Source organism: Vigna unguiculata, chromosome 10, assembly GCF_037176805.1.
Source record: "Vigna unguiculata cultivar grain cowpea cultivar isolate G323 ecotype 2 chromosome 10, ASM3717680v1, whole genome shotgun sequence".
NCBI classification, from domain to species: Eukaryota; Viridiplantae; Streptophyta; class Magnoliopsida; order Fabales; family Fabaceae; genus Vigna; species Vigna unguiculata.
Window position 1 is genome coordinate 36,249,310 of NC_140801.1, and position 72,089 is coordinate 36,321,398.

General features: G+C 36.6%; 4 protein-coding genes and 1 pseudogene across 5 annotated transcripts; 1 reads left to right on the plus strand and 4 right to left on the minus strand.

The window, feature by feature from the left end:
* Positions 1-19,499: 19,499 nt before the first annotated feature.
* Positions 19,500-19,976, minus strand: LOC146882471 (uncharacterized). The gene has a single exon (XM_085667416.1). The coding sequence runs from the start codon at positions 19,974-19,976 to the stop codon at positions 19,500-19,502; it is 477 nt and encodes a 158-aa protein (XP_085523542.1).
* A 3,616-nt stretch (positions 19,977-23,592) lies between these two features.
* On the minus strand, positions 23,593-39,901 carry LOC114166562 (ammonium transporter 2-like). 2 transcript variants are annotated; one of them, XM_085667754.1, is made up of 5 exons: positions 39,095-39,901; positions 38,646-38,931; positions 36,645-36,748; positions 33,141-33,593; positions 23,593-23,726 (listed from the first exon to the last, which is right to left on the minus strand). In XM_085667754.1, exons 1-4 carry the CDS (start codon positions 39,734-39,736, stop codon positions 33,165-33,167), a joined length of 1,461 nt encoding a protein of 486 aa, XP_085523880.1. In that variant the 5' UTR covers positions 39,737-39,901; the 3' UTR covers positions 23,593-23,726; positions 33,141-33,164. The 2 variants fall into 2 exon arrangements, with proteins under 2 accessions (XP_085523880.1, XP_027907112.2); XM_028051311.2 differs by lacking the exon at positions 23,593-23,726 and having other exon boundaries at positions 33,048-33,593.
* A 21,627-nt stretch (positions 39,902-61,528) lies between these two features.
* On the plus strand, positions 61,529-62,327 carry LOC146882472 (early nodulin-like protein 20). Its single transcript, XM_085667788.1, has 2 exons — positions 61,529-61,706; positions 62,005-62,327. The coding sequence occupies exons 1-2, from the start codon at positions 61,529-61,531 to the stop codon at positions 62,325-62,327; spliced, it is 501 nt and encodes a 166-aa protein (XP_085523914.1).
* Positions 62,328-70,521: 8,194 nt separating this feature from the next.
* On the minus strand, positions 70,522-71,100 carry LOC146882473 (uncharacterized). Its single transcript, XM_085667417.1, has one exon. The coding sequence runs from the start codon at positions 71,098-71,100 to the stop codon at positions 70,522-70,524; it is 579 nt and encodes a 192-aa protein (XP_085523543.1).
* Positions 71,101-72,027: 927 nt separating this feature from the next.
* The window catches only part of LOC146882474 (uncharacterized), a 1,721-nt pseudogene continuing 1,659 nt past the window's right edge, over positions 72,028-72,089 (minus strand).

Genomic DNA, 72,089 nt, shown 5'->3' on the forward strand with positions numbered 1-72,089 from the left:
GTGAGTTGGCCTATCAATTTTGAATATTTTTTGTGGTTTTATATAAATGGACCAACTTTTGAATATTTTTTCCTGTAGCTTTATAAGTGGTTGTTTCTATAGAAATGAGCTAGTCCCACCATCTGGCCTTGACCATAATAGATTAGAAAATCAGAATAAAGAAGGGCATGTCCAAAATCAAAATAAATTTGATTGTCCAAAAGAATCAAAAGGTTCATTTCACACATTACTATTGTAGTGTTCAAAGTTGTATCTGTTCATATTCTAAATTAAATAAGCACCAAAGCATAATAGAATAAATGTTTCAACAAACACACCAATTTAGACAAATAAAAAGCAATATGCCAAATGTGAGTAAACTTTATATTCACTCCTCACATAATATATGTTTCCAATGTTCCACTTTGTCAACTACTTCATCATCTTCTATAATATGACATGAAATTGAAAGAAAAATTTATAATACAAAAATTGTTTATGAAAATAGAAAAGTTAATGGGATTTAAATTAGACAAATTACCATAACAAAAATCATGCTTCAAATCAGAAGTATAAATAATTGCTTCCACGAACCAATGCTAAATGCAGATTTAGATACAACTTTAGTAATTGAAATACTTAACAAGACCCTAACCATGAATGTCAGATTTGAATAATGTTCACTATTATTCATCCACCATTGAAGAGCGTCCATATATTCTATATCAAGATCACTCATCCTAATATGAAAAACCAAAAAAAGTTTATTTTATATGAAAAATAAAAGCTAAATTAGAACGAAGTAAATAAGTTACATAAAAAAGGCTTAGCTTGGCTTTGAATACCAATTGATAAGTTCAACTAGTAATTTCAAACAAATAAGAACTGAATATGCCTGATAATATTCAAACAACATTGTTTCTACTAAAGAGGTAGAAGACAGTATTCCAAAATACAATTGAGGGACTTCGAGAGATTCTCACTCTCTCACAACCATTTTGATCCTAGAATACCAACAACCCCTTATTCCTCATAACCCTTGACTATATTTAAAATAGTCAGTTACATGATAGTTATAAAAGAAAAGAATACAGATGCAAATGCTATAACTATTATTTCAGTTATTCCTCCTTTCTCTCCTTTTATAAACTATTCCAAATCTATCATTACTTCGCCGCTAAAGATTCAACTTGTTCTCAAGGTGAAAGTCTGGAAACTCCTATTGGATGGCGGTATCAGATTCCCAATTGTTCTAAGACTCGTAAAATTTAATTAAATAAATAAATAATTAATAAATGTAGGTAGTGGAAGCCTTTATGACATTAAATATTTATTGATATGACATGGAAAAGTACTATCTCAAATGTTTGAGAGTACTTAATTGTGTGAGAGGACTTGAGTTCAAGTCTTATGTATGTCATTTATGTGTTAATTAATTGATTATTATTTTAATAATATGTTTGATTATGATGAGTGATAGTTTAATCCTATATTTATAAGAATTATCATGAAACATGAATTGGTTGTGTATTCATTTGACATTGGCATGGTTATGGGTTTGAATCTTGATAGACTCAAATTAAGCTTTTTTTTTTTTGCTAAACTTAGTTTTGGCATGAATGTGAAAGGGCAGAGAAACCCTAGCTGACAATGGGCAGTCAAGGGAGGCTAGAAAAACAGTCACTAATGGACTTTGAATGGAAATTAAGTCAGCTTAATGCCAATTCTCGTTTTTCTCTTCATCAATGCTAATTAAGGCAATTTTTAGTGGAAATTAAGGGCGAGAGAAAGAGTTTTGGTGCTTGCCATTGGAGAGCATTGTGAAGAGTGAAATTTCAGAGAGAAATTGTGGTTCTTGGATGAAAAGAAGAGCTGAATTGAAGTGACACTAGGGAGACCGTTGCTGGTAAAAAAGGGAAGCTCTAGATTATCAATTTTACGCAAGGAATCCAGGTTAGAGGTGCTATCATTGCATTAAATTATGCTAAATTATTACATGACTTATGGTAATTCATCTATATTGATATTGTGCCTCTATTTTCCCTTGGATTTCGTGAGTTTCTGGAATTTTTCCAGAAACCGCCTGGCGGATGATGAACACCCGCCAGACGATGTGAGCTGTTTTGGCTCGATTCCTTGGTTTTCTGTATGCTAGGTGGTTTTTAATCGGTGGAAAGGGTGTTTAGATCACCAAATTACTAAATGGACGTGAATCATTATGAAATTATGAGGTGATACGAGGAAATTGGATGATAGTTGCATAATCTCGTTCTAGGGTTAACCATTTCGGGATTTTAGGTTTTGAGGAAATTACCTGAACAAATTTGACATAATTAGCTTATTGAAAGTATGAGGTAATAATAACACTCTTCAGCTTAAGACAAAAGTGTATTGGATGGATAATTCGAGTGACTGGCATGAAAGGGAGAAGTTGGAGTTCTTGCAGGTGGATGACAGGACTGTGGATTTCCAAAACTGATGCATCGCCTAGCGGCAGGCTAGGTGCCGCAGGCGCCAGTGCAGAGCAAGTGGTTTTGCGTGGCTCATGGATATAATTCTGAGTCTAAATCTCGGTTGGGAGTTGAATTAGTTAAGAAACCAATTATGGTCATTGGACCGAGGTGTAGAATGGTAATAGGGAGTTAGTAGTATGATTTAATTAGGTGTAAATTGTGAGTTGTGGGATGAAGAAATTAAGCGTAAGCAACTGCACTGATTGTTGTAGTAATTGGAGGCATAAAAATGATGTAGTGAGAGTCTAGGTTCATTGTGATAGTGTATGGTCATTTCTAGTATGAATTCGTAAGTGAGTGGATTTGTATCTATGCATGAACGAGTACTGACATACTAAGGGATATTACATTGGGATGGCACATGGATTGGGAACAGGAAGTATATAAAAGACCAGGACAGAAAATAATTAAGGGTGATCGCATAAGTATTGTATGTAGGTTGTATAAAAATCAGATGTTTGGCATTGACAAGGTTTGATCGGGTGCAAATCTAGTGATAAGTATCTGTGGAATGACCTCAATTCTGCACATGATTTCAACATGTTACGGTGCTTTGGATTAGGGTTAAGGGTGCTTGGTATAGGAACAACCATGACTGGACCAGTTAAAAAACCAGCATTGCGCACATACTAATGTGGCACCTGGCGGGACCTCCCTCACTGCAGATCAGTGGACACTGAAACGCTTAGCACTTGGCGGCACGTGTCCCCTGCCAGGCGATCTGGAATCGTTTAGTGCCTGACGACTCGTGAGCAGCACCAGGCGATAGTGCTATAGCAGAAATTGTGTTGCTTGTTTTCAATGTGCGTGTTCTACCAGGCTTTGGTGATATCTCGAAGGTCGGCTTGGTGGTGTTCCTTGAGTTGTGACTCGAAACGTATCCCTTGAGTTGTGGCTCGGGATAGGGGTTAAGCACTCAGCATTCCTTGAGTTGTGGCTCAGAATGCTATCCCTTGCGTTGTGGCTCAGGATGCCGATAAATACGAGGAACTCTTGAATTGTTGCTCAGGTTGGCGAGTGTTGCCGGTATGGGTGTGCGTGTTGTGGCGCGTACGAATGGGTCCAGTTAGATTGCCCTCCTTAGTATTAAGCTGATGAGTTTGGTAGTCTTGGTACGTTGAGAATGTTATTCGTATTGGGAACTCCACATGACGTTACGGAGTGTGGTCCGTAGCATGGTTTCCCGCACGTGCTTTACCAATTGTGGTTGGTAGGTGTGGTAGCAAGACATCTTGAGATACTCATCAGAAGACGTAGAACACGGGTAACATGGTGGTGGCCATGTGACATGAAATCAAAGGATGGAATTTCTTTGGTGTGCTTGTAATGATATATCTGTTATATATATATATATATATATATATATATATATATATGTTTGTATTAATTGTAAGCTCACTCTATCTGCTTGTGTTTGGCGATGATCGTGTACACGGTACACAGGAGCATATGATGTTGTAGGTGGATCTGATGAGCCATAGAGCCGGAGCGGGGGCTGATCTAGGAGAAAAGAGTTTTCAGAGTTTTATGTTTATTGTTTTCAAACAAATTGTAATAATGTATATTACTGGACTCTGATAAGTGTAATGGAGTATATAATTATGGTTTTAAAGTTTATTCTATGATGAATTAAAGTTAAATTTTCTGCGTTTTTGAAATTGTGGTTTGTGTTCTTCAATTGTGGTTGTCTTCCATCCAACTTCAGCTGAAAAGGAATGTCTCGTGGGGCATCTTCATCTTCTTGCAATAGCTGGGTTCACCGAACTTGCAATTCCTGCCATGGTGGTTCTAGGGTTTCAGGCTCACCCCCAATTTGCGATTGTGGAGACATTGCAGTGGTGCGCACAGCTAGAACTACAAAGAACTTGGGTAAACAATTTTGGGGCTGTGCAAACTTTAAGGTTTGTTTCCCAGTGTTCGACTTTCAGTGTTTCTTTCATTTTCAGTGTTTCACTTTCATCTTCATGGTTTTTCTGTGTTGCAGAGATGTGGTGAAGATGTGTTGGGCTGCAACTTTTTCAAATGGTATTACCAAGAGGGTGTTGATGAGTGAGATGCCATTATTGCTAGGCAAAGGCAGAAGATCGCTTATATGGAAAATTCATTGAGTGTTTGGAAGAAACGGATTCAATTGTCATTAGCTGTGATAGGTGTTTTGATTGTAATGAATGTAGTGGTTTTTATGGGTTGTAATTGTCATTGGCTATCTTGAATAATTACATGAATGAATGATATTCCTTTATCTATAATTACATGTTCTCAGCTGTTTAAAATTGTTTATGTTTTGTGTAATTTTAATAAAATGAAGAAGGAACAATTTGAAAATGAAAAAGGCAGATTAAATTCTTAAAAATGCAAAGTTGATGCATTACTAATTAAGGCTTTTCAGCCTTCCATCAAATATAAGTGATTAAAATCCAGAAATTCTTAAAATACATCCTGATTTCCCAATTAGCACATTCATAAGACAAAACAAAATATTCCCCTCCCCCAAAATACATTCAGTAATCTCATGATGGACGTGGTGACCTTCTTATTTGCATTTTTGGCCTCATCTTTCTAATTCCATAAGTTGGTTGGCTGGGCTCTTGTTCTGCAGTGTTTGGTGGTGGTCCTGCTGCTGGTGGGGTTGGTGTTGCAGATGGAGTGGCTGCTGTAGGTGGAGTGGCTGCTGCAAATGGAGTGGGTGTTGTAGGTGGAGTGGGTGGTGCAGGTGGTTGACTTGGTGGTGGTTCACTTGGTGTGGGTTGTGTTGGTTGTGGTGTTGCAACTTCAATGGGACGTTCTTCGCAGCCATGGACAAGAAGTGTTGGATAATTGTTCCTCTTGTGCCCAAGTGCACGACAAATTGAACATCTCTTTCTATGACCACCTGGCCTCATTTGGGTGTTATCTTTTCTAAGTTCCCAAGCTTCCAGCCTTCTCTTCTTCTTTGGTCTCCCTAAAAGCCTTCTTTTAAGTGGTGGTAGAACATCAGGGAAGGCAGTTGTTTCCTAGAAAAGGTGACCATTGGCAGGAAGAACTATGGAGTTGTATATCTCTTCATATGTTGTACATCTTAACCAATGTGGAATATAATCTTCTGCCTTTAAGTTAAGGAAGTTCATTATAGCAATTGCATGGCAGCATGGGATCCCACTAATAAGCCATTTCCTATAGCTGTATTCTTGGCTTTCTATGTTGACAATGAACTTGTCTCCAATTAATGAGACATGTCTAACTTCAAACAACTTCTGACCTGACCAACTGCACCAGGACCAAATTGAAAAGTTATAAACCTAAAGTAGGACCAAATTGAAAAGTTATAAACATAAACTAGGACCAGAATGAAAAAACTTAACTAATAGTAGGACCACATGTGTGTACCTTGGTATCCAATAGTTTTTTCATATTCTTTTGACAATCTGGTTCGTATCTTAGGGCAGACATCACTCTCGTACTTCTGCACCTTGGATCTGTTTTGGGACCACCTCTTCATAATATATAAACGGATCTCTTCCAGCATTGAGATGATTAGCTTGGACCTTGCATCCACAATAACGCTATTGAAGGCTTCACTCATGTTGTTTACCAACGTGTCAGATTTGGCTTGCATGGTAAACCTAGACCTGGACCAGTATCTGAAGAAACCAATTTGTTAATTCATAACAGAAAATGTGATTTTATGTAACAGTGATATGGATGACTAACCTTGGTGGAATTGCTATTAGGTATTTAAAGGCTTCCTCGTTCATTTCTTTAATATTATGCATTTCTCTTTCCCATGCTCTTGGGTGCGTGCTGGTTGCAGCCTTCCACATCAAGGTTTTTAGTTGTTTGCTTCCAAACTTTTTTCTGAAATTGCTGTATAGATGGCGCATACAAAATCTTTGCTCAGCGCCAGGCAATAGCTTTTGTACGGCAGGAAGCAATCCTTGTGTATGTACAAGTGAGTTAGTATTCATATTAAAAAATTATAAGTAGAATTAACATCAAAAAAATATGGAAACAGATTACCTTTTGTTGGTCGGACATAAATGTGCAGAACCTACATATATCAGCACCTCCCAGGTCCTCAACCAACAACTCCAAAAACCAGCTCCATGTGTCTTTGTTCTCAACTTCAACTATTGTGTAGGCTATAGGAAACATCTGGTCATTTGCGTCACGACCTACTACAGTTAGTAGCTCACCCCCATATTGTCCTTTCAAAAAACAACCATCAAGGCCTATGATGGGTCATGGGTCGACAACTTACAAAACTGTCATTACATGCCTTTAGACAAGTATAAATGCACATGAAAATCTTCTCATCATTAACATCTTCCACTTTAACTTTAACTGTGGATCCGGGGTTTGATCTAATTATCTCATGAGCATAATCATAAATCCTTCTATACTGATCTTTAAAAGATCCTTCAACCACCTTTGCTGCCAGTTGCTTTGCCCTATGAGCCATTGAAATTGACACCTTTGTATTCTATTTCCTTGTAGCTTTGTTACGTATATCAACCAGCTTCAAATTAGGATTTTCTATTAATGTGTTGTCTAAGGTTTTACTCAACCATTTCGAATTCATCAAATTTATACTAAATTCTTTGCTGCACCTATGACGGTCTTCAACTTTTCTTAGTTTCCATGCTTGACATGAAACCAGAAATCCACAATAAAGGGACCAATCACATTTGCCTTGAGCTCCTAAACATCTCACCCGCACTCTTTCCTTGTCATTTTTCTCAAACTTCAAGTTCCTCCCAGCATGAACAACATACGTTCTTACACCATTAACAAACTGTTCTTTATCCACAAAGGTTGTCCCCACCTCCCATTTGTAATCAGCCATTGACTTAGGTTTCTTAAATGTACCAAAATAACCACAGGTGTTAATCCCATCATGCTCTGTCTCACTAGCACGACCCTCAATGCTAAACAACTCTTCTGACTCTCAACTATTATCAGACAGTCCTCTATCTCTACTATCATTAACCATTTTGTCATTCTCATCACTGTCTTCACTATCATGGTTTTGTGAACTTGGACCAACTTCACCTGACACCAAACCTTTAGGTGATTTTCCTTGACCATAAGCCTTCAGTCCCTCCATTACCACAACCCCACTCCTCTCCATCACTATCCCCTAAACAGTTTGCATTAGAATCAATCCAACTTTCAACCTCAACCCTTTCATCATCACCTTCAGCAATATCATCCAGCCCTTTATCAGCTTCTGGATTACCCACATCCTCAACTCCTACTTCTTCTTCACCTGTACCCACATTCTCAACTCTCACCTCTTCTTCCAAATGCCCAATACCTTCACCCACAACATAACTACAATTTTAGGAGCAGAAGAAGCAGACCTTCTTAAACTGTCAACCACTTCACCTTCGTCTGATCCAATTTCAGTCTCTTGGTTAATTACATCTTCATGTGGAGCAGACCTTACATCTTCACGTGGAGCAGACCTTACTACAATCTTAGTTTCCAGTACCTCAAATTCACTAACAGCATGACTGCTTTCACCACTCTCTAAAGGTCTCCCAGCATCTCCTTCAGGTTCCACTATATTATCCTCTACTGGGACTTCATCAACTCCATGCATAACAAACATGTGCACTTCACCATAATGCCTTGTGATATGAAGCATATTAAGTGCACCCCTGTCATCATCCAAAGGGTGCAACAACATCTCAACACAACACAACCCCTTTATACTATGATAGCCCATTTCCTTTAGAGACCCAAATATTTTGAAATAACTCCATCGGTCAGGATCGCATGACCAATGAGTAGTTTCTCCACCAACATACTTACACCACTCATTTTTGGCAAAGTGACAACGGTGGTGGACCACAACCGCAAAGCTTTCATCAGACATTGGAAAGACGAAAAAACAGAAAAAAGCCTGCAAATTGTAAACAATGTTTAAATGGGGAACAAATACTCCGTCTACAACCGACAAACCGACAACCAACCATGAAACCCACCCCACCTTAGATAGCAACAACACAAATAATTAAAAATGGTGTGTAACCAGCGAAAACAATAAACAATGCACCACTGAAAAAGCAACTACAAATTAAAATATTCCATGGAATGCATAAACAAAAGCGTCAATAAACCCTAATCATTAACACTAAACCTAATCAATAGTGAGCAAAAATAAAACACTAAAGCAGGATATACCTCCGCGATGAACATGTTTTTCCCTCCGCAATGATTGTACAAAGATCAGCGTAAACCTTGGATGCCAGAAATTTGATCTCAAAGGGGCAATTCAAGAATATCAGAGTTTCGAAAAAATCCCCAATTCGACAAACACAACCCTAAACCCAATTTAATTCAAGTTAAACCCTAAATGATTATGCAATTACAATTAAATGGTCAGCACAGTAATATAACACACACGTCACTAAACAGTGTTCACGTCACACAAAATCACCATGCTGGCCACTGTTCCGTTAACGATTTAGACAAAGTTAACAAAAAGGAGTTGATTGAAAAAAACTAATGAAAGGTAGGACCAAATTGAAAACAATTTCAAAAGTAGGAGCAAAGTGAAAAAAGTCGACCAAAACTAGGACCAAATGACTATTTAAGCCTATTATTTAAATTCGTAATATTTGTTCTCCAAGTCTATAAGTTGTCGCCATTTGATAAGAATCTCTTGCATAATTATGGCGAGTATCTAACAATTGCTTACGGGTCACCTCCAATATGTAGTCTTTAGATAACATAGAGGCAAAGCTTGGGATGTGGGGATAGAACGGGCAGCGGGATTAAGTAAAGAGACATGGAAAATCGGATGAATGCAGTTGTGTTCAAGAAGTAGCAGTTTATAGGCTACTTGACCAATATGTTCCAATATTTGATATGGCTCGTAGAAGCGAGGACTCTGATAATGCTAACTTTTAGCATATCACCAATCAATCTTTCAATCTTGTTCTTTTGTGTGTGTGAATACTTATAAGGCCGTAAGTTTGGAATGGATGCTCCCTCATTGAGATGGATAGCATATCTTGTATTCAAATAGGGTTAAGGCATGTAATTCATGGAAAACCTCCCCATAGGATGTCAAAACATGCTCCACTTCCTGTTGTCCTGAATCATATCCACCAAAAACCCTTGATCCTCTTGCTGAAACTCATGTATCAATTTTTTAAATGAGGTTGCAGTAGTAGACAAGGCAGGATCACCTATCACCATCTACTGTGTAACCCCTCCCCCAATGGCAAGCTTGAGGTTGCCAAAATCTGCCTTAACCTCCCCAAAGATGGCTAAGCATTCTAATTCGAGGACAATTTCTACCCTTCATATATTAAAAATGAAGAAATCTTGTTGAATCTTCAAGCCTTGAATTTCCAAGATGAAATATGTACATTTCCCTTGACAATGTATTCCTATACCATCCCCCACATCCACCATTGAGGTAAGTCTTGATATAATTATTGTAGAGATGGAATTTGGTTTGACCATGCCTTTATATGTGTTGGATTTTATTTAAATTATTTAGAGTTAGGGTTTGAATTAGTTTGAGGGTACAATTGGTTTGAATTGGTTTTAAGTAATACATATATACCCTCTGTTAGATTCGTCATTCAAAACTTCAAGCAAGTTGTCAATGTTATTGTACTGTATTCCAGTCACAATTCCTAGGATTCCTAGGGTTTCATTACTTTTAAGACTGCTATGAAAATTTCAAGGAGTTTAACACTGAGAGTACATCAAAATTAAACTCTAGAAGTTATGCATCATTGAATAAATAATATATAGTGTTTATCAATCTTTGGAATATATGTGAAGTGTAAGCAAGTGGCTTGGATTTTATACTTGTAATTACAATAAGAACCAAAAGGGGGATTTTAGTAGGGTAGGGACATTGTTTCATGTTGTGCCAAGTTTGATTTTTGTTCATGCCACTTGCAATGGTTATGTTCCACTATATTTGGCATCATCCAAATGCTCTTTTCTATATATTGCATGACTAATATGCTAACATCCTTGCAAATTGACTTGACCTCTCACATTATTAAGGTGTACTTGACATTGAAGGTAACCTCTCCATACTATTACTCTTTTGGTAGTAGGGTTTTGTTTGGATAATTTTTCCCTCGAGCATGTCTAGGAGAAGAAAATTAGAAGAATAGGTAAAGTTAGTTTATGTAGAATTGAAAAGTCATAATTTTGAGAAGTGAGATATTTTATAAATTAGTTTATACACTAGTATTAACTTAAGGATTTCTTTTTCTTAGTTTCTTCTTCTAGAAATGCTTATGGACAAGTTTATCCAAACTAAATGTAAATCTGGTGTTTGTATTGGTTTAAGCTATGCATATTTGTAAACTATGTTCCATGTTCAGTTGGGGATAGGGACTTGGTTTTTAGTATAATATTTGATTAAGTTACTGGCATGTAAAAGTCATGTTTAAGTTGGCTAGATGAATTTTATTTAATATAATTTTATGAAAAGTGGTTTAAACCAAACTTACGTCTATACAAAACTGATAGAGGTCGTACCCCACCAAATTAAAATAGTTAAATGCAGTATACGAAAGTTGAACCAAGTCGTCTCCCAATGACCAATATTTTCATCCAAAGCTTCCATTTCCAGATGAACACAACAATATAACACAGGGGGGGGTTTGGCAGATTCAGTTTCAACACAAAATTAAATTCGCAATGCAGAGAAAATTAATAGTTATATGAAAACGCAATGATTCCTTGATTCAATTGAAAGTCCACCAATCACAGATTATCAAATTAATTGTTCTATTTGAAGTTGCTCTCATGAACCCTAAGTAATCAACTAAGCGAAAATTACCATGGATTTATTGTCATTAAGCACAACAAATTTCAGCATAGATTGAAGCAAGCTGTGACAGAACCCATAAACATTAAGCATGAATACGAGCCCCTTAATGTGCACACACGAATTTGAGATTAAGCATGCATCAAAAACGTGTTTATCATCAAAACGCAACTTGAAATCAATGCAATTCCAAATACAACCCAAAAACGATCAACAATCTCATGGTTTCATTTCAATTTCATCAAGGAATCAATGAAAAAAACTTAGCTAGACATGGAAATGGAGCACACAAACCCTTCAAAACGGAATTCACAAAAACAGGACATCAAACCCTAACCTATGACTTGTTAAAACGCAAATCAAGAGCAAAAGAGAGATTTTAAAGCTTCAATGGAATGAAAAACCCTGCTGTGATATAAAAATCCGAAAACTCCATCAATGGGTGTTGTTTTAAGTCAATAAAATCCACAAATTGAGCTGCCCAATCTACCAAATGCATTCAAAACGTAAATCCCACATTGGGTGTTGTCAAATGTGCATAGAAATGGCAAAAACTAGTGCAAAAACATCAAAAACGAGTGGAGCACCTCCATGGATGTAGGACCCATGAAAATTAATTAATTAATTAATAAATGCGGGTAGAAAGAGCCTTTATGGGATTAATTATTGTTTAATGTGATGTAGAAAAGTACTAGCTCAAGTGGTTGAGAGTACTGTGATTGTGTGAGAGGACTTGGGTTCGAGTCCTATGTATGCCAATTATGTGTTGTTGTTTTATTATTAATTTTAATATTATGTATGAGCATGGAATTGGTAATGTAAGCTTATATTGATTAGAGTGTATCACTAAATGTGAATTGGCATATTGGTTATGCTTTGGCCTTATGCGTGGAAGGTCACGGGTTCAAACCTTTGTAGACACAAAGTAGGCTTTATTTTTGCAAATTCTAGCTTGGAGTGGAGTTGAAAGGGCAAAGGTAAAACCAGAGGGAGGAGCAGCCAAAGGGCTGGAAAAACAATACTAAACTGTAATTACCCTTAAATGGAAATGTATAACACCCTTAGTCTCATATTTTCGTTTTAACACTTAAGCCCTATTAAGACACTTATAAAAGGAAAAATTGAAATGAAAATAGGGTTTCTGCAGTTTGGTTATTTTGCCTATAGAGAGGAGGACGAAATTTTAGAGAGTGAAGGGGGAATTTGGGTGCTTGAGAGACTGATTGGGAGGAGGTCTGAAGCAAAACCGTGGTGAACAAAGGAATATCAAGTTTTTTCCCAATTTTAGCCAGAATTCCAAGTTAGGGGAGTTGAACTCGAAATTTGTGTTGTTGTATGCAATTGTATGATTTTGATGAAATTATGCACTAAAATTCGTGATGCATATGAGGGAATTTGGGGGTTGTGAGTTTGGTACTGTTTTATTTGAATTTTGATCTAAATGCATGAATGAAAGCGGTTTATACACTATATATACGGGAATGGTGTGAAACTTGGAATTTGGGAATTTTATGGAGTCTATATTATGCCTATGTGTTGTTGCAATGCGTGTAAATTGATTTGGTATGAATAGAAATGTGTTTTGGTATGGTTGTTCATTGTTTGGAGTGAATTATATGCGTGAACAGGGAGAGAACTCTGCAAGTCTCGCCTAAGCGAGTCTATCTCGTCTAAGCGAGAGTTGCAGAACCATGTTTTTAGTTCTGAGTCGCGTTTCTCACTTGGACGACTAGTTCAGGTTTGAGTGATAGACACTCTCGTTTAGGCGAGAGTGGCTCGCCTAAGCGAGGTCGTGAAGAAGTTTGCGTGTGTTGAGTGAGACTTCTCGTCCAGGCGAGAGGGTTTTGGGGTTTTGAGCGACAGGCATGCTCGCTTAGGCGAGAATGGCTCGCCTAAGCGAGGTCGCGATGAGAATTGATGTTTTGTTTATTGAATCCTCATCCAGGCGAGGAGTTTTGTGTGTATTGAGCGACTTAAGGTCTCGCTCAGGCGAGAAGAGCTCGCCTAAGCGAGATGAAGAGGTATAGCCATTGTTACACGCTCGCTCAGGCGAGGTGGGCTAGCTTAAGCGAGACCGAGGTTCTAGCTTGGGCGAACAGGCATGGCTTAAGCGAGAGAGGCGCGGAGCCATGTTCTTGTGCACTATTTGGACTATTTGCTTGTTATTTCCTAAAGTATAGGAATTATATGCTTGTGTTGGTGGTGTTTGGGCTTGAAGGACTAAGTCCAATAGGGGTCTGGGATGTGCTTGATGGTTGGACGCATGATGGGCATGGAACTGTGTAGTTCCCGTCGGCTGCTAAGTGGCGAGGAGTCCTTAGCATGGTGATTACATGCGTCGGGCGCACGATGGGCAAGGAACTGATATGTTCCCGTCGGCTACTATTGGACGAGGAGTCCATAGTATGGTGATTGCGTGCGTGCCATGCTCCGAGCGAGAGAGGCTTGGATGTTTTACTACAAACGAGGAGTCTGTAGGGCAGGACTATGAGCAGGATAGGCTTATAGGGTTGGACCATGAATGGGTTAGTTTCGTGGGAGCACAGTGAAGTCCCAAGACCTAGTTCATGTATATGACTCATGAAGGACTATGAGATCATGGATGGGTAATTTGAAAACAATGAAATACTTAGTCATGTTATTTTCTTTGGGGATGGGCGGCATATTTATTTCATGTATATATTTTTATATATTGTGAATAGGTCACCCTTTTTGTGTGTGTGTGTGGCAATGATCGGATAACTTGTTATCCGGGAATAGATGATTTGACAGGTGAGCCAAGAGATGCTTAGAGGCGGAGTGCAGGGGCTACCTGGGCTTTTGAAAGAGTTTTCATATTTAGACTTTTGATGTAAAAATTTATTATGTTGAACTTTGGTGGATTTTGGAACAATGTATTTGCGAATGTATGAATTATGTTATATTAAAGTTTTTAATTTCCTGTGCTTTGGGAAATGGTATCATATTAAATGAGGTTTTATTTTCATTTCCTATTTTATTTAATTAAAAAATTAGTAATATTCCTTAGGGATGTTACAATGGACACCCACCAAACCTTGAGAGAGCGAAAATGGAGGTTGGAGAAGAGTGAAGAAGAAGGAGTGGGGCTGTTGCATGATTGAAGATCTAAATCTCCTGGTCTTGTCAACTCTGCCACCACTATTTACAAAATTGTCACTCTGCCACTCAAAGTTACAAAAATGTCACTACTAGGCCTCAAATGTTGGCCCATTTACTCAGATGACGTGAAAATGACGTGGAAATGATGTGGCAATGATGTGGCAACTCTCTTCAACTAAATATTAATGTCCAAGCTCCAAAATTGCTTCACCCAAATACCTGAAAATAATTAAAAACGAAAATTAGGCCAAATAATGTGAAATTAACCCAAATTCAGAACAGTGGCCCAATAAAGCCCAACAGATGAAAACACACTAAAGATGAACAATTAAGCACTGGACAATTGTCAAATGGGTACACAAAGGCTAGTGGTATGGGGAAAATAATGACTCATCAAAATCGACCACACTTACCCTTTTGCACTCCTGGGAAAAATTCTAGAGTAAAGCAAAGCAAGGACATCACAAACATAACAAGAGAGACACAAGACAAGCAGACTCAAAATAGACAAATGGAAACACATCCAACATTGAAGGATTCAAAGCTGCAAGGTATCCATGAACATCATCCAAGCAATTCAAAACATGTCAAGTACTCAGTTCAGCTTAAAGAGAGAATTGAAAGCAACATAACCTCACAAAATATGCACTGTATCACTCAAATCTCTAGGCTATTGTTTACTCTCAAAGGACCCCTGAAAAAAAAACATCAAACAGACTTGGCAAGCCTCTAGAACCAACAACCAAACCAAAACACATGTAGGTCAAGATCAGAAGGGCTTCTCAAGGTTGTAATGGGGTTGAGGACAAGGTGTGGAACATATGGATAAGTAGCTAAGCAACAAAGGAAATAGAGGAGCAATGAGTAATAAGTCTCAATCAAGTATGAAAGTAATCCCAAACACCAACACTTGCAAATTTGGTTCTCACACAATGCTCAAATCCAAACTCCTTTTATTTCTTTTCTTTGTTTTCTTTTCTTTTCGTTTTCTCTCTTCTTTTTTCTATACAAAGAACATGCAGAGAAACAACAATTTTGAAATCCCACCTGGGTATACAAATGAGCAATTCCAAGAACCAATAACAAGTGCATGCACAACCACACTTGTTGTGCGCGACCACACTTAATTGAGCACCCATTCCCAAAACAATTCTAAAGCTCCAAAATTTCCTGAGGTAGGAATAATCATGGTTTTTAAGGCTAAGAAGGGCTTGTAATGAGCTGTAGAACAATGAAAGGGTATACAGGCTAAAAAAAAAGGGTTATCGAAGGAAACAGTTCAAGGTAGGCTCATCTGGCTATAGGCTCACAGAATAAAATTGCCTAAATCATATCCCAACATGCATGTGAATCAGAAAAGCATCAGAAAGAGTCAAGCCAAGGCCGATGTGCAAGCATTCAAGAGGCATATGTCACACAATCAAAGAACAGAGAGTGGCTCAAATCCTCACACAGACTAAAAAATTCAAAAGCAACTTGACATGCAAAGAGAAAGCAAAGATATCAGTCTACAGAGTAACCAACAACTCATCCTCCAAAAGTGAAGTGAGTGTCCCAAAGAGAAAACAAAAACATAACACAAATTAACAAAAAGGAAACAAACAAAAGGAAACAACAACAGAGAAACCTGGACAAGTGTAATAAAAGTAAGGAAGAAGAAAGAAAACTCCCTGAATCATGGTGAAACAGAAGTCGGGTCCAGCAGGGAAGTCTCCTCTACAATAGTATCCACCAAGGTAAGATTGCTGAGGAATGGCTTTAGACGATGCCCATTCACTTTGAAGCTCTTATCGGTGGACTGGCTTTTGATTTCAACTACACCATAAGCATAAACATTAGTGACAATGAAAGGACCAATCCACTTTGACCGCAACTTACCACCCATGAGTCCAAGTCTGGAGTTATACAATAACACTTGCTGACTGACAATAAACTCCTTTCTAGCTATGGAGCTATCATGGAATCTTTTGGTCTTCTCTTTGTAGAACATAGAGTTCTTATATGCCTCCAAACGGATCTCATCTAACTCGTTCAATTGCAGCTTCCTTTCCTCCCCAACTTGATCAAGTGAGAAGTTGCATGACTTGACAACCCAGTAGGCTCGGTGCTCTATCTCTATTGGTAGGTGACATGGCTTACCAAAGACAACCCGATAAGGAGACATCCCTATAGGTGCCTTGTAAGCAGTCCTGTGAGCCCATAGAGCGTCCTCAAGTCTGTTGCTCCAATCCTTCCTATTGGGCTGCACAATGTTCTCCAAGATCCACTTAATCTCCCTGTTTGAGATCTCGGCTTGCCCGTTAGTCTGGGCGTGATATGGTGTTGAAATCTTGTGCATAACCCCATACTTTCGAAGCAAAGCCCCCATGGACTTATTGCAGAACTGGGTGCCCTGGTCGCTAACGATAGCTCTAGGAATTCCAAACTTGCAGAATATGTGAGACCTAACAAAGTCTATAACAACTCGAGCATCGTTAGTCCTGGTGGCTTTAGCTTCTACCCATTTTGAAACATAATCCACAGCAAACAAGATGTAAGTGAAACCAAAAGAGATAAGGAAAGGGCCCATGAAATCTATACCCAGACATCAAAGACCTCACAAAATAACATAGGTTTTTGAGGCATATGTTGTCTCCAACAAATGGCTCCTCCTGCTCGTTGGCATTGCTTACACGTGCTACAAATCCTCCACGCATCCTTGAAGATGGTGGGCCAATAAAATCCACAATCTATCACCTTGCGAGTTGTCCTTTGTGTGCTAAGATGACCACCAAGTGCATATGAATGGCAAAATTTAAGGACCGAGTCAATCTCATGGACCGAAATGGGCTTCTGGTAACCTGATCGCTGCATATTTTCCACAAATAGGGGTCATCCCAAATATAATACCTAGCATCGCTCTTGAGTTTATCACATTGAGCTCTGGATGCTAGGGGAGGAAAAACAGAAGCAACAAGATAATTCACGATGTTAGCAAACTAAGGTGAGGTAAAAGAAGCAAAGAGTGTCAACAAACTTTCATCGGGAAAGTCATGCCGGATCGGTGAAGCATCATCAACAAACCTCTCAATCCTGCTTAGGTGGTCTACAACCAAGTTTTATGCTCCGCTCCTATCACAGATCTCCCAATCAAATTCTTGGAACCAGAGCATCCATCTTATCAACCGAGGCTTGGATTCTGCCTTCTTCAACAAGTACTTAAGAGCTGCATGGTTAGTAAACACAACAACAAGAGAACTAAGCATATAAGATCTAAACTTTTCAAGCGCAAAAACAATCGCAAGAAGCTCCTTCTCTGTTGTGGTGTAGTTTGCTTGGGCAGCATTCAATGTCCTGGAGGCATAGTAGATTACCCTCGGCTGCTTGTCAATCCTTTGAGCCAGAACAACCCCCAATGCATAATTGGATGCATCGCACATCAGCTCGAACGGGGCTGTCCAATCGAGCGCCTGAATGATAGGAGTGGTGGTTAGGGCCTTCTTGAGGCAATCAAAAGCCTTTTTGCATCCTTCATCAAAGATGAAGTCAACATCTTTTTGTAGCAAGTTGAACAGTGGAAGGGACTTCTTACTGAAGTCCTGGATGAAACGCCTGTAAAACCTTGCATGGCCAAGAAAAGAACGAACCTCTCGCACAAAAGAGGGGTAAGGCAATTGTGAAATAATTGAAATCTTGGCAGGGTCAACTTCAATGCCCTTACTCGAAATTATGTTCCCCAAAAATATCCCTTGTTCTACCATGAAATGACATTTTTCAAAATTGAGAATAAGGTTAGATTGGATGCACCTATTAAAAACTTTGTCCAAAATATTTAAACATGCATAAAAGGAGGATCCATAAACAGTAAAATCGTCCATACACACCTCTATACAGTTTTCAAGAAAATCACTGAAAATGCTAAGCATGCACCGCTGGAATGTTCGAGAGGCATTGCAGGGGCCAAACGACATCCTCCTATAGGCAAAAGTGCCAAAGGGGCAGGTGAATGCAGTTTTCTCTTGGTCCTCAGGTGCAATATGAATTTGAAAGTAACCAGAAAAACCATCAAGAAAGCAATAGTGGGACTTACCTGTCAAGCGCTCAAGCATCTGATCAATAAAAGGCAGATGGAAGTAGTCTTTCCTGGTTTCCTGATTTAGCCTTCTGCAGTCGATGCAAACTCTCCAACTGTTTTGCACTCCTATTGGAATCAACTCCTCTCTCTCATTTTTGACTACAGTGAGGCCTATCTTTTTGGGAACAACATGGATGAGGTTGACCCACTGACTATCAGAAATGGAGTAGATGATCCCAGGTTGTAGAAGCTTGGTCACCTCCTTCTTGACAACATCTGAGATGACAGGGTTGAGTCGCCTTTGTGAATATCCCACTAGCTTTGCTCTATCTTCCAACAATATCCTATGCATGCATGTTGATGGGTTAATACCAGGAATGTCAGCTAATGTCCATCCAATTTCCTTCTTATGCTTTTTAAAACCATGCAATAACCTCTACTCTTGTTCAGTAGTGAGGGAGATGGAAATGATGACAGGCACTTTGTCCTCCTCCTCCAAGTATACATACTTGAGGTTGTCTGGCAGGGGTTTCAACTCTAAAGTGTTGGATGTTGGCTGAATATCAGGAAGTAGAGGGGAGGGAGAAATGGGTTCCACAACCTGTACCTCAACATAACAATCAGATGCATATGTACTTCCTGCAACATGGTTAGTGCAATCTGATTGCTTAACATCAAAGCCAATAGGTACAACACCCAGAGAGACAAACTCAACAGATTTGACATTATCCACATCATATTCAGTATCAGAATCAGAATCAGAATCAGAATCAAGAACATTAATGCATGCAAACTCAGATAAGTCAGACATAAATGAATATTTTAATGCATGCAAAGAGTGAAAATCAGAAATATGTCCATCAACAGCATGATAAATGATATCAACGTGAAAAACAGAATATTTTGAAAGCTCAGACGGAGATAAACGGACTCCAGTCAGCACGCACATAGCGAACGAAAAAAGCGTTCATCCTGGATTATATTACTAAATCAAAATGTCTATAAATTGATACCTATTCATTCGGTCAAAGTCTCCACGGCGTTTTCACGGATGTTTCATGGCATCCAAAATATTAAAACGCACGACAATGTCATCAAACTCCTTGGATAAAGTGCCAGCATGGACATCAATCTTGGTTCGGGATGTCTTTAAAAATGGTCTCCCTAAAATGAATGGGGCAGAACCACGGGAAAATCCCTCTTCCATATCAAGAATGTAAAAATCAGCAGGAAGTATCAGTTCATTAAGCCGAACCAAGACATCCTTAATGAAACCAGCAGGGTAGGCAACACTTCTATTTGCTAATTGAATGACCACACCCGTCGGTTGCAATGGTCCAAGAGACAGAGAATTGAAAATAGACAGAGGCATGACATTAATCGAAGCACCCAGATCAAGCATAGCATTCTCAAACTTATTATTAACAATAATGTAGTGAACACATAATGTACTTGGGTCTTTACACTTTTCAGTGATTTGAGGAACAAATTTACCTATCAGTGCAGATACGTTTCTCCCCATGCTGATCCTCTCATTGCCCTTCAGCCTCCTCCTGTGCGTGCACAACTCCTTCAAAAACTTGGCATATCTGGGAATCTGTTTGATGGCGTCCAAAAGAGGTATGTGCACCTCCACCTTCTTGAATGTTTCTAGGATTTCCCTGTCAACCTCTTCTATCTTCTTACTTGGAATAACTCTCAGAGGGAAGGGAAGAGTATAGGAGGTGCAACAGAAGTAGAAGGTACACTGGGGGAAGGTACAACATATGTGGAAGGACGGGCTATAAGAGCATCATCATGCTTTCTCTGATGTGTAGCAGTAGGGTCAACTTCCTTTTGAGGTCTAGGCTCAAAAGTGGGAACTTCAATCTGGTTCCCAGATCTCAATGCGATGGCACTCACATTTCTTGGATTCTCCACTGTCTGTGATGGAAACTTATCAGAATTTTGAGCCTGTACTTGATTAAGTTACTTAGCCATCTACCCCATTTGATTTGTCAAAGTCTGGATTGAGGCTCTCTCTTGTTGGAATTGCATATTCTTTAGTGTCATCATTCTGACCAACTCTTCCAATGAAGTAGAAGAGGAAGGTGCAGGTGCAACAGGAGTTGGTGTAAGTACAGGTGGAAAAGGAACAACTTGTGTAGGCGTAACTCTTTGTTGATGAGGTGGCTATGCATTTTGAAACTGTTGGTTTTGCTGCTGTTGGTTGTCTTGGTTTCCCCATCTCAGATTAGGGTCATTCCTCCATCCTGGATTGTATCTATTTGTTGACAAATCATGGTTTTGTTGCTGGTGTTGGGGCTTATTGTTGTTGAAAATAATAGCTGTATATGCCTAAAGAGTATCCATTGGTGTAGAAGAAGAAACGACCTGTTGTTGCAATGCTGGGCAAGAGTCTATGAAATGATCAACGAATGTACAAAGGCCACAAACTCTTATAGCTGGAACTCTCTGATCTGAAGCAAGTTGGTTGACCAGTGTGGTAATAGCATCAATCTTACTCTCCAACTTCTTGGTGTATTCGGCTGCCCCTACATCATGAACTCCTCTCACAACTATGGCATCACTCCTTGTGCCAAATTGTTGAGAATTGGAAGCCATGTTCTCAATTAGTTGCCTGGCTGCATCTAGGGTCATGTTACCAAGAGCACCACCACTTGCGACATCAATCATGTTTCTATCCATGTGGTGCAGACCTTCATAAAAATACTATAGAAGGAGATGTTCAGAGATTTGATGGTAGGGCAACTTGAACAAAGATTCTTGAACCTCTCCTAGTACTCAAAGAGGGTCTCCCCAGATTGTTGCTTGATGCCAGAAATTTCCCTCCTTATGGTTGTTGTCCTGGAAGCAGGGAAGAATTTAGCTAGGAACAATCTCTTTAGGTCATCCCAGCTCGTGATGGACCTGGGTGTAAGGTAGTACAGTCAGTCTTTTGCATTGCCCTCCAAGGAATGAGGAAAGGCCTTCAAGTAGACATGGTCTTCTTGGACATCTGCAGGCTTCATAGTAGAACACACGACATCAAATTGCTTCAACTATTTGCACGGGTCCTCACTTGTAAGACCATGAAACTTTGGCAACAAGTGTATTAATCCAATTTTTAACACATACGGAACTTCCTCCCCATGATATTGAATGCATAAACTGTCCTAAGTGAACTATGGTGCAGTGAGCTCACTCAAGGTCCTCTCATGAGGTGGAGGAGGTTGAGCCATATTATTAGTATGACAATCAGAATGATTAGAATAAACAGTATGCTCAGAATGCAAAGAATGCACAGAATGTGGAATGTCAGGAGAATCAAAAGAATTAGGAAAAGTCACAGAATAATAAACATGCAAAGATGGATTCCTAAGATGCCTACGTCCTCTATTGGGTTTCCCCTAGTCATGCACCAAAATACATTAATTCTAGTGATATTGGCATAACATAGGGTATAACTACAAGTATACTCAAACGAACTCCACATGACTTGAAAATTGGTAGGATTATCCTTTGAGTGCTCAAACAGTACCACAAAACAAATAAGCTCAAAACTCAAAGTGCAAGTATTTTTAAATTTTTTTCGAAAGTGGAAAAAATGAAGAAAAATCATAAAAAACATTGTTGAAATATAGAAAATGGCATTTTCTGGAGAATCTGAGTTTGATAACTGGCTGAGCGAGGTATGACAAGGTAGGAAATTCAATTCCACCCCAAATGCATATTAAAAACGCTGATTCTGATAACCAGAGCAAAAGTTATGGTCCTCTGAAGTTTGACTAAAAATGAGTCCAATTTTTTTTTGAATCTCTCAAATCAGACCATACTTATTGCTCCAACTATTTCTCCCATCAAGTTCAATGTCTTAGAAGTGGGGAGAAAAAAATGTCAAGTCAAAACAAGACCCGTAGCTACCAGAACAAAAATCCACAACTTAAATTCCAGAATCGGACACCATTCAACACTATTCACTACACTAGAATTGAAACTATTCATGCGCCGCGACACTATTCACTCTACAACTCAAACAACACGCACACTACACAAAAACACACAGAAACACTACTGCAATGAACATATATCAACTCAACCACACTTGAACTATACACACCAAAACACCAACACACAAACACAAACACACTGAAAATTTTACTTTGAACCAAGTCGTCTCCCAATGACCAATATATTCGTCCAAAGCTTCAATTTCCAGATGAACATAACAATATAACACAGGGGGTTTGGCATATTTAGTTTCAACACAAAATTAAATTTGCAATGCAGAGAATTAACAGTTATATGAAAACATAATGATTCATTGATTCAATTGAAAGTCCACCAATCACAAATTACCAAATTAATTGTTCTATTCGAATTTGCTCTCATGCACCCTAAGTAATCAACTAAGCGAAAATTACCATGGATTTATTGTCATTAAGCACAATAGATTTCAGGCAATTAACACCCATAGATTAAAGCAAGCTATGACAGAACCCATAAACATTAAGCATGAATATGAGCCCCTTAATGTGCACACACGAATTTGAGATTAAGCATGCATAAAAAACGTGTTTATCATTAAAACGCAACTTGAAATCAATGTAATTCCGAATACAACCCAAAAACGATCAACAATCTCATGGTTTCATTTGAATTTCCTCAATGAATCAATGCAAAAAGCTTATCTAGACATGGAAATGGAGCACACAAGCCCTTCAAAACGGAATTCACAAAAATAGGGCATTAAACCCTAACCTATGAATTGTTAAAACGCAAATCAAGAGCAAAAGAGAGATTTTGAAGCTTCAATGGAATGAAAAACGCTATTGTGATATATAAATCCAAAAACCCCATCAATAGGTGTTGTTCCAAGTCAATAAAATCCACAAAATGAGTTGTCCAATCTACCAAATACATTCAAAATGTAAATCCCACATTGGGTGCTGTCAAATGTGCATAGAAATGGCAAAAACATCAAAAACGAGTGGAGCACCTCCATGGACACTCACCAAACCTTGAGAGAGTGAAAATGGAGGTTGGAGAAGAGTGAAGAAGAAGGAGTGCGGCTATTGCATGATTGAAGACCTAAATCTCGTGGTCTTGTCAACTCTGCCACCACTAATTCCAAAATTGTCACTCTGTCACTCAGAATTACAAAAATGCCACAACTAGGCCTCAAATGTTGGCTCATTTACTCAAATGACGTGGAAATGATGTGGCAATGATGTGGCAACTCTCTTCAATTAAATATTAATGTCCAAGCTCCAAAATTTCTTCACCCAAATACCTAAAAATAATTAAAAATGAAAATTAGGTCAAATAATGTGAAATTAACCCAAATTCAGAACAATGGCCCAATAAAGCCCAACAGATGAAAACACACTAAAGATGACAATTAAGCACTGAACAACTGTCAAATGGGTACACAAAAGATAGTGAAATGGGCGAAAATAATGACCCATCAAAAACAACGTGATAAAATTAGCACACCTCAATTGCATAGAGTTTTCTAAGTTTCACTTTTGCCAAATTTGACTAAAGTTACCTTTTGCAAACACTTAGGGCATGTTTGGTATGCCCAACATGAAAGGGCAAAGTTCTCAACAAATACATGAAAAAAATAAAGCTATGAATCAACACAACTTCTAAAATCTACATAAAACTCAAAATTTGACTAAGACATAAACTTCAAGCTAGACTCGTCCAAAATAGGCTAAAACTTAAAAATTGAACTAAGTTAGTATTTGGAAATGCTAAGAAACTATGTAGACACATTATATGTGGTATATAAAGGATAAAAACAACTAAAAGTTAGGAAGAAAAAAATAAATTAAATCTGCGTATAACAACCTTGAAACTACACTATTAAGAACTAATTAGAGGAGAGTAATAGGCTAAACTTAAACAAGCAACCCTAATCTATGTAGACTACTTCCTACAAGTTTAAAATTGCTAAAAAAAGACTATAATTAATACTCACCATTGAAAATTATGTAAAATGAAAAATATCACCTATCCAAACCTAGCAATGCACCTTAAACTAACCTAAAACTAAAACTTTGCACCAAATCTGGGAATAAAATTTTGAAGTAACTAGCTAGACAAGGTTTAACATACACTAACATTGTAAGTATATATTTACTTTCTAAAATTGAACCTTACAACAGAATTTCACTATCTAAAGCTAACACACCATTCTAGAATTGCTATAAAACTATAAATGTAAAACTACACTAAAACCACATAAGAAAGTGTAAAGAAACATTGAAAACAAGTTTAATTGTAAAATAAAGTTGGGAATCAACTCAACTTCTATCATCTACATAAAACTTAAAATTTGACTATCTAAGACCTAAACCACAACCTAGACTAGTCTAAAATAGGCTAAAACTTAGGAATTGAACTAACAATAAAATTTCACTATCTAAAACTAGCACACCACTCTAGAACTACTCTCAAAATCTATAAATGTAAGACTACATTAAAACCATATAATTTTTATTTTGGTCAAATTAGTCTTGGGATTTGACTTAATAAATGGATTAACAATTTCACTCCTAATTCTACATAATTTTTTTTGAATTTAAACCTTTTTCCTTAATTTCTTCTTATTCTTTTGTACTACACTTTCTCACCCTTATCTTCTAACTATCTTACCATTGGATATTTGTAAGATACAAAATAGAAATTATTAATCATAGTTTGACTTAGGCTCTTCCAATTAGGACAGTGATGATTTTGGTCACTCTTCAGATATCTTACCCAATAAGTGAGAAATATCCCCACAATGACATGCTTTTAGGAGCAATTTCAATGAAACTTATATTAAGCAATATGGGGACACATGAAAATTCTCTATTTTACATTGCCTTCCATGTTGGACTTAAGTAGTAATAGGTTTATTACTTAAGTCCTATGTTCTTTCTTTATCACAAAAAGTAACACTGTCCTTCTTTGCCTTGTCACAAAACATAGGCGAAGTTCCCAACAACTGTCGTTGGGTGTATGATTATTGTTACAATGGTAGGAGAGGCTTGAAGGAAACTTTTGTGATAGGAGTTGAAGTTTATCTAGACGACTCGAGAATATAAATATTATTCTCTTGAGGGAGCGATTAGATGTTCATGCATCAAGCATTGTTTGTACATACCTCTGAGATGTTGAATAATGCTCTTAGCCAACATTCTTCATTTGAAAAAGTAGACGATAATCGTTTAGAAGAGTCTCTAAATGAATTTCACTTTGAGGTTTTACAATTTATTGGTAGAGGCAAATGAACCTATATTTGAAGGGGTAATAGAGTCGAAATTGTCATTATGCATTAGACTTTTGGCTGTCAAATCCAACTAGAACGTTCCCAACCAAGAATTGGACGACATGGAAAAACTCATTTCAAATCTAACACCACCAAATTAATCTTTGCCCAACAATTATTATGAAGCAAAGAGATTATTCTCAAAGTTATAACATTAATACTTGTTAACCACATGTTTCTAATGATTTTATATATTGTTTTCCTTTATGGTTGTAGTGTTGGGCTGATCTGGTCTTTAATTGTCCAAAGGCCGATTTGATCTTTAATTGCCAAAAGGTCGATCTGGTATGCCAAAAGGTTGATCTAGTTGTTAGGCCCAAGACCGATGTAGTTGTTAGACCAATACTAGTGGGATTGCTAAGACAAGAGTATGAGGTAGTAAATGAGGAGTTTAATGTTGATAACTTAGGTAATTGTCCAAGGCATGACCAGAGATATGAATTAAATAGAGAAATTTGATTTGCATTGAATAAAAGGAGAATCCAAGGGGTCAGAAAGATAAGCATAAAGGTGGACCTCGGGCAAGGAGAAGGGAAGACACTTTGAGTGCTCTAGCTGATCGGACTCTGAATCTTTTGGCTAGAACATTTTGGTATCCACGGGCTTTGGTAAAACACTACTCGACGCCCAAATTTTTTTATTTTTAAGGCATAGTGTAAGACCCGAGAAATTTAAATAATTATTTAATAAATGCAAGTAGTAGGAGCCTTTTATGACATTTAATACAAATTGTTGTGACTTGGAAAAGTACTAGCTCAAGTGGTTGAGAATACTTTATTGTATTGATAGGACTTGGGTTCGAGTCCTATGTATGCCAATTGTATGCTTGTTTTAAATGGTGCATTTCTTGTTATGTTATATATTGAATGGGAGTAGTGATAATGTAATCCTGAAATTATAGGAATTATCACAAAACAAGTATTGGTTGAATTGGTTGTACATTGACTTCGTAATTGAGGGGTTGTGTGTTAAAACCTTGCTAAGAACAAAATTAATTCTTTCTTTTTGCCAAAATTCCTCTTGGGCGTGAAGATGAAAGGGTAGAAAAACCCTAACTGTAAAAGTGGCAGCCAAGAGAGAGAGAGAAAATAGCCATAGGGACCTTGAATAGTCATTAACCTCAAGATTAATGTCAAATTTCGTTTTGGACCATTAACCCTCATTAAGGGACATTTATGAGACACTGAATTGGGGAGAATAGAGGTTTGGGGACTGCATTTTCGTGGTGCCGAAAGGGGAGGGTTCCAAAGCTATTAGAAAGTGTTTTGGAGGAGTGGGAAAGGAAGGCTCTTGGACCTTTGGAAAGAAAAGGCTAAAAGACCATTAGGAGTAAGAATTTTCATGGTAAGGGGAGCTATTTCGTGTATTCTGAAATGCGTATGTATGAATGTGTTTTGCCAAGAATTTTTGTGCTCTATATGGTATGATTTAGAGGTTTGATTGTTTTGATGTTGTTTGAGCAATCTCTTATGCTTTGGTATGAATATTATGGGGGTTTATGTGCTGTATGATTGTTTATGGCTTAATCTCAAATTTTGGTGGTCTAATTGGGTTTAAATTATGTTCATGAGTGAAATGGGGTTTCGGCATTGTTTTCTGGCGTTTTGGGTGCGTGAACGGGGAGAACATATGTTATTCTCGCTCAGGCGAGCAAGGCTTGCCTAGGCGAAAGTATCAGTGACTCGACCCTATTTCTGCTTGAGTCTCTCGCTCAAGCGGAGAGCTCACTTTTTAGGCGACAGAGCATCTCGCTAAGGCGAGAGCTCCTCGCCTAAGCGAGAGATCGATGGAATTTTATGGTTCTGCTCGAGCATCTCGCTCAGGCGGAGAGCTCTGTTTTGGGCAACAAGTCATCTCGCTCAAGCGAGCGTACCTCGCCTAAGCGATGAATCATGGAGAAATTTATGTGATTCTACGTGAATCGCAGCCCAGGCAAGAGGTTTTTATTTTGGGCGAAGGGTGAATTCGCCCAAGCAAGAAGATCTCGCCTAAGCGAGCCTTCGCAAATTGCCACTGTGATGCGCTCGCTCAAGCGAGAGAGCCCAACTTAAGTGAGACAAGCCTGATCGCTTGGGCGAAGGCTTATAGCCTAAGCGAGAATAATGTAGTTTTGTGTTTCAAGTCAGGCGATATGGTTGCAGGCTTGGGTTTTTGTGTGTGATGATTGTACGCTTTGATGCGGACTTAGACTAGGATATGTTGTGCCATGAACGGGTAGGTTCATGGATGGTGGTGAACATATGATGATATGAGCGGGGAGGTTCATATGTTTTGTGCTCACACTTGAGAGATGTTGGTGGATCACATGTGTTGAACTACGGACGGGTAGGTCCGTAGAGCAAGACTACGAGCAGAAAGGTTCATAGAGCAGGACTACGAGCAGGGAGGTTCGTAGAGGCAAGACCAGAGTGGGCAGGTTCGTGTGAGCATCATAAATCCTGAGTCCATGGGTAACTGTTGTGTGAATTGAAGGTTAAAAAGCCTTGGGATATTAAGGTCTTTGCCAAGAACTAACTAGGATGAGTTAGATTGGTGTATTGTTTGTATTTTGTTAACTTATATGTTGTTTTATTTATAAGCTCACCATTTTTGTTTGTGCTTGGCGATGATCATGTAATTATTTACACGGGAGCAGATGAGTTACAGGTGATGTTGCTGACGCTTGAGACGGAAAGAGGTGCTAGCTTTGGATTTGAGCTAGGAATTTATTTATGTTACTACTATTTTATTGGATTTTTGGAAAATTGTAATATCTTTATTAATTTTATTAAATAGTTTTTGGCGTGTGGTACAATGTAATAAATTTTCCCGGGTTTGGGAATAATGAAAATATGACGTTGTTTTATAAATTATTTATTTATTTTAATTAAGTAATTTCTAGTAGGGATATTACACATAGTATCACAAACAATGGGGTAAAACACCTACCTTCACCTTCTTGCCGCATGTTGCTAATCCACTCTCTCTTAGTAATAATTTTCAAATCTCGTCATTGTGACGCCTTCCACGCTTTTGCTTCCCATGGACGCACCACGTCAAAATTGGGCAAGATCTTCTAGAAAAGGAGTGTGGCTTCCAATAACCAAGCAACCACCACAATCTTCTCTCTGGATTTGATCTATGCCACCATTTCTCCCTAGTGGAGATGAATAGGGAGCTGACACCACCAACCATGATTACTTCGATTTCAACTACTATTCCACCTTGCAAGGAGATGCCTTCAATTTACTACCTATCCTAGAAGAGTTTCGTGTTGATTCATACATCTTCTAAGCCATTACATTTCTGCTATGAATGGTATTGTCACTTCCATTTCTCGCCCCGTTTTATTTGCCAAAATTGTTATGCGCTCCACTTTCCTTAGTTCTACTTTAGGGAGATGAGTCATAGTCAGTTCTTAACCTTAATAAGACCAGCCTTTCAAAAATTGACTTCAAGGAGATCAACCATGAAGTAATTGCTTAAAAGAATGATTTGCAAAAGGAATTTTGTCGCATTAAAACTTAAATCTAAATTCTCCTTTTTTTCTATCTCTTCCTTTTATTACAAAGTCTTCTTCGTATCTTCCCCACTTCTGACCTGACCTTTCTCACTCATCGATACTGAACCGATGTCCAAGTCGGCTTTTGGCCTAATGACCCAACCAACATTGGACGTAACACTACATAGTCCCCTAGCCTTTGGTCTAAAATACTAAAAAGGCTAAAAAAATGTGAAGAAATGACTCATTTATCAATTGATATTGGGGCTGATGATGTGATTGATATTTTGCCTATCTTGAGAACTCCTTTATTATTGCCTTATTCTTGTCTCCTTAGTTCCTTAACGCCACCTCTTTAATGTAATTAACATTGATTCCAATAAATGGGATCGACCATTAACCCATTTCTTAGAAAGATCGGCCATTAGACCTATAAAACTAATGAGATAGGCCATTGGGCCTATCACCACATAACCACCAAGTCTTAGCTTTTAGGAAGTGTGAGGCTTGATAGCATTAGGAGCCAAAACATACATGTTCCAACTAATGAGATCGGCCATGGGACCTATCCAACTAATGAGATCGACCATGGGACCTATCCAACTAATGAGATTAACCATTGGACCGATTCAACTAAAGATATCGCTAATGACATTAGTTAAAAAGAATGATGGCAAGAATATGCAACAAAATTAAAATTATAAATACAACTAAAATTTGAACCAAACTTAACATTTTAAATTTTTGGCCATTTACCTACCCATCAATTGTCAACATGAAAAGTTACATGTGCAAAATTGTCAACATCCATTTTTTTAAAAGTTACAAAAGTATATGGTTGGTTAGTGATTTGAAAATGCACATACGCAAGAACAACTAACTTTATGTACTATTGGTAAGCATATGTGTTTGTTGTAATCATTACTTTCAAGTTCCTTGATAGTTATAAATACTTCACATGTTGTCCCTTTCAAGTTCATTGATAGTCTAACCAACATGTATGATAGATGCACAATATGTCATAGTAGCAAAAATGTGGTTCAACATGTTAGAAGTGGAGACATCAACATGTTATATATCTAACACAAGGTGCAATACATGTATGTCCTGTAAGAGGACTAAAAGTAAAACTTCCTCCAACTCGTGGCATAGGACCAACATGTTTTTCAACTAAAGATGTTTCATTAAAATGACCAAGGAATAGAATTAACTTTATTTCCAAGAGTGTTTTTACTTGATAACGAATCTAGTTGGTGCTTCAATAAATGACTTCTTAAAACTAGTTTTGTTCATTTTTGTTTTGTCAAAAAGTGTTAAAGCATGCCATTATCTCAATTGCAAAGAGCGGAGATAGGTTGAATGACATCTATGAGTATCAAAAGTTTGTGCAGGACATTAATATAAGAGGAAAGATTTGGCTAAGGTGGTGGGGATTAAGTGTTGTTGTGTTATGAATAACACATTTCAAGAAAACCATACCAAGAATGTCAAGCTCTGTTGTTGCAGGGCAAGGACCATACAAGAGAATATTGTAAGTGATAGCTTAAATAGTAGTGTTTAACTTAACTTTTTAGTACAAAGAATGAAAAATAATTAAATAATGAAAAATATAGGTAGAAGTGACAATTTAACTGTTAGCTATAACATTTGAAATAATGAAAAAAAGTTTATGAAAAATAGATGAGGAAGTGACAGTTTATTTAGGACATTGAAATTTCTTCAATTCACGAATTATAAGGCTAATGAATCATAATGGCAGCAAATCATAAATACTTTTAAATATTCAAATTATAATTCGCTAATTAATGTATGAAAAACTATATATATTACTAACAATATAATGATCTCATAAGTAGTTTGAGTTAATAAACTTAGATATACAAGCTAATTTATAGTTAGATAATATAATAACATTGTTATTATACCATGTTGTCCCTATCCAAGCTCGTTGAGTGACATGGTTAGGATCATCAATGTATCCAAGGTATTATTTACTTCGGAAACGAGAATTTTGTCACTTCTTTATCTTTAAAAGCATCTCAAATTGTTGAAGAAGGGAGGGGTATTTAAATTTTCCTTGGCCTTTGCTCCTATTGGGTGGACCAAGTCTCTCCAATTGAGGGCTAATGGGGTTTTCGTTCCCTACATATTAGATATGTTGAAATTTCTTCTTAACACTATTTCTTTCACACTTAAAATGAAATTAGATAACTCTAGATTTTTTTTTATCAACAAAAACAAATATATTAATAGGGTTAATTGGGTTACCCAAACCTGTATACAATAAGATCAACAACATAAAAAATAAAATACAATATAATAAGGCACTCTTTGGTTGCCCTCCCTACAACAAGGAAATCTCAACACAATATGACAAATGTTCATTTTTTTGGCTATAGTACTCTTTCAATAAAATATAGTAAGACTCTTAGTTCCTTTGTTTCCATAGTGTCTTTACCCTTCAAAAAAAGGCAACACTTGTGTTATATACTGTTTTCCAGCATTAGATGTGTTGTATTGTGTTTGTAACCAGTGGTTGTTGGTTTCTCTCAAAATTGCAATCTACAAAAGGGTTAGCTACCAAAATTCATACACATAATATTCCTACTTTCTATCAAGACAATGTTCAAATTTTAGAGTTGTTGGTTTCTCTCAAAATTGCAATCTACAAAAGGGTTAGCTACCAAAATTCATACACATAATATTCCTACTTTCTATCAAGACAATTTTCAAATTTTAGCGTTGTGCATATATGAATATCGGATGCCCCACCTCACTAAACATAGTATTTATATCTCATCATACAGCAAATATGTTTAAATTGTCTTACATACTCATAAGTGCATTGTTTGTAAGCATATAATTGGGCTAAAACACCAGTCTGAGAATGAAAATGTTGCTTTTGGATATTTATTTATGATCCAAGACCAACTTTTGATTTGTGCTAGAATATTTCTTAAACATCAGGTTTAAGATTCCTAAATATGATATTATTCCTTTGAGCCCAAATATTCCATATGATCATCACCCACATACACCTCCACACCTGATTGCATTTATTACATAGGTCAGGAATTTGAAACTGTAGAAAATGTTCCCTTGCTCTCTTGTGATGTACAAAAGATATTCCAACCTAATTATCGCACAATTTCCATATATAATTTGTTGCTCTACAACTAAAAAAGAGATGACGTATTGTCTCCTCATTATTTCCACACATTACATACATTCTAGTTCCCAACTCTATACCTCTATTGTATAAATTGTCATATGTTGCGACTTTATTTAACATCACTCAACATGCAAAATATTTAGCTATTCGTAAGGCTTTAATTCTCTAAAACTTATCGTATAGGGCTTCGTCCTCACCTTTGATTCCATTTTGCAACTTCTTATAAGCATACTTTACCATATAGATTTTTGTTTCTTCATCCTTCCAATCCCACTCATCGTCACTATCCCTAACTAATGTAAACCCTTGTAATTGGTTCAGCATTGCATTATTAAGTGATTTTTCCCATTCAAACCACTCTCTTCTCTATTTGAATTTTCATATCCATTGGTTTTCGTATCAGTACCTAAACTCTCCTAGTGTAGCATGCATTTAGGTTTGAATTAGCAAAGAGTCTAAGGTATATATCCCTAAAAACAATCTCCTAACCAAGAGTCTTCCCAAAATAATATTTTATTTCCTAATCCTATTTTCCAACTTACCACTTTGTCCTCTCCCACACATTATCATAATATCTCTCTACCATCCCGAGCCTCTAGTTTTATTCTTACTCTAGATACTTAAATATAATACACTGAAATTAACTATAAAATTATCATTTGGACCGATAATTATATCACACACTCGATTAGTAATTCTGAAACTACAGACATAATTTTAGTATTTTACTTACTATACAGAAGTGCATCTACATGACTCATAAGTCTATGGTGAAACCCCTTGCGCCATTAACATAGGGAGATGGTGAAGTGTTATCGACCCTAGAGGAATCATGCCTGGTTGGATCATATTTTTCACCGTCACCCCAAAGGGCATAGGCTTCTTCGCCGTGGACGGCATCGTCGCCGATCTCGAGCTGATCGTCTGGCATCCTCAAGGGTATGAAGAACTGTATGGCTAGAAGAATGAGTGTGGTGGAGATCAAGTTCCATGCTGTGATGAAACATGCTGCCACCAATTGCTTCAAAAACTGAACACCACCACTGCCACCATAGAAGGCACCCCTTGAGTTGGTCACCGGCAGTATGAGCCTGCAAAGCTCAGGTTCTGCTAAGAGACCTGTGAGGAGGCCACCCAATAAGCCAGCAACTGCATGTGTGTGAAATACTCCTAGGGCATCATCTACCTGTGTTGTAAACCCAAATGGCAAGGCCAGAGACATTATAAATTCATTTCAACCTTCTTTTGCAATGAAAATTTATCATCTTACAACCATCTTTTTCTCTTAATTCCACCTTGCCACCTCTCTCAATAAATAGTGAAAGAAATACCCGAGTAATATGTTTTCTTTTAACCGTTATAAAAAAAGTTGTGTTTCATCACTTTAGATTATTTAGTCATTTTATTTTATGAAAATTAATGTAAAATATTCTTCTTAACAAATGACGTTTGGAAGTTATATTTTTCTTTACAAATGACGTTTGAAGTTATATTTGTCTTTACAAATGACGTTTGAAGTTATATATTAATTTGTTGTTGAAAATGGTGTTTTATATGTACACTAACACTTCTTGACTTATAGAAGTGATAAACTTATAGTATATATGATCAAATAAGAAGATAGATAAGAACAAGAAAAAATATGTAATATATGTGTACAAAGTATACGTGTATTATTACTCTTTAATGATAAAATATTATATTTAACTAATAAAATAAGTATAAACAAAATTTTGCAATAAAATAATATAATATTTACGTTTATTAGATGGTAGTATGGAAAAATATAGGGTGAAACTATATCATGGTTGTTTTACAGTATAGCAAAAAAGCAGAACCTATATTAATTTAATGGGAAAAAAGATAGGATATGTTTACACCATTTTTAAAGTTTAATATTAATTTATTCTAATTTTTTTGTCTTTCTAATTTTGAAATACATCTTTACGCTCGAAATGGTTTAGATATTAATGTATAGAAAACAATGATTTAGATGGTGATACTATAAGTGGTACATTCAAAATTAGGTAGAAAAAATATAATTATTTTCTAAATGGCTGGTGCTGAATTTTAAAAAAGGTGAACGGACCAAAAAGAAATTATATATACATGATATTTTTTTCACATATTATAAATATATTAATAAGAAATCGTTGTATTATTCAAAAACTTTCAGGATTTCTTTCCATTATAAAGTTCGAAATGAAACTTTTATGTAACTGAAATTAGTATATATTAATTAATTATACCAGCGTAATACATGTCTATCACGTTATGTATATTTTTTTTTAAATATCTAAAAATTATTTAAATTTTAAAAATAATAATTAAAGGAGTAAAATTGAAAAAAAAACAAAGGTGTACATAGTTATAAATATAGTTATAGATAAAATAAATTTTAATTATTGAAATAAAAAATATTATAAGTAATATTGTAAATTTAATTTTATAAGTAATTATTTAATTCAAAAAATAGTTACTAGATTGATAAAAGAGTAAATAATTTCATTATAAATATTAGCATACACATAGACACTGTGTACATATTTTTTAATGTTTTTAGGTTAATATATAAAATAAAATTATATTTATTAAAAATAAACTGAAATATATCATAACAGATGAGAGAATAACTATTAATAAATAGAGAAAAACAAAAAAGTAAAGATAGACGATTTTTTAAAAAAGCTTAAAAAAGTAACGGTCAATTTTTAAAAATATAATAAATAATTATATTTTAAAAAGATAAAATTAATATTTTGAAATGTGGACAGAAGAGGGAATCATGTTTATATATTGTTATAAATTTTAGAATATTATATAATTATTTTGAATTTAAAAAGTAATTACTAAGGAAGAGTAGCATTTGTATTATGAATAACTGTTTAAATTTAAGAAACAATAATTAAGATGGTAACATTGAAAAAGTAAAAAAAATATCGAGGTATATCTCTTTAGTTTTATTAGTACGTATACAAATGTTAATAGGTGATAATATAGTAAATTATTAAGTTAATATACAAAATAAATTTATATTTATTAAGAACAAAGTAGAATAAATGAAGAAAAAAAAAATTATTGTTAATGAATGAATAAAAAGAAAAGGAAAATAACTGTTTTAATAGAACATGTATCGATTAGTCTTTAAATAATAATAAGTAATTATATTATAAGGATAAAATAGAAATAAATAATTGTGACACAAAAGAACTTTATAAATAGTTATATATATATATATATATATATATATATATATATATATATATATATATTAATATATATTAATATTTTAAAATATTATGTAATTATTTGAATTCAAAAAATAATTACTAAAATAATAAAATTGAAAAATATTATCTTTCATAAATAATTATTTAAATTTAAAGGTTGTAATTAAAAGAGTAAAATTGAAAAAAGCAAAGGAGGACACCACTATACCCTCTTTATATATTTAAAAAGTAGCAATAAGAAGATAAAATTGGAGAAAGAAAAGAGGAAACAAAAAATGTGTAACCTCTTTATTTATATATTACTAGCTTAAACACATATATTATATTGCATTTATATGTACAAATTTTGTAAATATATATAAATACTTAAATTTTAAAAGTTGTAATTAAAAAATATAATTTGAAATATATAGTTATAAACAAAATAAATTTTATTTATTATAATAAAAAAATATTGTAAATAATATTATGTAAAAATATTACGAGTAAATATTTAAAATTAAAAATAATAAAACAATAAAAGAGTAAATAATTTTTTTTAATAAGATATTATTTGAATTCAAAAAGTAATTATTAAAATGATAAAATTGAAAAATATTTTTTAGAATAAATAATATTTAAATTTAAAAAATAGTAATTAAAAAAGTTAAATTGGAAAAATAGAAAAAGATACCGAAATGTATTCTTTTTACAGATATAGATATAAATAAACAATGACAAAAAAGTATATTAAATTAAAATAAATTTAATAATATATGGAAGAGTGGTCTCATTTTTTGTATCAATTTATACCATATCGATGGATTTAAGGGAAAATATTGGTTAGATAATAAACAATATATGATATTGTTAAAAATAGTGAAAAGTATATAAATATAAAATATCACAGCTGATTTGATTTGTTGAGGAAAGATGCTCTTGCTAACGATACCCAAGGATTATTATGAAACTTGAATTAGATTAATAATATCAACCATGATGTATCGACATAGAAAAATAAACAGAACCTTCTGGAGAAAGCTTGACTTTTTGTGGAGGATCATCATAGTCATCCATGGAATGCTCCCAGAAAGTATTCCCATCACTATAGCTGCCCAAGATTGCACAAGCCCTGAAATTTTTCATTCTCACTTGGATATTAAATAATGTCAACAAATGCCAACTATGAACATTAGTGATGTAATTAAGCACTTTAATATCATTTTAGTCAATGTATAATTAAATATTTAGCTATTCAATATTTTTCTTTTTGTTGATTTTGATTATGTTACCTTTTCTGATTGAAGATTATGTCACTGTTTAGACTTTAGTAATTGTTTTTCAATACATGTGACATGTGTTTAGAAACATTATATCAAACAACCTTTTTCTATATGAAAACGATTTTGAAGTGACATGCGAAAATTTGTAATTGATGTTATTATTAAATGGAGGTTATTTTAAAAAATTATAAATAACAAAGTCAAAATTAGTAGTTTTGCAAGTTACACATCTTATTTAATGAATTTTATACATAGTATTCTTTATTTTCCAATAACGTTGACAAATAACAAAGAAAATGTTTGAAAGCATTATGATATATACATTTACTAGTTTTGATGCCTTTTGATATTGGCCAAAATATTTATCTGTTATCTTAATACATATTTCAAAGTTTTGGAATTTAAGAAAATTATTAAATAATAATCAATTTTAAAGATAAAAGTTATATTTAGAGTAATTTTAGAGATTAATTTTTTAATTAGAGACCAATTTATTTGGTAACCAAACTCTTGGTAGCTTAATCAATTTAAAAATCAATTCATATTAAAAACTATTTTAGTTAATAATTTAAAAATCAATTAAAATTTTTTAAAACTATTTTAATTGTCAATAAATTTTAGTTTATAAATTAGTTATTATAGTGACTACTTATTTTTTCTATTAAAATTAGTTATTATAGAATTTTCTTATAGTTAGTATATTATTCCGCTTTTAAATTTTGAAAAAAATTACCATAGTAAAAAATTGTAAGAAGTGACAAACTAAAATTATGATCTTTATTTAAACTTTTTATTTTTCACAACCCATAAATTATGTTCAATATACACAATTTTATTTCATATAACCTTTTTTTCTTTTAATGAAGTTATGCTTTTAGTACAAAAAAAAAAAGTCATATTTACTAAAACTTGCTGAGTAAAGCAGAAAAAAAAAATAGAAAATTCTCACTTATCAAATACAACTTTATTACAAAACGAAATAAGAGTCATGTTTACCAAACATAATTTTAATTAAAAAAAAGTATAAAACAAGATATGACATTTTAAACTCGACTTTTTTATTGTTACAAATAAAAAGTTAAAGTTGGTAAAACCAAGTTTCTTCAATTCGAAGTCATACTTTCTAAGTAAACTTATCTAATTTTTTATTTTTTATTTTACAGTCGGTCTATTTTAATATATTTATTTTTTTGATGAAATTACACCATAATAATACATTTTCCTTTACTTTTGAGTGGTGTATAGGGTAAACATATTAGGCCAATTTGACTCAGTCTTTTTGTTTAGACTAAGGACCAGGGGTAAGATGGGGTTAGGTTTCTCCACAAATTAAACATCATATGATCGAAGGAAATATGACTTCACTAATACAAGTTCCTATAGTAAATTTCTCTCCAATATTTATGAACACTTATATTAACTCAGAAAACGTATTTATTTTGATGAGATATGATCCTCATACATATAACACGTAGTTGTGGAATTTCTATTTGACCTTGTTATGATGATGAGGATGAAGTTCGTGTCAGGTTTTATAAAGAGGGTTTCACTGATATTACTCTCAACCCAAAACTTTAAGACAATGGATTTATGAGTCTTTATTTTTATATAGTGTTTCACTTTCTTATTTCCGATCAATGTGGAATTTAAACTCACACTTGAATTCCTATCGGTTCCGGCAGTAGATATAAGGATGAAAAAAAAAGTATATGTTAAGAAAGAATAGATATAAAGATAGATATATACCTGCACCTGGGGTGATGCAAACGAGTCCAGTCATCATGCCCTGAACAGCTCCAATGACAGATGGTTTGGAGAAAAAGATGACATCGAGAGAGGTCCAAACAAGGAGGCTAGTGGCTGCACAAATGTTGGTGTTCACCACAGCAATCGAGGCGTCAACGTTGGCTGCATATGGTGCTCCACCGTTGAACCCTGACCACCCCATCCACAGCAACCCACCACCCGCAAGCATCAGCAGCACATTGTTTGGTGGAAACCTCTCCCTGTCACTCTTTAACCTTGGCCCTACCTTCATCCATCTTTTCTCTCAGCATTTTCAATTCAATCACACTTGTGCAATTCACAGTATAAAAATAAAAATTCTCTTTCAAATATTAAGTGTAAAAGTAGAATTGGTAAATATTGAGCATATAGTGAGAGAATGAAGGGGAGAGAAGGGGTGTTATATATACCCAGTAAGCAGCAGTGAAGCCAGCAACTCCAGAAGAAAGATGAATAACATAGCCTCCAGAGTAATCAATGACCCCCCAATGGTAGAGAAAGCCACCACCCCAGAGACTGAAAGCCCCAACAGTGTAAGAAAAAATGAGCCAAAGAGGCACAAAAGCCATCCAAGCCCTAATGTTCATCCTCCCAAGAACAGAACCAGCCAACAAGATAAGCGTGATGGCAGCAAAAGTGAACTGGAAGTAGACAAGAGAAGCCATGGCGAAGAAGGGCTCTGACATCTTGCTCTCGACGGTTCCGTTGTTGAAGTAGTGGGTGGTCTCAGGGACCTTGGCCTGGCTTATGAGAAACTTTTGGCCGAGGGCAGGGGCACCCTTGCCCCAGAAGGGAAAGAGTTTGTCCCCGAAGGCCATGCGGTAGCACAAGAGGACCCAACATATTAGGACTGCTGCGAAGGCGTAGAGAGCCATGAAAGCAGAGTTGACTGCCCATTTTTTCTTGACTATGCTGGCGTAGAGGATGACCAGGCCTGGCATGCTTTGGAGACCCACCAGAGTTGCTGCTGTTAGCTGCCACGCGTTGTCACCTTTGTTCAGCCACCTCGGTGCTGCCGGGAGGTGTTCTTCGTATGCAGGGGCTGTGGCCATGCTCCCACACCTTTCGACCAATCTTTTCTGATCTCCTTTATGTGTCGCTCATTTTCTTTATAACTTTTAGATCACATTTTGTAAAATTAAATTTTAAGACTTTTGTGCTTTAGTGGGTTCGTATACTTATCAATAGTGCAGTGCCAATAAATTGTAGAGCCGTTCATTAAAGCTTCAGGATGTGCTGGACTCTGTCTTTTGTAGGTTGCTGCCAAATTCTTCTTTAACTTCAACAGAAGCTGAAAACTACGAATATTTTATTTTATCTTATCTTGTTTTATATATATATATGTTCACAGTCTCACATCAATGTTAGGGCCCCAATCAGAGCAACACTCCCGGTTGAAATGTTGGTGTCTTGTTAACGTCATGTAGACTATTCTACCACCATGCACCATTATCTAGCAAAATTCAAAGCACCATTTTAGCAAAATTCAAGATGAATTATAATTGTTCCTAGTTGTGAAAATTCATGATAGTTCACAGAAGCTTCTAAAGATTCAAACCATTTATATATATATATATATATATATATATATATATATATATATATATATATATATATATATATATATATATATATATAAAGAATTATAGATATTTGCTTGACAATCAGTAGGTTTTATGACAACAGTCTAACATTTACTTCTTGTTTTCTTCCGTACAATGAGGTAGTTGAAAAAGAAATTATACAGGATAAGTCAACGTTTATTTAAGTTTGTAATTTGTTTAAATTTGTATTTGTAAAAGAAAAATTTTAAAATCAATAATTTAATAATTTATGTAAAGAAAAGAATCACGCAAAATAATTTAATTTTATATTATATATATAATATAAATAAAATAAAATTACAAGTTCTCATATTTTATTTTTCATATTTTTACAATTTTTACAAATTCTTAATACTCATAAAATTTCATACTTTAATTATATCATTTATAACATTTTATATTATAATATAATTCTTAAAATTTTATAAATACGCATCTCAATTAATTTTATACTAAATACTCAAAATTAAAATACAAAACTTAAATAAATGTTTATTATAATTCTTTTCTTGTGTATAATTAATTATTAAGGTAAGAATATGTTCGGTATAATGAATTTCTTATTTTTGTTTAATGCAAAAATATCTTTAGTACAGTAAAATTAATTCTATTTAGAAGAAATGTTACATGTGGCTTTTCTTTTGTTGTTTATAGAGCTATATTCACTTATACAAGGGCATGAAACATGTGGCAGTTAAAAGTTTGTTCGGTGAAGTTTGTTGAAGCGAAGGAACAAAGGCGATGCGAAAAAAATGTTTTCACGCCGGTATTTTTCTTTTCTTCCTTTAATGTTCATATAAAAACTCTAATTAATAATAAATTAAATCAAGATAAATAATTAAATAAATCAAATTATTTAAAACAAAATAGTGAGAATAAATATATTATGAGATGTCGAGGAATCTATGTCTAAACAAAGATAGTATTAACCAAAATGATTAACAAAAATAATTTAAAAATAATTTAAGTATGATTTTAGTTTCACACGAAATTAGAATTTATCATTGTTTAAAATTTTGATACATTTTTTCACAAATTTTAAAAATGAATAGATATATTTATTTATATCTAATTACATTAAGGTCTGTTGGTGTGTCAAATACGTTTTCCTATTGACATTGAAACGATAATATGTCAAACGGTATAAACAACTCAAATATTAGCATGACACATATTTGACACATCAAAAAAATTAACATAATTGTGTTAAATTTATTCATTTTTAAATTTTGAGAACCAAAATGTATCAAAATTTTTGACATAAACGAATTTCAATCTTGCGTTATAGTTCAGGAACTAATGTACTTAACCTCAACATAAACTTTGGGTCTTAAGGCCTTCCCACCTCAAAATGATTACTCAAATAATACTAATAATAATAAAAATATGAAATAATATAATAATAATTATTAATAATACGACATATATATAAATCAATGAATATTAATAAAAGATATAATACTATTAATAATAAAATTATTATAATAATAATAATAATAAATAATAGATAAAAATAAATGAGGTAAGAAGTAGAAATAGTCTAGGTTGAGGCACGCATAGCGTTATCCTTGTAGAGAAAACGCCCCTACTGCACAGGGCTAAACAAATACACATTCATATGTGTTTCAAATCTTATGCGTTTCCCTCCCAAGATACAACAACTCGTCAGATCGATCGAGTGCAGCGAAAGATCTCCGAACCTTATGAACAGCACTGTTTTAAGAGATAGTATATAAAAGAAAAGAAGAACACTTTTAAGAAAACTTTAGTGTTTGTTGTGTCTTTGTTGTTGTTTTGTTATTGTGGTTGTTTTTCCCCATGCACCTAGGTGTTATTTATAGGTAGCAAAAGGAGACAAAGGAGTAAAGTGTAATAAGAATATAGCCGTTAGCCATAAAAAACATTAACCCATAAATTAAAGGTCTATAAAAACATGAGTAATAGTAAGGTTTTTTATTTTAATTCTTTATTTTTTAAATTATATTAAAATATTTCTAATAATCCCCCACATAATTTAAAAAAAAATAAAACAAAATATATTATCTTTTAAAACAAAATATTGCAGTTAAGTGTAAGGAACCTTCCGGGTCTAACTTTTACACCTAGTGCTTATAAACTTCCACCTGAGTAAATGCAGAGACTTAATTGCCTTGAGCTACATCCCTTGTGACCGGGTTTTAGTAAATAACACATACAATATCGGGGTTCATTATAGGTTCTAATCAGTGGGTGCACATTACGACCTTGTGCATGTATCTTGTTTCATGAGCGTCACTTAGAGACTTGCCCATGTCTCACAATGACGACCCCACCATCACACTCACTAGGTAAACCCTCAAAGGGTGGTTTGTGACTCACACCCTTACAATAATTGTCATTGGGTTTATTAAGAGGTATTTTATAAAATAATGCACATACCTCAACCATTGGGTTTATTAAGAGGTATTTCATAAAATAAGCATAATAATGCACATACTGTTGGCAAAAGCAAATACAAGTCAAATGTTGAAGCAAGATTTTGATGATGATAAAAGAAGCCTAAAAGCCATCTGGAAGTCAATTTGAAGAACATGTGTTTTTATGTTTAAAGCTATCTTGTAAATTGTGCTTAGATTAGTTAAAATCAACATGCAAAGATAAAAAATCTTGTAATTCTCGAAAAATCAATGTGATAATCGATTATCACTTAGGATAATCGATTATCTTGAGCTGAGTCAATTTTTTCAAAAAAGCACTAGAATAATCGATTATCACCTCTGATAATCGATTATCTGCTCAAAACTTTGTTTTCAAAAAATGCACTGGAATAATCGATTATCACTAATGATAATCGATTATCCTAATTTTTGGAACCCCTATTTAAGGAACATCAGAGTTACTTCGAACTTACCTTTTTTAGAAGCTAGAGTGTTAGTGTTGTGACTGCAAAGAGAGTTCTCTAAGTGTTCTCAAAAGAAGCTTTGAAAAACCTAGTGTGGGTAGAGTGATAACTTTTCCTGAGAGGTTTTCTAGGAGATTGAGTGCTGCTGATGTTGTTAGGAAAGCTGAGGTCAAGGTTCTCTTTGTGATTCAGAGAAAGGTGTTCATCTCTTGTGTGTTCAAGAGAGGTGTTTTATTTCCTTAATCTTTTACTATCTGATTGTAAATCTAATATTTGTTAGTGATTGAGTTAATCTCTTTATTTGAAGAGATTAACAACTGGATGTAGGATCTTTTGATTTGAACCAGTATAAATACTTGTGTTCAATCTTTTTCTCTATCTCTATATTGAATCTACTGTTGCATATAAAGGAACTAATATCTAATTAATCGGTAAAATTTCGGAAAATTTTTAAAGTATTAATTTTATTACTTAAAACCAATTCACCCCCCTTTTGGTTTTTGTCCAAACGATTAAGCATTCCGCTGCGCGATACCAACACATATCTCAACCTTATTATTGCCACAATTTATAGTACACCTCACCATAGGAATGAGACATAAAATTTAATCAAATTATTTGGTGTACTTTAGTCAACAACAACTTCGTTGTTACCCATTCAACTCCATTCCATGGGATCGCCATTCATGTGAAGATGGGTGTCCATTGTTGCAACTAATTTATGGGCTATAGTCTCATTCCCCTCGATGACTTGAATTCTTATTGTTGATGCATCAACCCTTTGATAAGCAGATATGTAATATTTCTTTCTAACCTGACAAAGTCAAGAGAGATAATATCATGAGTAATTAAGTTTCTAATGTATTTGCCTCTCATTCTCATATGTCAATTTCATTGACATTTTTACTAAAAACTTGAAATATAACAATTTAATTGTCAGGATGCATTCGAAAAAGGAATAATTTTTTCTTGCATAGTAGATCATGATAGAACAACAACTTTTAACATATTTCCATGACATGACATCTTCATCCAAGGTTAAAACATAACTATAACCAATAGGTGATTTTGTGTCACCAAAATCAATATCCAATTTACATTATCATTCGATCATCTCAAGAGATTGGACATATTGCCATAACCAGAAGAAACACAAATAATATTACACTAGATGACAAAATAGTTCCCTAGGTATACCAAACAAATTTAAATAATTTATCATTTGAAGGAAACATCTCTAGATATTTATCGGTATAAATAACCAAAGATTTTTTTCATTAAAAGGTATATTAACCTTTACAAGACACCCCCACACTTTGAAATATTTTAAATGTGGTTCATTTTTCTTTCATAACTCATAAAAAGTTTATCACAACCTTTTGTGTTCAAAATATGGTAAGCAGGATTTAAAATTTCATTAATATAATGTTAGGTAAGCTAGAACTTGAAGCATAACATTTACCATATCAAAAAAAACATTTTTTTTTCTTTCTTTCGTTGCACCATTAGATTAACACTATATGAAAATGTTGCTTAATGAATTATACCATGAATTTTACATAAAAAAACTCATTTACAAAGACATGTATTATCACTTCTCTATTTAATTAATTTTGTACCTCAAAATTTTATAATTTGAATGATCTCTAACTAAACTTCTCAACAATTATAATAATAGCATGTCATATATCACAACTTTCAACATTTTGTAATAATCAAAGAAAAAATTATAAATATTTTATTACAAGATAAAGGTGTTTAACTCAAACAAAACATCACAAATATATCATTTATCAACCAAATAACAATGTCTACAAATAATAATCATATTGCACTCAAAACCCACTTCATAACCTTGTTGAACAAAAAGGAAGTTTTGAAGTCAGAAACATGAAAAACTCTATTTTTCATATAAATATCAAGCTAATTTGTTTTTCTCTTTGCAAATGCAAAGTTTAGTTCAAGTGTTTTCCATAACACAATAGTAGTTTTAGTAAGACAAATAATTTTATAATTATTTTCATACAAAACACTTAAAATATATACATGATATAGAACATCTTTATCAATGGTAAGAATAGACAATATTAAAGCATAAATTAATATAACAACAAAAACATTAGCTATGGATATCACAAAAAAATTATTCAGTGAGCAGGAATTTCATTTATCCATAATTTCATTTATTGTTATCAATAGAAATAGAAACAATTATACACATAAATTTTTAGGCTTAGTTGTAACTGGTTTAATTATAACCATAACAAACACTTTAGTTGATAAAATGTGTTTTCAGTCTTTAGCTCTATATTGTTTTTAATTTTAGAAATGAATACAAATGAGTAATCAAAAATAGAAATAACAAGGACTTATCTCTCTAATAATGTTAGAAAAATTATTATTCAAATATCACTAATAATAATAAAAATATGAAATAATATAATAATAATTATTAGAGAAATAATAATAAGAGATACAATACTATTAAAAATAAAATTATTATAATAATAATAAATAATAGATAAAAATAAATGAGGTAAGGAATAGAAATAGCCTGAGTTGAGGCACGCATATCGCTATCCTTAGAGAGAAAAACGTCCCTACTGCACAGGGCTAAACAAATACACATTCATATGTGTTTCAAATCTTATGTGTTTCTCTTCCAAGATACAACAATCTGTCAAATCGATCGTTTGCAGCAAATGATCTCTGAACCTTATGAACACCACTATTTTAAGAGATAGTATATAAAAGAAAAGAAGAACACTTTTAAGAAAACTTTAGTGTTTGTTGTGTCTTTGTTGTTGTTTTGTTGTTGTGGTTGTTTTTCCCCATGCACCTAGGTTGTATTTATAGGTAGCAAAAGGAGACAAAGGAGTAAAGTGTAATAAGATATAACTGTTAGTCATAAAAAACATTAACCCATAAATTAAAGGTCTATAAAAACATGAGTAACAGTAAGGTTTTTTATTTTAATTATTTATTTTTTAAATTCTATTAAAATATTTCTAATTGTTCGCATTTCTTTAGCAATTTAAGTGTGTTGCCAAAAAGGATTAAATTGACAAAACTTGAAGAAAATTGATACCTTATTTAACATGAAAAAAAAAATTATCGTATTGAACAAGCTCAATGAAAATAGGGAGTAAAGTTGCATTATTAAGCCTTTTTCTTATTATTCTTCTTCTCTCTGGAAAATGAAGGTAGAAGGTCAATGGCATACATAGTGACATGAAGTATTTTAATCTTTTTCTATTAGTATGAGGGTGTAATTAGTAATAAGAAGAGTTTCTTGTTACTAAATATGTTGACAAAAGGAAGAAGATGGACATCTTCCTTCAATAAGGAGTTTTGATGATGATGATGATGACTTATAAAGAAGTATGGAAGACTTGATGATGATGCATGAAAAAATGCTGAAGACTCAAAAGAATGCTTGGATTCAAGAGATATATTGAAGACTTATGGGTTTAGTTTAGGTTTTGTAATATGTGTATGTTATTTAAAATAGTTAAATTAGTATGTCAAGAGTCAAAAGGCAAAACCCAAGTAGTAGATCACCAAGAGAATTTTGTTTATTTGCAAAACTCACTGGAATAATCGATTATTCTTAGTGATAATCGATTATCTCAGTTTAAACTGATTTTTGAGAAAAACCCTTTGTGATAATCGATTATCACCTACTGATAATAGATTATCCTGGCTGATAATAGATTATCACAACGAGGAAAATGTTTTTGGAAAAGTTTCTGTGATAATTGATTATCACTTATGATAATCAATTATCTATGGCAATTGTGACTTAACTTTTCATATTCTTAACCTAATTTATAAATAGGCTTCTATAAATAAAGTGGTAGGCTTTCATTATCGAATACAGAAGTTAGAGAAATTTGAGTACTTGAGAACTCTCTATGGGAAGGCTTTGAAAAACCTAGTGTGGGTAGAGCGATAACTTTCATCAAGTGGGATCTTGAGTGATTGAGTGTTGTTGTTGTTGGTAGGAGAAGTCGATCATCCTTTGTGTGATTCAAAGGAGGTGTTCATTCCTTGTGTTATTCAAGGAAGGTGTTTTCATTCCTTTGGATTTCAAGGGAGGTGTCTTCATCTCTTGTGTGATTCAAGAGAGGTGTTTTCTAAACCCTAATATTTCTTATCATTGAATGTAAGTTTGGTTTATTTTAGTGATTGAGTTAATCTTGCTTTTAAGAGATTAACAATTGGACGTAGGGTCTTTTGATCCGAACTAGTATAAATACTTTATGCAATTTTCTCTTCCCTACTTTCTTTATTTTATTGTGTTTATTAAAATAAAGGAAAGATTTTAATTGAACTTTGATATTAAAAGGAGGAAAATTTAAAAGCACAATTTTTATTAAGAATCCAATTCACCCTCACTCTTAGTTTGTGTCCAAACGCTAATCATTTCGTTGCACGATAACAACAAAATACTCTATGTTTGTGCATAAGAATGTGCACTCTAATTATTTTTGTTAGACAAAGGTTCATGGGGAGTTTCTTCCTACAATCCCATGGTTTCTTCATGCACCTCCATAATGGATGTGAAATTACAAAAATACCTATAATGAAAATTGAAATAAAACCTATAATGAACAAGACATAGAGAGAAAGAGTGGAATAAAACTTGGGGTTTTTATGGTAGTGTGGAGTGTAACATCCCGGTCGGATATTACAGATTTAAATAAAATAAAATATAAATAATAATTAAACATCATTTATTATATTAACCAAGTATGGTAACATAAAAGTTTACAATAACCAAGTATGGTAACATAAAAGTTTGCATCGTAAAATAACTTAACTCCATACTTTAAGAATTCAAATACAATAACCAAGTATGGTAACATAAAATTTTACAAGTTTATTCAAAAACCATAATAAAAACTCTAGTAAAAACTTTTCTCCCAGACTAGTCCCGCTTCGGCTCTATGCCTCACCAGATCCATCTGCAACATCATCTGTTCCGGTGTACCGCGTACACGATCATCACCAAACACAAGTAGATAGGGTGAGCTAACAGTATATAAAACATATACAATTCAGATATATAAACACACAAACATCAAAGGAACTTCATCCTTTGATTCCAAACCACATGGCCACCACCATGTTATCCATGTTCTACGTCTTTAGATGAATATCTCAAGATATCTTGGTGCCTCACCTACAAGACACAACTTGTAGAACACGTATAGGAAACCTGCTATAGACCATATTTGTAACGCTAGGTGGAGTTCCCATTACGAACATAGTTCGTAATGTCCCAAGACTACCAAACTCGTCAGCTTAATACTGAGGAGGGCAATCTATCTGGACCCATCCGTACGAGCCACAACTCGCATATTCACATCGATAACACTCGCCAACCCGAGCCACAACTCAAGAGATGTCATTCTAAGGTACAACTCAAGGAATGCCACATGCTTAACCCTTATCTCGAGCCACGACTCAAGGGATATGTTTCGAGCCACAACTCAAGGAACACCAGCAAGCTGACCTTCGAGATATCACCAAAGCTTTGTAGACCACGCACATCCACATCAATCAAAACACAACTTCTGCCTCTGCAATATCGCCTGGTGTTGTCCTTAGTCACCAAGCGAAATATGCTTCCAGACCGCCTAGCGGGGGACACGTGCCGCTAGGCGCTAAGCGCCTCTGATGCCTCTGTATTGCAGGTATCACCTGGCGGGACAACACTCACTGCTAGACGCCTCGCGTCACAGTGGCCTTCAAGGAAATGTAGCTATCGCCTGGTGGTCCAATCCTTGCCGCTAGGCGCTACACTAGTACACGAGGTTACTTGTTTTGCACACTTCTAAATGTTGTTTAAGGCACTAACCCATTCCAATTACTATCCAAGTTACATTTTATATTACTAGGTATTTTCAGCCCTCTACCAACTCATCCTAATTAATTTTACATACCTCAGATCGCTAGTATATATATCTAAGCATGTGAACTCAAGTTGCATAACGTCATTAACTTATGGCAAAACTAGGTACCCTCCATGAAATCTTTTAACACTCTGTTATAGCCCTTCCTAGTTCCAGTTTCTTTCGTGCCTATAAGTATATACTCAATGTGTCTCCTTTAACTATTGTAGTAACTCATTATTCAATTATATTCAAGCCAAATAAGACTCAACAACCCATCCACTTCTTTTACTCAACTATTCACTCTTCATGCATAATTCCCACCATGACACCCCTCTACTGTCATCTTCTCATTTCATTTACTTTACTCATAAACTATAGTACCCACTCATGGAACCCCAACTCTACGAACCTCCACCCATAGAAAACTCCATTGCACTCACTGTTGCGGTGGTAATCTAAACCATAAAATGTTGTAGGAACGTTTCAAGCTAGCATTTGAGCTGCTTACACATTTGACACATTCTAGTTCAAATGACAGCTTAGAATGCCTTTTTAACACGTAAAGAAAATTAACATCGTTGGGTTAATAAGACTATACCCATTCATTTTAAAAATTTGAGAATCAAAATATATCAAAGTTTGAGATAAAGATGAATTTCAATTTTATGTCATTTTAAAGACTACATATTTAAATCTAATTTTTAATTAATTTAAAAATTATTAGTGTCAGCCTAAATTCTACTTAGCTTGTGTATCACACCTAACCAAACTTAAACAAATAAGTAAACAATGCATCAAGACAACCAAGTATTCAACCTAGGCCGAGTCAGTCTAACTTGTACCGGACCTGGTCAATTTAACCATATAAATGATAACCCTCACGAACATGCCAGAGACAACCCAAGTACACGACCTGGGCCGCTATGGTCCCGAACTTAACTGAATAAAAGCTAAAGTAACAACAAAGTGGCCAACACGGATAGTATGCGGCCAAGGACGACATCTGACAAGTCAAGAAGTAAACGAATCAGACCGCTCTTGAAGACTTGGTAAAATGGAAGCCCCAGCATTCAATAGGCCTTAAGAGCCTGGGTTAGGACCCAGGCCCACTCATAGCCTAGGCTAGGGCCCAAGTCAAGGCCCGGCCCATTGGATAACCAGACATCATTAATGCTCTATAAATACGCATGGACCCCAGTAATTAAAGGTACGCATTCATTAATCACTGATTTGACTTTCTGAGAGCTTTGACTTACTTGAGCTTCGGAGACTCTTCTACAGGTAACTCTCCTGGGTTCAAGTTGACATGTATCAACCGGGGAGAGACCAACTAAAGAGATAGCGGACTACATGGTAAGGTGACACTTGTGCCTAACTCATCTTATTTGTTCTCTACAGGAACAATTGACGCCCACCGTGGGGCACGAGACGAACACCTTTAGTACTCGTTTTTCTCTGAAGATGGTTTCCACCCATAGTAAAGCTGGAGTGAACAAGCAAGCGGATGCTGGTCCCTCTGGACCTCCTGGCATCACCCCTGATCTGGCCGCCATCCTAGACGGTCAAGCAAAGATGCAACAAGAACTTGCGGATTTGAAGAAACGCAGCGCTGGCGAAATGGAGGCATTGAGGCAAGAGAACTCTCGCCTGAGGCGAAGGATCGAAGTTGATCCCAATCTGAAGGGAAAAGCCAAAGAAACTTCTGAAGCTGCGAAGTCTCCGACTTTCCAGCCCACAGAGGAAGAAAGTGAGTACAACCCCACCCCTCACACCTTCACCACCACTCAGCAAACACCCATTCCCGCCACCCATCCCCCTCACTTCCCATCTACCCAACCGGGGCTTACCGCACCCCCAACCCCCGTCGCTACCCTCCCTACCACCCATATCCCCTACAACATACCCACCACCCTACACACCACACATATTCCACCCTACAACCCACAATATCTTCCGACAACCGACATCCCCCCTCACAACCTAACCTCCACCTTCCCCGCTATGATCAACCATCCTATCCCACCTCACCTGCTCCCCCCACCAGCCCAGGCGACGTCACCCCTTCACTGACTTTATCGCCAACACCACCCTTCCAGCCCAGTGGGAACCTTTCTCCCTGGATCGCTATACTGGCGAAACCGACCCTGATGAACACCTTAAGGTCTACATCACCCATGTCGCCTTACACACATCCCAAGACGCAGTCTTTTGCAAAGCCTTCCCCACTACCCTCAAGGGCCCTGCCCTAGAATGGTTCACAACCCTTCCACCTTACTCCATCGACAGCTTCGACGTCCTCTCCCACATGTTCTCTACCCATTTCGCTAGCAGCCGCCCACACCAAACTACCACCATATCCCTCCTAGGCATCCGACAAGAACAAAACGAACCACTCAGAGCGTTCATAGATCGCTTCAGCAAGGCAGCCCTTCGTACACCACACCTAAATCAGGAAATGATCCTCCAGTGCATGGCCCTTACCTTACAACCCGGCCCCTTCGCCAACAACGTCTATCTCCACCCACCTGCCTCCATGCACGAACTCAAGTTACGTGCAGCCGACTATGTTCGCATGGAGGAAATGCAAACCCTCCACACCAAATTTTGCAACGACTATGCAGCCACCACCGCCAACCCTACCCCAGAGCCTAACCCACGTCCTGATACCCGCCCACGCGAACCCCGCCAACCTCGCTTCACCAGATACGCCCCTCTCATCGTAGCCCGCTCCCGCATCCTCGACGAAGCCCTACAAGCCGATCTAATCCCTCCACCACGCAAGACAACCACACCTCCCAATGCCGATATGACCAAATATTACCGCTATCACCGCAACCATGGCCACACTACAGAAGAATACAAAGCACTCTAGGATAAAATAGAAGAACTGGTTCGTGTTGGCCACTTTCGCCGCTTCATCCGAAGAGACGACCACTCCACCTCCTCTCGAACCCGTCACCCCCCCCCGATCCGATCACAAACGTCCTCCACATGACGCTCGTCATGACAGACACCCCACCCAACCCACCAGTCATGAACCGGAGCCGGCCCGCATCGACAGCACCCCTGCCGACCCTCCCTTACGTGGCACCATTAACACCATCTCTGGTGGCTTCGCAAGTGGAGGCTCCACCTCTTCTGCCAGAAAAAGACACCTTCGCCATATACAATCCATCAACCACATCACCATTCCCACCACAGACGCCGTATGCCTCCTATCGTCTTCACAAATGATGACTTTCACGGCCTCGACCACCAACAAGACGACCCCATTGTCATCACTGTTGAAATCGAAAATTACGATGTCAAGAAAGTCCTAATTGATCAGGGCAGCTTTTTTGATATCCTCTACTGGGCCACCTACCAAAAACTTCAACTTCCTGACACCGCCATGGTCCCATATGACGAGCCAATATATGGCTTTTCCGGTGAACAGGTATCCACCCGGGGCTACATTGACCTCCACATCGTCTTTCGGGAGGGGACCCAAACTAAAACCAACCCAATCCGCTTCCTCATCGTCGACGCGCCAACATCCTATAACATCCTCCTGGGCCGTCCTTCCCTTAATACCCTTGGCGCCGTCGTTTCCACCCCTCACTTAGCTATGAAGTTCCCTACCCCGTCCGGCGACATCCTTACCATCCACTACGACCAGCGCTTGGCGCGAGAATGCTACATGGCCAGCTTGCGACCACAACTCCCAATCCAACAAACCAACCATATCGAGAGACCCCGTGGCTCCAGCATAGCCCTATCCGGCGAAGATCTTGACCCCAGAATAGGCCGGGATGTTCGCCTTGAACCAGTTGAGGACACCTCTCCTCTAGAGCTTCCCAATGGTCACTCTATTAACCTAGGCACCGCTTTAAACTCTAACGAGCGTGCCACCATCACACCCATCCTTATCAACAACACCGATCTTTTTGCCTGGTCGGTTGCCGACCTCCCTGGAGTGGACCCCCAGGTGGCATCCCACAAATTATCCATATATAAAGAAGTCTGCTACGTATCCCAGAAAAAATGCAAGCTTGGCGAAGAACGTCGGCAAGCAGCCAAGGTTGAAGCCGACAAGCTACTGAGCGTAGGGTTTATAGAAGAAGCTCAGTACACCACTTGGCTTTCTAACGTTGTTTTGGTAAAGAAAGCCAATGGCAAATGGCGGATGTGCGTAGACTACACAGACTTGAACAAGGCTTGCCCCCGTGACGCTTACCCCTTACCCAACATTGACCGACTCGTGGACGGCGCAGCAGGGAACAAGGTGCTTAGTTTTTTGGATGCATATTCAGGATATAAACAAATCCCCATGGCCGCGTCAGATATGCACAAAACCGCCTTCATCACGGACGATGCCAACTACTTCTATAGGGTCATGCCCTTTGGCCTCAAAAACGCCGGAGCAACTTACCAACGGCTAATGGACAAGGTGTTCAGCCACCTAATGGGACACTGTGTCGAAGTATACGTCGATGATATGGTTGTCAAGTCCCCAAGTCATCACCAACATGCTGAAGACCTATCAGCAGTTTTCTCCGCACTACGCCAATACAACCTTCGGCTCAACCCCGACAAATGTGTATTTGGCGTAGACCGGGGTAAGTTCCTTGGTTTTATGTTAACCCAACGCGGCATAGAGGCCAACCCTGAAAAATGCAAGGCTATCATCGAAATGCGCAGCCCCACTACCATTAAGGAGGTCCAACGTCTCATTGGCCGTCTCACAGCCATTTCCCGTCTTCTACCCAAACTAGCCAAACAAACCCAACCCATAATCCAACTCCTAAAGAAATCCATCCGGTTCACGTGGACTGATGATTGTGAACAAATATTCCAAAAACTAAAAACAACCTTAACCTCCCCACCTATCCTCCACAAGTCGGACACCCATCAACCCCTGTTTGTATACATCACAGCCACCGACTATACCGTCAGCGCCGCGCTTGTCCAAGAAATAGAAGGCACACAACATCCTGTATATTTTGTGAGCAGAACGTTGCAAGATCCTGAAACCAGATATCAAATGGTAGAAAAGTTGGCCCTATCTTTGGTCCACGTGGCACGCCGCCTACGCCCATATTTCCAAAACCACACCATAACCGTTAAGACCGACTACCCAATTCAAAAAATATTACAAAAATCAGATATGGCCGGACGCATGTCATCATGGGCCGTGGAACTATCAGAATTCAACATCCGGTATGAACCCCACGGCCCCATCAAAGCCCAATGTCTCTTAGACTTCGTCAACAACCTACAACAAACACCTATAGAGGACCAGTGGACGCTTCATGTAGATGGTTCCTCAAATCCAAGGGGTGCCGACGCCGACATCGTCTTAGAAGGCCCCAACGACATCCTCATTGAAAAATCCCTTCACTTTGCTTTCAAAACGTCAAATAACCAAGCCGAATACGAAGCCATCCTCGCCGAGCTTTCCCTAGCCTGCGAAGTAGGCGTCAAGAGATTAACGTGCAAAACCGACTCCAAACTTACTGTAGGTCATCTAAACGACGAGTTCCAGATCAAAGACGCCATCCTTCTACAATATTACCATCTGGTCCGTGCAGTCATTCAATCCGCCTTCGAACAAGTCCGCGTCGAACACATCCCAAGAACCGACAACGTCAGGGCCGATATCCTTTCCAAATTGGCCAGCACCAAGCTAAAAAACCATCACCGATCCTTACTACAGTAAACACTATCCACACCTTCCATCACACACACTTGTCAAAATTTAACCCACACCCCAGCTAACAACGTCACCCCCTCCCAAAGCCAAAACTGGACCACCCCTACATCCAATACCTCAAAACCGGCAATCCCCCCTAGACGCGGACAAAACTTGGCTGGCTAAGGTCGCTAGGTACACCATGATAGGCGAGGACCTCTACAAACGCGGATATGGCCAACCCCTCCTTAAATGCGTCACGGCAGAGCAAGCCCAATATATTATCAGAGAGCTACACGAAGGTATTTGTGGTTACCATTCTAGCGCACGCACCATGGCTACTAGAGTTCTTAGAGCCAAATATTTTTGGCCGACCATAGAAGCAGACTGCCAGGATCATGTCAGGAAATGCAAACCATGTCAGAAACATGGCAACCTTATTCACCAGAAACAAGAACAACTACACCACATACTATCCCCATGGCCATTCGCTAAGTGGGGAATGGACATTCTCGGCCCCTTTTCACCCGACAAAGGGCAGGTAAAATTCCTAATTGTAGCCGTCGATTATTTCACTAAATGGATAGAAGCCAAGTCGCTAACTACCATCACGACCCAACAAGTTCAACAATTCGTGTGGAAGGACATTATATGCAGATATGGCGTGGCACATACCATCATCACAGACAATGGCCGACAATTTATTGACAAGGAGTTAGCTAAATTCTACACTGGCCTAGGCATCAAACACATTACAAGCTCTGTAGAACACCCACAAACCAATGGACAAGCGGAGGCGGCGAATAAAGTTATCCTCGTGGAGCTGCGGAAGAGATTGGATACCGCCAAGGGCCGATGGCCCGAAGAATTAATAGAAGTACTATGGGCCTACAGATGCACCCCTCAATCATCAACAAACGAATCCCCATTCGGTCTAGTCTACGGCGCAGACGCCATGATACCGGTAGAAATTGGCGAGCCATCCCTGCGCCGAGAACTATACGACCCGAACCACAATCACCAAAACATGGCCTTGCATCTCGACCTTCTACCCGAACTCAGAGAAAAAGCCCAGATACGCAACTTAGCTACCAAACAACTAGCTGCCAGGAAATATAATGCAAATCTATGTCCACGATCGTTCGTCACCGGGGACCTAGTATGGAGAATGGCCAGCAGTGCTAGAAAGAAGGATGGCAAGTTCTCCGCCAATTGGGACGGCCCGTACCACATACGCGAAGATGCAGGAGGAGGAGCTTATCGCCTGGAACACTTATCTGGGGAAGAGATTCCCAACACCTGGAATGTATCCCACCTCAAGTTCTACTTCAGCTAAATGTACATTATAATCGAACCGATGCTTGTAACCCCGGATGCTTTTAACGAGGCACCCCTATTCAATAAATAAAAAGAAGGGTTTCCAACCATACGACTTTCTCATGTGTTTTCTTTCACATTCGTTTAAGTTCCCCACCCTTACCCCAAGTAAGCAGCCTGGGTCGAACACCCCTATGTTATGATTAATTCGTTTAAGTTCCCCACCCTTACCCCAAGTAAGTGGCCTGGGTCGAACACCCCTATGTTATGATTAATTCGTTTAAGTTCCTCACCCTTACCCCAAGTAAGCGGCCTGGGTCGAACACCCCTATATTATGATTAATTCGTTTAAGTTCCCCACGCTTACCCCAAGTAAGCGGCCTGGGTCGAATACCCCTATATTATGATTAATTCGTTTAAGTTCCTCACCCTTACCCCAAGTAAGCGGCCTGGGTCGAACACTCCTATATTATGATTAATTCGTTTAAGTTCCTCACCCTTACCCCAAGTAAGCGGCCTGGGTCGAACACCCCTATATTATGATTAATTCGTTTAAGTTCCCCACCCTTACCCCAAGTAAGCGGCCTGGGTCGAACACCCCTATATTATGATTAATTCGTTTAAGTTCCTCACCCTTACCCCAAGTAAGCGGCCTGGGTCGAACACCCCTATATTATGATTAATTCGTTTAAGTTCCCCACCCTTACCCCAAGTAAGCGGCCTGGGTCGAACACCCCTATATTATGATTAATTCGTTTAAGTTCCTCACCCTTACCCCAAGTAAGCGGCCTGGGTCGAACACCCCTATATTATGATTAATTCGTTTAAGTTCCCCACCCTTACCCCAAGTAAGCGGCCTGGGTCGAACACCCCTATATTATGATTAATTCGTTTAAGTTCCCCACCCTTACCCCAAGTAAGCGGCCTGGGTCGAACACCCCTATATTATGATTAATTCGTTTAAGTTCCTCACCCTTACCCCAAGTAAGCGGCTTGGGTCGAACACCCCTATATTATGATTAATTCGTTTAAGTTCCCCACCCTTACCCCAAGTAAGCGGCCTGGGTCGAACACCCCTATATTATGATTAATTCGTTTAAGTTCCCCACCCTTACCCCAAGTAAGCGGCCTGGGTCGAACACCCCTATATTATGATTAATTCGTTTAAGTTCCCCACCCTTACCCCAAGTAAGCGGCCTGGGTCGAACACCCCTATGTTATGATTAATTTGTTTAAGTTCCCCACCCTTACCCCAAGTAAGCGGTCTGGGTCGAACACCCCCTATATTATAATTAATTCGTTTAAGTTCCCCACCCTTACCCCAAGTAAGCGGCCTGGGTCGAACACCCCTATATTATGATTAATTCGTTTAAGTTCCCCACCCTTACCCCAAGTAAGCGGCCTGGGTCGAACACCCCTATATTATGATTAATTCGTTTAAGTTCCCCACCCTTACCCCAAGTAAGCGGCCTGGGTCGAACACCCCTATGTTATGATTAATTTGTTTAAGTTCCCCACCCTTACCCCAAGTAAGCGGTCTGGGTCGAACACCCCCTATATTATAATTAATTCGTTTAAGTTCCTCACCCTTACCCCAAGTAAGCGGCTTGGGTCGAACACCCTTAACATATAACTTATCGCGACGCACATGCACCACATATTATCACAACTCGGCATACACAATAACACAGAACGTTAATCGCATTAAACATAAACGCAAAGTATACCAACGTAACACAATGTACCGGTTATTACTGACATAGGCTCAAATATGTTCATAACAATAAAAGTTAAAGTCCTATTCTGCCGCGTCAGCCCCCACTTCCCCAGCATCAACCGCCTTGATAACCTCTTCAGCCACTTTCTCTTCCACCCTCACATCCGCTTCCTCACCAGCACTACCATCATCCTCATTCACAAGCCTCCCGTCGACAACATCCTTGTTGACATCAAACTTGACGTCCGTAACATCCACCTCCTTGTGGAAAAATGCCGCTTGACGCAACCCTTTTTCAAAACCATTGATGTGTTCCTGTATAATGCTAGTCTTCAGATCATCGAGCTCGCCCACAGCTCCATCATACTTATCCTTCAAGTCCTCATAGTCCTCTTCATATTCCCCTATCCTTTTATTCAACTTCTCCTCAGAATCCAAGCAACAAACCCTCCATGTCGCCAACCACTTTCTCTCTGCATCCCAACTCTCCTTTGCCTTCTCCAACGCAGCCTTTTCCTCCTCCAACTTATCCACCTTCCCCTACAACTCCTCCACCTTTTCCCGACCCCCCTCTTTCACTTCCCTCTTATAAAGGGACCCCACGCGCCGGCTCAAAACTAAAGCCTTGCTCCCAAACTCCACCATTGTCCTCACAAGGTGGTCTGCATCCATGCCGTCAATAGAATTCACAATGGTATCTGGGAGGGTAATTGAAATGTCCTTCCTCACAGATATTTCCGGCAGCTCGATCAACCCAGATTCCGGCCCTTTCTCGCCATTGGTCGATCCTGCTCCACTAACCGACCCCGTTCCGAGCAGGGCCGCCCTTACCTTCTACACGTCTTTTCCCTTCCCGGGTCGAGGCGGTAACTCAGCCTTCCTCTTAGTCCCGCCGTGCACATGCACCTCCACCACAGATTCTTGCAAGTTGGGAACATCAGTCTTCCCAGCCGCCTTGGCCTTAGCGGCCATCTCCTTCCTCAGCGTTTGAAAAAGCGCTAAGTTCTTCTTTCCAGACTGCGCCATATGCCCTATAATAATACATTACAACTCGGATCAAAACAACTTAAAATTATTAACACAGTTTAAGTAATAAACAGATACCTTCAATATCTATTATCGGGTGCACCGAATTATATACTCTAACTAGGCCCTTAGTGGGCAACTTATCAATAAACTTCAACAAGATCTCCACAACCTCCTTATCACTAGCCGACAACTCATCCATCCCCATGTCCTTATACCGAGAAGGATTGCTTGTCCAACTAAAAGGAAATTTGGTGCTCCCATCTGTGTTCAAAAAATGAGATCTTCCCCCTTCTTTAACGACAACCTTGAAGTACCCATCCTTGAAATGCTTGAAAGACTGGGAAAATGCATCCAGTCTGCTGATACTGGGGTGACTTATCAAAGATAGCCAAGTAGCCGGCCGCCGGGGTCTGGTGTCGTAAAAATATAAAAAAGCATAAGGAGTGGGCTCCAAATACAAGGATTGGCACAAGATGCGGAAGGCTTGCAAGTAGGCCCAACTATTCGGATGTAGCTGTGTAGGTGCCACATTCAACGCCCGCAATACGCCCATAGCGAAATCGTCTAACGGCAATCGCACATGAAGTTGAGAAAAATGGCACATATACATGTAGAAAAACTTCTCGGTAGCCCCCTCCTGCCCATGGCATACCCGATCGATAGCACTAATCCTCTCTAGGGAAACAATGTCCCCACTGACACCCTTAGAGATGACAGGTGTACAGTTTAACCAAGAGTTCAGTAGACGGGACCACCGGAACAAAGATGATTGGTTGCGGACGTCAGCAGCCGCCCACCCATAGCCACCTTTCGCCGGCCAGTTGCTTTCCGCCAACTCTTCGGGGGGATCTTCTCGAACCTCCCTCACAGTCTCCATTGGAATCCCACTTGTCACGACCCCAGAACTTGTACCCTCTTCGTCAAATTGTCTACCCTTACTTCTCTCCGACTCAGTACTCTCACTACTACTAGACGTAGATAACGATATACTATCGCTACTAGACATACCTGTTTTCGTTTTTACGGGAAGATGTCGGCTGAGTTTAGGAACTAGTCGGACAGTATGATGCGCACAAGATCTCTGAATTCAGAACTCTCGCAAATGAACCAAGTAACCCCTCATCCGTTTTCAAACCCATATTTATAGTCCACGATCCCAAACGACGAAAACTCTTTTCGCCAAAATAATACCCCAGACCAATCGACACCATCATTGCGAAGGATACGACTCTTAAAAAATGACGGTCCAAAACTTCTTGATTTGACCACTGACACCCCTTCACCTACCTTCAGGCGGTTACCACCTTTTAGCCTTAACACTGTTCATCACACTTAAAGGCTGGGGGACTGGTGTATCACACCTAGCCGATCCCGCTAGCATACCAACACATATCACCCTTGACCGACAACTCATATCGGACAAGGCTGGGGGACTGGTGTACCACACCTAGCCAAACTCAAACAAATAAGTAAAAATGCATCAAGACAGCCAAGTATTCAACCTAGGCCGAGTCAGCCTAACTTGTACTGGACCTGGTCAATTTAACCATATAAATGATAACCCTCACGAACATGCCAGAGACAACCCAAGTACACGACCTGGGCCACTATGGTCCCGAACTTAACTGAATAAAAGTTAAAGTAACAACAAAGTGGCCAACACGGATAGTATGCGGCCAAGGACGACATCTGACAAGTCAAGAAGTAAACGAATCAGACCGCTCTTGAAGACTTGGTAAAATGGAAGCCCCAGCATTCAATAGGCCTTAAGAGCCTGGGTTAGGACCCAGGCCCACTCATAGCCCAGGCTAGGGCCCAAGTCAAGGCCCGGCCCATTGGATAACCAAACATCATTAATGCTCTATAAATACGCATGGACCCCAGTAATTAAAGGTATGCATTCATTAATCACTGATTTGACTTTCTAAGAGCTTTGACTTACTTGAGCTTCGGAGACTCTTCTGCATATAACCCCTCCTGGGTTCAAGCTGACATGTATCAACCGGGGAGAAACCAACTAAAGAGATAGCGGACTACATGGTAAGGTGACACTTGTGCCTAACTCATCTTATTTGTTCTTTGCAGGAACAACTTGTTTTAAGTTCTACATTTATAGTAGCATGTTTATAGTCGGTTTGGCCAACTCTTCTTTGGTCACCTTTATTTTTATTAGTAGCTAATTCACCATTTTTCGTATTGAAACAACAATGCATACTTGTTTAATGTCAGAATCCTAACTTGTTAGACTGAAATGAGATTCTTGTTTTCTTAGAAAATTTGTACATCAAATCAAAACATATAGCTCTTGAACTAACGTAGAATTGATGAGCCATCATTGGTTGAGACGGTCGAAAGTTGTGAGCTACGTGTGATTTTTGAAACTTTGGCCAAACCTTAAGATATTGATCAAGTAATTTTCCTTTTACTGTCTAAAATAATTAAAAAACAAATACTAGGATTATTGAAACAAGATGAGCCAAACCGGTAGAGACATACAAATTTGCCTTCAATTTTCATCACGCCTTCGGGATGATTTAACCACATGAAATTCTCCACGAAGCCCTTTTTTAGTCCATTTCAAAATCCAAAACCAGTCCATAAATCTTCTATGACTTGGCGTTGGTTATTCAAGTCTACCCATATATCTTTATAACTCATTATAAATCATTTTGTTTTATTTTGACAATTGGGACTTTATCACTTACATAGGAGATTTATATTGAAAATGGAAATTAAGAAAAAAATAATTATATCTTTATTGATTACGACAATGTGGGGTTACAAAGTTGGAGGAAGAGAACCTATACTTCACAGGGTAGGAGGAGGAAGATATACTTGGACACCAAAAACTAACTTCACACAGTGGGCAAGTTATGAACACTTCTACAAGGGTGATTGGCTATGTAAGTCCTCTCAGTTAATCAATCGAAATAATTAATGATATAAAAAATGTTTTAAATTCTGTTAATATTATGTTTATTATTAGTTAAGTATTTAACTACTATAGGATTAAATATTGATAAAATATACTATCCATCAAATAAAGATTTTCATTAATTTTTAACTAAAGATAATATCTAATAAATGTGTGTTCTGAAGGGTGCGTTACACGTTTATTGTTATGATTATTCTTATATTTATTCATTAATTATTTTATGGACTGGACATATAATGGTTTAACGTATTCTTTTGTGTATACAGATTTTGGTTTTGACAAGAGTTTGTACAATGTTTTGGAAGTGAACAAAACAAATTATGAGAATTGTATTGATACAAATTTCATACAAAATATCACAAAAGGAGGGAGAGATGTTGTCCAACTTTTGGAAGCAAGAACATATTATTTTCTTTGTGGGAGAGGCTTCTGCTATGAAGGAATGAAAATAGCAATAAATGTTGAGGAACCAACTTTCAACCTATCATCAGTACTATCAAATAAAGCCCTTCACTATAGTAGAATCATAAATACTAAACTTATTGCGTTTTTTGTCACAGTATTGCTGATGGAAGTTTATATTATATAAATGTTATATTCTTAAAATTCTAATATAAACTTAATTAATCCTTTCTGCAGTTGCTATGATATTATTTGTCTATTTTCAGAATTCACTATAAAAATATATTTATGATGAAATATTAGTGGTTAAAACTGATAAAAATAAAACTTTTAAAAATTAAAATAATTGTCTAATTACCGACCATTGAAAGAAAGAAATTGATGCATCGGGCCTTCACAATGCTGCTACTGTTACCATTTACAATTATTCTGAAAAGATGACCTGAATCTATTTGTTATAATAAGAAACACAAACTTATGAAAATAAAAATTCTAAAAATTTGTCAAACAAAAATCTTTACACTGTAGAGTCCCAGAGCTAATACCTGTTACAAGTCTCTCTAGGACACAAATACTACGAATTCTAGAGATCAAACTACTCGACTTTTGGAACAACAATATTGGTCCTTGATAAGTTTGCTTCGGCAGTATATGATAGTAATAAGGAATGATTAACCAATCTCGCTGTGTCACATCTTCCGACAAACATAAGTAAGTTCTTGACCACTATTAATTCTTTCTAAAGAGAAAATTTATCAATCTAGACTATTTATTCATGTGCCTCTAATCATATATATTATTTTGAACTTTGTCTTTGTCTAATGGTTTTAAAATCTTGACTACTCATGTTGCCATAGTACTGATTTCTTAATTAATTACATTACCAAGGGTGCTTAAAATTTAATCTCCATTTCTAAATTAGTCTTTGTTTTTTACCACGAAGTTTTCTTCACTTTAAATTTTTTGTCTTTTCAGGATTTCAGTAAATCAAAGAAAGGATTGGTTGGTTTAGCTTACAATAATGTTGGTCTTTATGTTCTTTAATACTTATATGCATTTTGTGAATTATGTGTTCCTCATTGCAAGATAGTCACTCCTCTATTGACAACTTGTTATTATAAAGCAAAAACATCCTTATATACACTTTACTGAAACTGAAATTGATATATTTGATGTCTGCTACCACGCAAAAGAAAGAAAATTATATTTTCCTCACAACAATTCTCACGCTTATAAATGTTCATATCTAGTGTCTATGTTTAATTCCATTGTTGAAGGTGAAAGATATTTTTGAAGTATGACTGATGGTCATTCTCGCTTTTCTCGGCTTTAATTACTTGAGGAAAATAAAGCTGAAATACACATTCAAATTTAATTACTTATGTCAGAATTCCATTTGGAAAATTTATCCAGATCATAATATCTGATAATGGTCTTGAATTTGAAATGAGAAATTATTTTAGATCTAAGGGTAGTACATAGTTGCATCGAAACTCCGGTACAGAATAGTATTGTAGAAATGAAGTACCAACATATATTTTGAATGTTAGTCATGCATTAATTTTTCAATCCAAAGTTTCTATACAAAGTTGTTAATTATGTTGTTCATTTCATATACTGTAATACTATTCTCACGATAAGAAAATGTTTTATTTACAACTAATTTTAGTAAATAAAAGTTTTTAGTCACTATAATAACCAATTTAAATACCAATTTGTAAAAAAGAAAAATTGTTGGTTACTAAAATATTGACTATTATTAATAAAAAAATATAATTGGTCGCTAAATTCGTTAATAATTAATTATAAATTAATTTAAAAACAAATTCCTTTGATAGCAAAAATCTTGGTAACTAACGTTTAGTGACCAATTTTCTTTGGTAGCTAAATTTTAAAAACTAATTTAAAGATCAATTATAATTTTTTATTCATAATAATGACTATTTTAGTAACTAATAATTTTTTTATAAATTAATATCTAAATTGGTCATTATAATGACTAATAATTTTTGTCATAAAAATTAGTTATTAATAAAATATTTTTCGTAGTATACTTCATGAAAAATATTTTTTCTTTTGGAAAACTCTATGATAAAGTTTTTTATCTGACAGAAATTCATGCTTTTGGATGTTTATGCTACGTAAATACCATTACTGCTAACAGAAATTGAATTCTCGTGCTAAACCTAGATATTTTTTCTTGGTTTTAAATCCAATACTAAAGGCTATATTTTTTACAATCTTCAAACTCATGTTATTAGTGTTTACCGCGTAATGTAGTTTTTTAAGAAGATCAATCTCGTCATACTCATTCTTCTGAAAATATTATTCCTTCTTCAAAGATTCCTTTACCTGTGAGTTCTAATGAGATCAAGCTATTTTAATTAATGATTTTCCTAAAGATACTAATATTGTTATTGAAACATGTGATGATCAAACGATCACTAGTACTAAAACGAAAAAATGCCCATCCTAACAATGAGTAGTCTGCTTTTCAGAGGTCTGCTAGGACTGGACATATTCCTATATATCTTAATGACTATCTTAGTACCACATGTTTTTTTTATTTTTTATTCAAGCATGTTTTTTTTTTTTATTCAAGCAAAAGTTTATCAAGCAAAGATGTATATACAAGATGTTGTGTGTTTGTTTGTTAGACGAAGCACGTGCATCTGATAAGATCTGACACGCTTATATAAATATAGTTTTATTGTTAGAAAACACTTTATCAAAATAAAATTGTACTTTAACAAACTTTACTCTTCAAAAATTTTGTATTTAATATATATATTTGGGACATTATTACTAAAAAAAATGTATAGAAAAATAAGACTATTTATTTATTGTCTGTTTATTACTTATATATATATTTGGGACATTATTACTAAAAAAAATGTATAGAAAAATAAGACTATTTATTTATTGTCTGTTTATTACTTTTACTTGAATTTTAACTAACTTAAGCGTAAGATGTTTTCGCAATTACACCCAATTGAATATGGTAAATGTAAGGCCCACTTTTCGTGCTGTCCTTTTTCTTAAGACTGTCCCTAACCATTGGGCCTTAGGGCTGGCCCAGAGGGGAAAAAAAAGACCTAAGTCTGCCCAAACCCTAATCCTGGTGCTTTTTGCGTAAAACAGATTCCGCACATTCCTTGAGCTGTTGCTGCCACCTCTGCTAGGGTTTGGCTCTCACCGTTACGTTAAGCTAAGAGGACCGTTGTTCCAAGTAAGTTAACCTCCCAACTGCTCTTTCCTCATTCTAGCTATGTTGTCGGGGTTTCAACCGAAGTTCTCTCATTGATCCCGTTTCCACTCTGTTCCTCTAATCTCCAGTTCATTACGCTATACTCGGAGCTGCTATGCTCGCTGAATCTAGGTTTGGGAGTCTCGTACTAGCTTATTCCAGGTAAGGGAAGCTAGAGTCCATGTGTCTAGTCCGTTTTCTGTTTGCTCTAGTGCTATTGCATGATTCTGTGGTTGGTATGTTACTGTGAGTTGATGAATATGTCGCTTTAGCTTTTGGGACTTGCGTTTGCGTGTCTATTGTATGAAGAAACAGTGGCGGGCACTGGTTTTCTCGCCCAAGCGAGCTTGCCTCGCCTATGCGAGATTAACAGAGACTCGCCCAAGCTTCCTGTGTAAATTGTCGCCCAGGCGACTGGCTTTCTTTTTTGAGCGAGGCACGAGCTCGCCTAGGCGAGAGGGAACTCACTTGAGTGAGAATCCGCAGGGGCCGCTGTTCAAATGCTCGCGTTCTCGCTTAGGCGAGAAGGAGCTCGCCTGAGCGAGGGGATCTCTCGCCTGAGTGAGGTCTTCTACCCTGAGCGAGTCTGGGGCGGGTTTTGTGTTATAGCATGAATGTCCAATGGCGTGGTTATTTGTTGGTTTGACTTGGATGCTTTCTAGAAAAGTTTGAGGGATGATGCCTTGATTATATGTGGGGTTGAGATGTAAATGATATGTTGCTTCATGGTGTTTGAATTAGAAAGCATGAGTTGTATGATGGGTTGTTATGCATGATATTAGTATTGTGGGGACCTTCTGATTGGTTGGTGAATCATGTACAAAGTGTGAGCAGGATGTAATTCCATGACTCTTGTAGCGAGAGCTCATGATGGCGCCTCATCTGTCGAACGTAATCCCATGGACCCTCCTAATGGGAGTCCCTGGTGGTGCCCCTCTTATTGGGCTTAATTCCATAAACCTCGTGGTGAGAGTTCATGGTGGTGCCTCAACACAAGGACGTAATTCCACGCGAGTATCGTGGTGGTGCCTCAAGGCCAGGACGTAATTCCACGAAGGCCACGTGGTAGTGCCTCTTGTAAGGGTGTAATTCTGCGAAGGCCTCGTGGTGACGCCTCACTGCTAGGACGTAATTCCACTGCTTGGTGGTGGTGCCTCCGTTTACATATCCGGATAAGTCGAGTCTTGAGGTTTCAAATGATTTGGAAATCTATGGATGAATGTCTGTTGTTTGTGACTGATTTTGTAAATTGCATGTTGACTGATATGATATATGTTTCCTTTACACTAGCTGACCCTTTCGCTTGCTTGTATGTTGTGCGTGGTTTTCTCTATTGCGATCATATGTGAGAACCCCTGGCAGTGGTAATGATAATAGGGATGCTGCAACTTGATGGATTGGATGGGTATGGGACCCACTGTGGGGCTCATCACTGAAGGAGTTTATTAGTTATGATTCTCTTGTCCGAACAAGACCTAGTATAATTATTTGTTTTTCCAGTATATTTCTGTTTGGGCCGTATGGAGCCCTTTTCATGTAATTTGGGTATATCTGACGTATTGTATACCTTTATACCCTAAACTCCATACTATCTAAATATTCATATATGTGATATTTTATTAATTTGAGGTTATCCAGTTTTTGGGATGTTACAGTAAAAGAAGAAAGCTTCACACAAAGCCATGGAATATGCATTCAGAGAAACCATAGAAGAAGAAGAAGGGAATAGGGAAAGAAGAAAACTTGTATGTGTTTCATAACCTTCTTTAATATTTAGTTTATTCAATCTAACAAAATAAAATGAGGAAACCTATCTTAAATAGGGTTTGAAAAAACTGAAACAGAACTAAAGCCCTAGGTTACAGAAACCTAACCAATCTAAAAGTACCCCTCAAGATGGATGATGAAACTCATCAATCCATGTTTGGTATTGATAGATCCAAAACTGTAAACGCTAAAAAAATTTTGTAAAAATATTAAGGAGTTGATCACTGGCCGTATGGGTAGAAGCCCGATTTTGCTAGCCTGAATTTTCTCACACATCGTATGACGGTCTTGTTGAGAAAATCATTACCTAAACTATAATTAAAAAAAAACTTTAGTACATGTCACAATTATTACTAGATACATTATTGACCTTTGCACTTTCCTAACCTTGTGTTTGGATAAAGCAGTTCAACAATGCTTAGAAATTGAGCTGCTTTGTATTTGAATTGCTTGTAATTAAATTCCATTCATTTTTTAAATAACTTGTTTGGATAAGAAAATTAAAATACCTTACATTTCAATTTCTTGTTTGGAAAAAAAACTTGAATTTATTGTGAGATAAAATTTAATTTTAACAATATTTATTTTACGCTTAATTATGTTTTGAGTTCATGATAAATTTGGAAACATGCTCGAAAACTCAGATGGGTCGGGCAGACCCAACTACGCAACCAGATTGGTTAGACCCGACGACCCACCCGAGTTGGACTGACTGGGAAGCTCAGACAGGTTGGGTGGCCCGATGATCTAGAGCCCAGTATCAATAAGTAAGTCAATGGTATATTTTCTTTGAGAAAGATTGATGCCATCCTTGTTACGGGCAATCTCAAATCCTAGAAAATAGGTTAAGTCTCCTAGGTTTTTAAGCTTGAATCTTTGATCAAGTAATTGAGTTATATGATTTATGTTTTGAGGGTTATTGCCCGTGACAATTATGTCATCTACATAAACAAGGAGAATAGTGATATCATCATGATTATTTTGTATAAATAAGGAGTGATCTGCATGAGATTGTTTAAAACCATGAAGGAGAAGAAAGGATGAAATTTATGCACACCATTGCCTACTGGCTTGACGTAAACCATAGAGAGATTTGTGGAGGAATTTCCAAGTAAATAACCTCATCTAACTCACCATGTAATAACGCATTGTTGATATCTAATTGTACTAATTTCCAATTTTGGGCAACAGCTATAACAACAATAAACCGAATAGATGCAAGCTTAGCCACTAATGTGAAGGTATCATGGAAGTCCATCCCTTCAAGTTGAGTGAATCCCTTTGCCACCAAACATGCTTTATGTCTTTCTATGGTTCCATCAGCTTTATGCTTTAATTTATAGACCCATTTGCATCCTATAACAGAGAAACTGAAAGGAGGATTGACGATGTTCCATGTCTGATTTTGCTCAAGAGTTGTTAATTCTCCATTCATTGCCTCTTTCCAATTTGGGTCTTGTATGGCCTCTTTGAAATTCTTTGGTTCCCGGTTACTATCAATATTGAGAGTGACCTGTTGAAAATGAATAGGGTATTTTGTGGTCTTGATATGTATATTAGCAAGGTTGGTTTCATAATCTTTCAAGTATGCGGGTATGTTTCTATTCCTACCATATTTTCTATGAACATCAGAATTATGAGCAAGATTATCAGATTCATTACTATTAATATTATCATTGTGTTCTTTGTCAATGTTCTCAATAGTAGGCTTAGAAGAATGATCATCATTCGCAAAAATAGAATCAAAGGATTGATTGACATGAAGGCAAACATCATTACTGAAATCATGGTTGTTGTCTATGTTATAGCAACTGGGAAAAATATCCTCATCAAATAGAACATTTCGAGAGATTTTAATATCATGGTTCTTTAGATAAAAAACAATGTAGCCTTTTCTATGCATGGGAAAACTAAGAAAAACACAAGATTTGGCACGTGGTTCAAACATAGAATGATTGGCATATAAGGTTTGCATAGAACATAAACATCCAAAGACCTTGAGATTTTTGTAATCATAAGCATTACCATAAAGCTTTTCATGAGGGATGCAATTTTTTAGAAGAGGAGTGGGAGTTATATTGATTAAAAACGCAGCATGAGTTAGAGCATATGACCAAAAGCAAGTGGAAATTTTTTATTGAAAAATTAAAGATCTAATGACATTCAATAAGTGTTGATGCTTTTTTTCAGCGACCACATTTTTTTAGGGGTTTCAACACAACTAATTTGATAAATTATACCCTTTGAATTGAAGAAATCATGCATTTTAAATTCATGCACATTATCACTTCTAATCACTTTCACTTTAGTCTCGAATTGGTTTTCAACAAGATTAACAAAGTTAATAACATGGTTTCTAGTATCATATTTGTTTTTCATTAGATAAATCCAGCAATATCTATTATGATCATCAATGATAGTGAGGAAATAACGATGGCCATGCAAAGAGGGAGTGCGTGAAGGTCCCCATATATCAGTATGTATAACATCAAAACATTTTGTAGCATGAGATTCACTAATAGAAAAGGGTAACTTTCTTTGTTTAGACATATGACAAATATCACAGTATTCATTGCCATACTCAATGTAATTGTATTTATTATGCAGCACATGTAATCTTTTATCAGATAAATGACCAAGTCTCTTTTAACAGAATTAACAAAGCTAACATTGCTAGACATATCAGACATGGTGTAAAGACCTTCATGGAGGCTAGCTGAACCAATCATCATTCTGCTCAATTGATCCTAAATGAAACTTCCTAATTTTATTATATGATGTAAATCATTCAAGACTCATGGCAATGTGATCAGTTGCTCCAGAGTCTAAAATCCACTTTTGCTTACTGTGAAAAGAGTTGGTGCATGAAAATATGTTACCTGCATCATGGATTTTTGTCGTTAAGCTCCCAATGTGATTACCTAGGTTGCCTATTTCAAAATCCTCTCCAAGTTTAATGAGAGCCATTAAAGCTTGGAATTGTTGGCGAGTAAGTTTCATATCTTCTTCTTCGTCAGCTTTGGTATCAACATTCTTTGTCTTTGCATTGAAGGTCTTGGGTGGAAAACCATGCTTCCTGTACCATACGTCCACAGTATGTCCAGTCTTCCCACAATGAGTGCAAATGTGTTTTCCCTTGTTGTTAGGGAAGCCATTCTTTTTATAGCAAACGGCCTCAGTGTGACCACTTTTTCCATAGAACGAACATGTTGATGGATTCATGACTCCAACAATCTTGTTGTTCGAATGGGGAACGATGTTGCTTCCAATCAACTGTCGTTCTTGTTATAAAACATATGAGAAAATTTTTGAGATAGGGGGTAAGGGTTCGATCAAAAGAACGTGTGATTTCACATTACCATATTGTTCATTCAACTCTTAGGAACTGCATCGCACGATCTTTTGTCTTTCTCTGTGTGATTAATTCTAAAGTTTTGCAAGAACCATTGCAGCATACAAGATCGGGTCTGAAGTTCTCTAATTCGTCCCAGATAATTCTCATCTTTGTAAAATATTCACTAACCGTTTGTTCTCCCTGTTTCAATTGCGCAACATCCATCTGAAGATCGAATATGCGAAGTAAATCACCTTGAAAGAAACGAACCCTAAGATCCTGCCATATTTCTTTAGCATTCTCCATCCATAATATGCTCTGCATGATCTGTGGAGACACCAAGTGAACGATCCACGAGACAACCATATCATTGCATATTGTCCAAGCATTGTGGATAGAATCATCCTTGTCAAGTTCTACAGCATACCCATTTACGAATTGAATCTTGTTCTTCGCACTTAGAGCGGTAAGCATGGATCTGCTCCATGAATGGTAATTGGTGGAATCCAGGATGGGAGAAACAATAGAAATGATTGGGCTCTCCCCAGGATGTAGATACAAATAACTCTCACTTGTAATTGGAGGCCTTTCATTCTTTACTTCTTTAGCCATGATACGGTGAACAACAAGAAGATAGAAAGATTATGCAAGAAGATGAAAATAAAAGATAAAAGAATTAGAGTAATGAACCAGGCACAACAGAGCTCTTCCATTGAAGAACTCTGATACCATATTAGAAAATATGGCTCTTTATGACTGAGGCTTTGATGAAACTGGCAACGTTGTAATGCAGCAGCGTGATAAAAAGGCGTATGAGTAAAAGTATAGAAAAGAGAAAAATAGAGAGCTTGTTATTGATACTTTGGAAACTATAAAAGTAACATACATAGAAAAAAGGGATGAAACACCCTTTTATAAAGCAAAACAAAAAGAAACAGAAGAAGGTGCGAGAAACAGAAAAGGTGTGGCACATGTGGCTCATGTGTAGCTCTGTGTGGCTCTAAGAGTTCTTGATTCTTAATGTTGAATCTATTGTATGCACTTTTGGTTATAAACTTTGTTGTAATTATGAGTTCTCGAGAAACTTAGAACTTCTGGAATTGTGCGGATGAACGGTGATCATCTTTGAATGTGGTGAAGTGAATCTATTTTTCTGTAGTGAATATTTACCTAGAGGTTGTTTTCACTAATGTCTAATTTGAAAGTCCTCATCTAGGATGAACTGATAAGTAATAAGACATGATGTACCAAAGTTATAATCATTTAACTGCACCAAATAATTGTAAATTATAATTATGGATATGCTTTCAATACTATAGACAAAAGAATATACACAATAAAATAAATTCAAAGAATATTCATATAAGCTAATAATACAAGTGTAAATATAGTTTTTTTATATATTGTGGTGACCTTGATAAAAGAAATAATACATTTTTTTAATTTATAAAAGCTAAGACTAAAAAAATATTCTAATATATAAACTTATAACATATATCAAATATAAAATTTATATTATCCATAACATTGTAAGATGAATTATAACCATACATGTCCATGAATCTTTTTATTGAAGTTGTCATCTTGATCAATGTCTTTGT

Bases quoted from the DNA above. Each gene is read 5' to 3' on its own strand.
- LOC146882471 (XM_085667416.1), bottom strand. From the start codon at position 19,976: ATGGGGAGAAACGTATCTGCACTGATAGGTAAATTTGTTCCTCAAATC.
- LOC114166562 (XM_085667754.1), bottom strand. From the start codon at position 39,736: ATGGCCACAGCCCCTGCATACGAAGAACACCTCCCGGCAGCACCGAGG. The intron at 36,749-38,645 runs GTATATATCTAT...GAAAAATTTCAG, and splicing joins TTGCATCACCCCAGGTGCAG to GGCTTGTGCAATCTTGGGCA. The intron at 33,594-36,644 runs GTTCTGTTTATT...TTTACAACACAG, and splicing joins AGTCAAGCTTTCTCCAGAAG to GTAGATGATGCCCTAGGAGT.
- LOC146882472 (XM_085667788.1), top strand. From the start codon at position 61,529: ATGGAAATTAAGAAAAAAATAATTATATCTTTATTGATTACGACAATG. The intron at 61,707-62,004 runs GTAAGTCCTCTC...TTGTGTATACAG, and splicing joins CTACAAGGGTGATTGGCTAT to ATTTTGGTTTTGACAAGAGT.
- LOC146882473 (XM_085667417.1), bottom strand. From the start codon at position 71,100: ATGGCTAAAGAAGTAAAGAATGAAAGGCCTCCAATTACAAGTGAGAGT.